Source organism: Macrotis lagotis, chromosome 1 (genome assembly GCF_037893015.1).
Source record: "Macrotis lagotis isolate mMagLag1 chromosome 1, bilby.v1.9.chrom.fasta, whole genome shotgun sequence".
Classification (NCBI taxonomy): Eukaryota; Metazoa; Chordata; class Mammalia; order Peramelemorphia; family Peramelidae; genus Macrotis; species Macrotis lagotis.
The window spans coordinates 279641011-279713099 of record NC_133658.1 but is presented as its reverse complement, the minus strand read 5'-3'; the positions used below and the strand labels follow the sequence as shown (position 1 = coordinate 279713099).

The 72089-nt window shown below is 33.9% G+C and overlaps 1 long non-coding RNA gene and 2 pseudogenes across 1 annotated transcript; 1 reads left to right on the top strand and 2 right to left on the bottom strand.

Moving 5' to 3' along the window:
• Window positions 1-666: 666 nt before the first annotated feature.
• On the bottom strand, window positions 667-1007 carry LOC141516484 (mitochondrial import inner membrane translocase subunit Tim8 A pseudogene; annotated as a pseudogene).
• Window positions 1008-13333: 12326 nt separating this feature from the next.
• Window positions 13334-42574, top strand: LOC141505129 (uncharacterized). The gene is made up of 4 exons (XR_012473544.1): window positions 13334-13392; window positions 31996-32107; window positions 36741-36780; window positions 39618-42574. It is a non-coding gene; the product is annotated as an uncharacterized LOC141505129 (long non-coding RNA).
• On the bottom strand, window positions 14240-14960 carry LOC141516473 (polycomb group RING finger protein 3 pseudogene; annotated as a pseudogene).
• Window positions 42575-72089: the final 29515 nt, after the last annotated feature.

Sequence of the window (72089 nt, the reverse complement as noted above, 5' to 3'; positions counted from 1 at the left end):
ATGCCCCTCTACCTGAAACTTGGCTAGATGGGGTGACGGCTGGTTTAAAACCTTTACAATTAAAATTCAGGCACAGCTTTCAGTCACTTAATACCCTGAAACTGAGGGCAAATTATTCCCATTTTGAGACTGCCAAGGAGGCAAAAATTATATTCATTAGATAACTGAGCTAGATTTCTCTGCATCCAAAGGCCTCTAGCCTCTCAGCATTGTTGACTGAGACCTATTGTATATAGGTTATTTAAAGTAAGTCACAGTAAAGGAAAAAGATGGATACCACTGTGAGGCCCTCCCAAAGGTTCGAATTTAACAGGTACAGACAGATGAGGGAGTCTACCTACATGGTCCCAGTTTGAATACCTACAAAGAAGCCAATGGAACGTTAAGAGCACATCCCTGTATATAGTTTTAAGTGTACTTAGTAGTCTTCTATTCAATTGCCTGCAATTTTCACAAAACTGGCATTTGAAAACAATACAAAACATTAACTCCCAAACTTACAAAACTGTTCCTTGCTCATTCAGATACAGAACATCCCAAAGGCTGGGATAAAAGATGTTAAGTCTATCTTCCCACAGCCTTTTCTTTCATAATCAACCCCTCAGTCCTTTTTTTTTTTTGAACTATAAAGTTTTTTTTGGAAAATAGAACAGTTTTGCTGAAGAATCAGTCAAACAAGCTTTCGGTGAAGGCTGCTCTGGACTTTTGTGTCTGCTCCAATCGGTTCAGGGTGAACTGGCTTGTGTCGATAAAACGCTCCACACAGTTAACAAAACAAGTTTCAGCTCGACTGTCCAACTTTGGCCCAGGCTCGTCCATGCACTTTTCCCAGCACAGTTCAGTCATCTGGTGAACCAACTGCTGAAAGCGCTGCTTCTGGGTCTCCACCTCGATGAAATGCTGCAGCTGCGGGTCCACGTTGCCCAACCCTGCCATGGCATTAGAGGAATCCATGCCGACCTGGCCCTGCCAGCAACCGGGAGCCGGCCAGCAGCAACAAGCCACCGACCTTCACCGACTTTTTTTTTCTTAATGTGAGTCGGTTCCTTATAGATTTTGGAAAGGAAATATTCATTAGTGAAACTAACTGCAAAGTTTTTTTTGTTTTTCCCTCAGTTTTAAGTTTCTCTTTTACTTTTAGCTTGGTTTAGTTTGTGAATGCAAAATCTTAGAAATTTTATTTAATCAGAATTGTTTGTTTGGTCTCCTGTGATCCTCTCTATTCTTTGTTTGGAGATGAACTTTCCTTCTTTCCATAAATTTGTGTTTTCCATCCATGTTTCCTTAATTTTCTATGATATGATTTTTTTAAACATATCCATTAGGAGTTTATCTTGGAATGAGGTGTGAGATATTGGTCCAAACCTATTTTTTTTCATGCTATTTTCCAATCCTATGAAAAATTTAAAATTTTACTTCTCAAAATTTTAGTTTTTATCTTAGTAACTGGAGTTTTGTTTTTATTGAGCTTTAACTTACAAGACTTATTTTCTTCTGCATGTTGTATTTTTAGTGTGATTCATAAATAATCTACTTTTTAAACCAGTGTGAAAATTTTTTGAGATTTATTGCTTTGTAGTGTAGAGCGGGCTCTGATATAGATCAGACATTTTCATATTCACTTCCCACCCACCCCCCATTATTTCCTTGGAGTCTTTTGTTTTTTTCTGCCTCCATATGATTTTGCTACTTCTTGTATTTAGTTCTATAACGTAACCTCTTAACATTTTGATTGGTGTTACATTGAGTGAGTAAATTACTTTGACTATATTGTTATACTAATTATATTGCTTCATCCCAAATATAAGTAATTAATGTTTTTCAATTATTTGACTGTCTTTTATTTTTGTAAAGAATAGTTTTATTTATTTGTCTTGAATATATCCTGATAATCACTCCCAAATATTTTATATATTCCGTACATATTTTAAAAATAATTTCTATCTCTTCCTTCTGGATTTTGTCAATATTCAATAGTAATATGGATGATATATGTGGATTTAATATCCTGCAAATTTGTAAAGTTTGTTAAAATGAATTTTAGTTGAAACATTAGCTTTAGCTAAACACAGCAGATTATCACCTAAAAAGGCAAAAGTTTTGGTTTTTCTTGCTTATGCTTATATTTTCCCCTCAAGTTGATACTATCACTATCATTTCTAATAATATGCAAATGAGACTAAGGAAAATGAATATACTTGTTTCATTTCATAATTTATTAGAAAGAATGCTAACTTATCTTAATTGCATAAAGTGCTAACTCTTGGTTTTAGTCATATGTTATATATATATATATATATATATATTAAAGAAAGGTTCATTTATTACTCTATATTCTAGTTTTTAAATAGAAATAAATGTTATATTTTGTTGAGGTTTTTTTCTTCATTTATTAAGGCAGACATGATTTTTCTTGATTTGCTATTAATATGACTAATTATCTAGGGTTTTATTATTTAGGGTTATTATTAGAGTATATATTTTGTAATAGTATTACTCTCTCTTAATATTTTATTTAAAAAATTTATATAATGCTCATTAGAAATATTGGTGTATATTATTCCTATTTTGACTCTCCCTGATTTATGTATTGAAACCACTTCTGTGTCATAGAAAATATTTGGTAGGATCCTTTCTTTTGTAATTTTTGCAAACATTTTATAGAATAAATGAATTAATTATTTATTTAGAGAATGACAGCATTAATACAAAAATTCACCTGGTCTTGTTTTTCCCCCTTCCCCACTTTTGTAATTCATTAATGGTATTTTAAGTTTATTAGTCTGAGACAAAACTGTCTAAATTCTGATTTTTTTGTTTTGATAAATTGAGTATTTTTTGCAAATATTCATTTATGTCATTTCAGATTTTTTTAAATTGGAAGATAATTGCTGAAAATAGTCTGACAACTTTTGATTCTTTTTCATTTGTTATGAAAAAAATCTTTTTTTTAAATTTTGGATATTAGGGTGATTTTCCTTTCTCTTCTTTTTTTGTTAAAATTTGTTATTTTTTTGAGAAAAACAATTTTTATTTTTAAAATTTTTCAATTTTGTTAATATCTTATTTATGTTGTTCTTAAATTGAACTTTTTAAAATTTTTTAGTTTTTCAACATTTTAGTCACATTCTAAACTCTCTTTCTATTTATCTACTCTTCTTTCTCTTGTTAATGAAATTGATTAGTCAATTTTTCCTAAGGATTGTTTTTGCTGTATCCTTAACATTGTAATATGGAATCATGCAAAATTCTAGGTGGGGCAAGATTGAATTTAAACACTACAATTTTCCTTGGATATCAGAATCATAATCATTTTCCTACAAGGTAATTTGAGGCTCTCCATTATTACAGTTTTGTTACTTATTTGTTCTCATAATTCCCTTAGATTTTTCTGTAAGTATTTAGAAGCAATGCTGTTAGGCACTGAATTATTGCAATGAATTGTTTCTATCTTAACTATTCTCCTACACTATGAGCAACTGTATGGCAGATCCATACAATTACTTGTAGCAAAAAAAAAGTCAAGATTAAATCTCCAAGATTTCATTTCACACCTAGATAATTGAAAAAAAATGATAGAAAATGGATATATTCAATGTTGGGAAGACTGTGAAAAGACAATAACATTTTACCTATTCTTTAGATTTAGATTTTAGCAATTTTTATTTTACGTCTTCTAGATTTCTGCTACATTATTCCCTCAAATCCACTACCAAGTAATTATCCTTTATAACAAAGAATTTTTTTAATCATAGGAGGAATCAGAACTATCAGTGACAAGGAAATGTTTTAAACAATAATTATTTTTCTTTATCTAATTTGTGCAAAGATATCATAAATACAAATAATAATAAAACAATATTATAATTTTAGTAATTACATTTTATTTGAAATAACTTTTCTTTTTAAACTTTGATGATCTTCCATTTTGACCCTCAACCACTCCAAAGATATGCATTTATACCTTATTATATAGAAAGTTATAGAAATATTAATGATTTGTGTTTTTTTAATGTAATGTCCTTCAGCTTTGCTGAAATTGTTTATTTTTTCAACAATTTTAAAAATTAAACCCGCTGAATTCTCTAAACATATGAACATGTCATTTGCATGTATTAAATTATTTCCTTGTTCTATTTCCTTCAAATTCTATTTTTTCTATAATAATCATGTTTACAAAATATTGAAGAAAAAAACATTTATTGGCAATTATTTTGCCCAATAATATGTCAATGAAGCTGATTCTCTAAGTGAAATAGATTAATATTTTCAAAAATGTAAATTTCCCGGAGTAATAGAAGAGGAAATAGAATGATTGAATAACCCTTTTTATAAATGAAAATTGAACAAGTCAAAATGAGTTCTCTAAGAAAAATCGCTAGGATCATAATGATTCAAAAATGAATTTTACCAATCTGTAAGTGGAAATAAGACTGACAATGCAAGAACATATAAATCATTCTGCTGGATTCCAATATGAGATAAATATACTCCTAATATTAAAACCAAAGAAGGAGAAAATAATGAAGAAACATAGTCCATGCTTAGCTAAGTAATTAATTTCTATATGCCCAAAACCTTTTATGGGAAAATAGGCAAAGGAGTTCTATCTCTTTATAAATTCTATTTATGAAATAATTATGATCGGGGCAGCTAGGTGGCAAGGTGAATAAAGCACCAGCCTTGGAGTCAGGAGTACTTGGGTTCAAATCCGGTCTCAGACACTTAATAATTACCTAGCTTTGTGGCCTTGGGTGAACCACTTAACCCCATTTGCCTTGAAAAAACCTAAAAAAAAAAAGAAAGAAAAGAAAAAAGAAAAAAAGAAATAATTATGATCCTTATACCTAAACAAGAAAAAAGCAAAACAGTAAAAGAAAATCATAGATCAATTCCCTTAATATATGGGGATTTGAGTATTTTAAATAAAATAAGTAACAAGTAAGTTACTGCAATATACAAAAATCATGCACTTTCACTAGATAGGAAAAGTGCCAGAAATGCAGGACTGCTTCACATTAAACAATGGTTTCTCTATTTTATTTTATTTTTTATAAAACCATCTCCAAATTTTGTCTATTAATTCAGTGATTTCTTACATTCAATTTTATTTATATTTCCCTTGATTTTTAAAGATTTCAAATTTGGTGTTTTCTTTCTTAATTTGTTCTTTATGTGCCTTTTTTAAAAAGTTGCATAACCAATTCATTGATCTGTCCTTTTTCTATTTTATTGATGAAGGCATTTAGAGATATACATTTCCCCATAAGTACTGTTTTGGCTGCATTCCAAAAAATTTAGTATGCTATCTCCTTGTCATAACTTTTTGTGAAATTATTCATTTTTTATTGTTGTTTAATCCACTCATTCTTTAGGAATAGATTATTTAGTTTACAATTATTTTTTTTCTTTTTATCTAACTAGATGGCAAAGTGAATAGAGCACTGGCCTTGGAGTCAGCAAAACAGGAGTTTGGATATGGTCTCAGATACTTGGTACTCACTAGCTTGTGTGACTTTGGGCAAGTCACTTAACCCTGATTGCCTCACATCCAGAGCTATTTCCAGTAATACTGATTCATATCTGGTCACTGGATCTAGATGGCTCTATAGGAGAAAGTGAAGCTGGTGACTTAGCACAGAACTCACTCAAATCCAATTCATGTGTTTGTCATGGTATCACTTCTCTGATGTGTCATGGCTTTCTTTGAGAATAAAAGATAAACATCATTTTTTATCTTTATTGCCATGGCCTTTTTAAAAAATATGATTTCATTGTATTATTATGTAAAAGAGATGAAAGTATTTTTACTTTTTGTGTTTGATTTTGATTTTTAATGTCCTGTTGCTTGTCCAAATTTTGTATGTTTCATGTATTGCTGAAAAATAAAGTTATACTCCCTTCTATTCCAAATTCATTTCCTCCGGAGGTCTATCAAATCTAACTTTTCTGAGATACTATTCACCCACTCAACTTTTTATTTGAAAGTGGGTGGGGGAAGGAGGAAATTGCTAATCAGTGGTGAGAGGGAGAGATTGAAGAATGATTTCATAGGGACTAGGGGATTTTTAAAATTTTATTTATTTACTTTGAAATTTACAATTTTCCCCTAATCTCGCTTCCCTCCCCCAACCCCCTCAACAGAAGTCAGTCTATTAGTTTTTACATTGTTTCCATGGTATGCATTTATCTAAGTTGAATGTGATGAGAGAGAAATCATATACTTAAGGGAAAAAAAAAAACAAAGTGTAAGCAATAGCATAATTACATAATATAACTTTTAAAAAAATTAAAGGTAATAGTTTTTGATCTTTCTTTAAATGCCACAATTGTTTCTCTGGATACAGATGATACTCTTCATTGCAGATATCCCCAAAATTGTGCCTTATTGTTGTACTGATGGAATGAGCAAGTCCATTAAGGTTGATCATCACCCCCATCTTGCTGTTAGAGTGTACAGTGTTCTTCTAGTTCTGCTCATCTCACTCAGCATCAGTACATGCAAATCCTTCCAGGTTTCCCTGAATTCCCATTCCTCTTGGTTTCTAATAGAACAATAGTGTTCCATAATGTACATATACCACAATTTGTTCAGCCATTCCTCAATTGATGGGCATTCACTCAATTTCTAATTCTTTGCCATCACAAACAGGGCTGCTATGAATATTTTTGTATAAGTGATGTTTTTACCCTTTTTCATAATCTCTTCAGGGTATAGATCCAGTAGTGGTATTGCTGGATCAAAGGATATGCACATTTTTCTTGTCCTTTGGGTATAATTGCAAATTGTTCAGAGAGGTTGCATGAATTCACAGTTCCACAACAATGTATTAGTGTCCCAGATTTCCCCTTCCAACATTGATCATTATTGAGGGAAAGAATTTTAATAGAAGATATGAACCTTACAATGAATAAACTATGTGAGAACATGGTATTCAAAGAGATCAGTATATTGGCAAGAATGTAAAGTCCCCATGGACAACACTGGACCTGAGAAGAGCAATAAAAAATCCTGCGGGTACAAAGTAGAAGAGCAAGAATTCAGAAAGGAAATATTTTGACAAATGGAAATTTAATTCATTAAGTAAAAACAGGATAGAAATACATTATACAATCAGGCCAAATTTTATGATGATATTCTATTCTCTCCTGCAGGAAGTAATGTTTTTATAATTTACATATAGGAAGAAAAAGTAAAAGAAATGAGATTGTCAATGCAAGAACATAGAAATCATTCTGCTGATTCCAATATGAGATAGATATACTCCTAATATTATATTATATTTCCACATGAGACAGATATTCTGTTATCTAAGGGAGAGAAGGATGAATTCATGACAAATTGTAGGTCAATATTTTTAAGAATATCAATTAAAGATTTAAAAGAAAGCCTCTTCAAACAACTATAGTAATTAATTAAAAAACCTATCCATTAAAACCAAGTTGAATTTATAGCAGTTATGATAAATCAGCAATAGGAAGATTATCAACCCATGTAATTTTTTTTAAAATGCAAAGCATCAGGGGCAGCTAGGTGGTGCAGTGGATAAAGCAACGGCCCTGGAGTCAGGAGTACCTGGGTTCAAATCTGGTCTCAAACACTTAATAATTACCTAGCTGTGTGGCCTTGGGCGAGCCACTTAACCCCATTTGCCTTGCAAAAAAAAACTAAAAACAAAAACAAAAATGAAAAGCATCACAAATTTTATGATTGACTCAATAGATATTGCAAATTTTGGGCAATATTCAATGCAATATGTGGGAAAACTCTGCAAAGAAAAGCCAGAGACTTTCATTTTAAATATTAAAAGATATTAAAACAAAGCAAACATCATGTACACATATATATCTACATATATGATATGAATTGATAAACATATGTCTGCATAAGCCCAAAACAATTTTTCATAGATTAATGTTCAAAATTTATATACAAGAAATAATTTGAAAATTCTCAAACTATTAACAACGTTATGAACAAATACTCTTAGATAGTAATAATAGGAGAAATAAATATCAAAATAAACTGAATAACCTGTTCAACAAAATGGCAAAGATATGAAAAAAATCACTGTTGAAATGATAGTGGAAAGAAGAAGACACTAATTAATTCTTAGTAGAATAAATATAGCCATTAAAAAATTTAAAAATTTTATACCCCTTTCATATAAAAACAATTTTAAACCTTCATTATTTTGAATACTGAATTCCAAATACTGTGTTTTCCTTCTTTTCCCCCTCTCCTACCTGAGACAATATGTAATTGGATGCAGGTTGAGTGATAATGCAAAACATATTTCCAAATTAGCTAAATTGTAAAAGAAAACAGCCATCAGATATCAAGGAAATAAAAACAAAGTGAAAAAATGATACATTTGACATGCATTCAAAAAATACTTTTTTTCAGGGGCGGCTTGGTGGCATAGTGGATAAAGCACCGTCCTTGGAGTCAGGAGTACCTGAGTTCAAATCTGGTCTCAGACACTTAATAATTACCTAGCTGTGTGGCCTTGGGCAAGCCACTTAACCCCATTTGCCTTACAAAAACCTAAAAAACCCCCACAAAAAACCTACTTTTTTCACTGAAAGTAGATACCATTTTTCTTCATGAGTTCTTAGTAATTCATTGTATTACTGAGAATAGCTAAATCTTTCACAGATGATCATCATTTAATATTGTAGTTACTGTATACTATATTTTCTTGGTTCTTCTCACATATAAGTCTTCCCAGGTTTTTATGAAATAGTGAAATAATCATATCTCTCTCTCTCTGTGTCTCTTTCTCTCTCTCTCTCTCTCTCTCTCTCTCTCTCTCTCTCTCTCTTTCTCTCTCTGTCTCTCTGTCTCTCTCCCATGTTCTCTCTTGGAGATACAGTTTCGATTTAATTTTCCAAAAACTTCATCTTCATAACTTTTAAGCATTTATCAGTTGGAATTTTCCTTCTATCTTCTTATGTTAGACCCAATTTTTAATATAGTTGAGGAATAAAGCATTCATCAGAATTATGTTCTGTAAAATAATTTTTCACAGTTTTCTATTTTTCTTTGAATCTTGGCTCCATTTGTTTTGGTTGTGCAAAATTACTAAATTTAAAATATCAAAATAACCCATTCTGTATCCTCAAATATACTCTATCTTTTGTTTGGTCATAATTTTTTTTTGCCTTCTTTCTAGATCTGACAGGTAAACTATTCCACATTCACCTAATCTGTTTATAACATTCACTTTTATGTTTAATGCAAAAACCCATTTTGATCATATCTTGGTATCAAGTGTAACATGTTGTCCTTTATATAATTTCTACCATTCTAAGTTTTAATTTTCCAAGCAATTTTTGTCAACTAATGAGCTTTTTGTCAAAACTTGGATCTTTGTATTTATCAAGTATTAGTTTACCATGGTCATTTGCTACTATTTAATAATATCACCAATTTAGTTCATTGGTCCACCCTCTATTTCTTTTCCAGTAACAGATTATTTTTGATAATTACCACTTTATAATAAAATTTAGATCTAATATTACTAGATCATGTTTGCTTACATATTCAGTAATCGCCTTGATTTTCTTGACCTTTTGTTCTTCAGGTCAATTTTGTTAACATTTCTTCTAGCTCTATAAAACAGTCATTATGTAGTTTGGTTGCTATGGCACTGAATAAGTCAATTAATTTAGGAAGAATTGTCATTTTATTATTGAGTTTGTCTACACTTGATAAATTGATATTTTCTAATACTTTAGAATGATATTGTTTTTGTAATAACTGCTTTGTTCTTCAGTTTATGTAGTTCCTGGGTTTTTCTTGGCAGGCAGACTCCCAAATATTTTATGTTGTCTACAGTTATTTTAAATGGGATTTCTCTTTCTCTCCTTTGCAGTGAGGCTTTGTTGGTAATATATGAAAATATTAATGATTTATGGACATTTTATTTTATATCTTGCCATTTTACTAAACTTGTTAATTTTTTCACCTTGTTTTTATTTGATTCTTTAAGTATACCATCATATCATCACCAAAGAATGTGCCTATTTTTATTTCCTTTTTTCTTTTTCTCTTATTTCTGTAGTTATCATTTCCTTTTTAAAATTTATTTTCATCCATTTGTAGATGTATATTAACAAGCTACAAAGTTTCCCTCCACCCTCCCTTCCCACCCCCCACCCCCTCATTTAGAACAGTCGGGTTAGCATTTTACATACATATCTTGTTAAACATATTTTCAAATTAGTAGTTTTTAGCATGAGGAATTAGGATTAAGTGAAAGTGATACACAAAAGATAATTTTTATGTTTTCATCAGATTCTTTAGGGATGGGTTTTTTCTTGTGTATTTTGTTTTGTTTTGTTTTTCTTCCACTAGTTGGGGAAAATATAGTTCATAATCTGTCAAATACAATTGTCCTAGCCCTCTGGACTCCCAATAGGGATTGCTTCCGTGAAGGTTGTTCATCCCATAATGTTGATATGTAAATTGTTCTCATAGCTCTACTCACTTCACTCAGCATCAGATCCTGTAAGTCATTCCATGCTTCTCTAGAGTCTGACCACTTATTGTTTCTTATAGAACAATAATATTCCATGCTATTCATGGGCCATAATTTGTTTAGCCATTCCACAATAGATGAGAATCACCTCAATTTCCAATTCTTTGGCACTACGAAAAGGGTTGCTATGAATATTTTGGAACATGTAGAACTTTTTTTCCATTTTTTACAATTTCTTCTGTATAAAGTCCTAAAATTGGAATTGCTGGGTCAAAGGGTATGAACAGTTTTATTGCTCTTTGTGGATAGTTCCATATTGCTCTCTAGAATGGTTGGATCCATTTACAAATCTACATGTGTCAATGTACCAATCCTCCCACCACCAGTCCAACATTGAACATTTTCCCTTTTTCTCTTCTTTGTCAATATGTGAGATGATACTTCATAGTTGTTTTAATTTGCATTTTTCTAATCAATACTGACTTGGAACATTTTTTCATATGATTACATAAAGCTTTAATTTCTTCATTTGAAAACTATTCATATGCTTTGACCATTTATCAATTGGGAATGACTTGTTACCTTATAAATGTGATGCAAATCTCTATATATTTTAGAAATGAGACCTTTATCAGAACCCCTGGTTGTGAAGACTGTTTCCTAGCTTTCTGCTTTTCCTCTAATTTTGGCAACATTGATTTTATTAGTGCAATTTCTTTTAATTTGATATAGTCAAAATCATTCATTTTGCAGTTTTATAATGTGCTGTAATTCTTGTTTTGTCATACTTTTATCCCTTTTCCATAAATCACAGAGACAGAATATTTTTGGTCTATTAATTTATCACTCTTTATATCCAAATCCTTTGCCCATTTTGACCTTATTTTCATATGGGGTATGAGATGTGGATATATGCCTAGTTTGGGCCATATTATTTTCCAGTTTTCCCAACAATTTTTGTCAAATAGTGAATTCTTATACAAGAAGCAAATGTCTTTGGGTATATCAAACAGCAGAATGCTGTAGTCATTTAGTGTGGTTTCTCTTGAACTTATCCTAATCCACTGATCCATTACTCCATTTCTTGACCTGTACCAGACAGTTTTGATGACTGCTGCTTTATGGTATAGTTTTAGATCTGGTAGAGCTAAGCCACCTTCCTTTTCATTTTTATTCATCAGTTCCCTTGCTATTCTTGCCCTTTTGTTACTCCAGATGAATTATGTGACTATTTTTTTTCTAGCTCGGTAAAGTATTTATTTGGTAGTTTGATTAGTATGGCACTGAATAAGTAATTTAATTTGGCCATAATTGTCCTTTTTATTATATTAGCTCAACCTAACCATGAGTGTTTGACATTTTCCCAATTATTTAGAGTGACTTGATTTGGGTGAGGAGGGCTTCATAATTGTGTTTATACAATTTCTGGGTTTTTCTTGGGAGGTAGATTGCCAAGTATTTAATGTTATCTACAGTTATTTTAAATGGAATTTCTCTTTCTATCTCTTGTTCTTAGGCTTTGTTGTTCATATATAGGAATGCTGATGGTTTATGTGGGTTTATTTTATATGCTGCAACTTTGCTGAATTTCTTAATTGTTTCAAGGAATTTTTTAGATGATTTTCTCAGGTTCTCTAGCTATACCATCATATCATCTGCAAAAAGTGAACGTTTTGCTTCCTCATTGCCTATTCTGATTCTTTCATTGTCTTTTTCTTCTCATTGCTACTGCTAGCATTTCTAATACTATATTGAATAGTAATGGTGATAGTGGGTATCCTTGTTTCATCCCTGAATTATTCCCATTAAATATAACATTTGTTGATGGTTTTAGATAGAAGATATTGATTATTTTTAAGGAAAATATTTATTCCAATACTTTCTAGTCCTTTTAGTAGGAGTGGATGTATTTTATCAAAGGCTTTTTCAGCATCTATTGAGATAATCACATGATTTCTGTTGGTTTTAGTGTTTATATGTTTAATTATGTTGAGTGTTTTCCTAACGCTGAACCAACCCTGCCTGCCTGGTATAAATGTAACCCAGCCATGGTGTATTATCCTGGTAACAACTTGCTGGAGTATCATTGCTAAAGTTTTTTTAAGATTTTTGCATCAATATTCATTCATCACAGAGATTGGTCTACAATTTTCTTTCTCTGTTTTGGGTCTTCCTGGTTTAGGTATCAGCATCATGGTGGTGTCATAAAAGGAGTTTGGTAGCACTCCTTCCTCTCCTATTCTTTTTAACTAGTTTATGTAGAATAGCAATTAATTGTTCCTTAAATGTTTGGTAGAATTCACTTGTATATCAATGTGGACCTGGAGAATTTTTCTTAGGAAGTTTATTAATGATTTCTTCAATTTCTTTTTCTGAAATGGCATTATTTAAATAATTTATTTCCTCTTCTGTTAATCTTGGCAGATTGGATTTTTGTAAATATTCATCCATTGCACTCAAGTTGTCCAATTTATTGGCATACAGTTTGGCAAAGTAGCTCCTAATTATCTCTTTAATTTCTTCCTCATTGGTGGTTAGTTTATCCTTTTCATTTTTGATTCTAGTTATTTGTCTCTCTCTCTCTCTCTCTCTCTCTCTCTCTCTCTCTCTCTCTTAAAATAAGATTAACCAGAGATTTGTCTATTTTATTGGCTTTTTCATAAAACCAACTCTTAGATTTATTTATCAGATCAATGGGGATTTTGCTTTCTATTTTATTAATCTTTCCCTTGGTTTTCATATTTTTTAGTTTGTTATTTAATTGGTGATGTTTATTTGATCTTTTTCTAGCTTTTTTAGTTGTATACCCAATTCATTGATCTCCTTTTTCTCTATTTTTATTCATATAGGCATTTAGAGATATAAAGTTTCCCTTCATAATGGCCTTGGATGCATCCCACAAATTTTGGTATGATGTCTCATTATTATCATTTTCTTGGATATAATTATTGATAATTTCTGTTATTTTCTGTTAGATCCACCCATTATTTTAGATACTTGTTTAATTTCCAATTAGTTCTTGATTTATCTTTCCCTGACCTTTTATTACATGCAATTTTTATTGCATCATGATCTGAGAAGTGTATATTTATTATTTCTGCCTTTCTGCATCTGATTTTAAAATTTTGTGCCGTAGTACATGGTCAATTTTGGTGAAGGTGCCATGTACTGCCTAGAAAAAGGTATATTCTTTTCTCTTCCCATTAAGTTTTCTCCAGAGGTCTATCATATCCAAGTTTTCTAAGATTTCATTCACCTTCTTAACTCCTTCTTGTTTATTTTGTTGTTAGATTTTTCTAGTTCTGAGAGAAGGAAGTTGAGGTCCCCCATTGTTAAAATTGTGTTGTCTTTTCTCCTTGTAATTCACTCAACTTATCCTCTAGGAATCTGGAAGTTATCTCACTAGGTGCATATATGTTTAGTAAAGATATAGCTTCATTTCCAGTGGTTACTTTTTAGATGTAGTTTCCTTCCTAATCCTTTTTAATGAGATTGATTTTTGCTTTTACTTTTTCTGAGATTAGAATCACTACCTTAGGGGCAGCTAGGTGGCACAGTGAATGAAGCACTGGCCTTGTAGTCAGGAGTATCTGGGTTCAAATCCGGTCTCAGATACTTAATAATTACCTAGCTGTGTGACCTTGAGCAAGCCACTTAACCCCATTTGCCTTGAAAAAACCTAAAAAAAGAATCACTACCTTAGAAGGTTCCTGGTGATGCAAAAAATCTCTGTCCCAAAAGCCAATAAAGGTCTCTTACAGCAAGTCCATTTTGGGTCTGTAATGTAGCAGGAGAGGCACTTTCTTAAATCTCCATCTAGTAACAAGGTCAAATTTGAGTGTATGGTCCTTGCCAAGAATTTTTTCATTGTTCAATATATCCAGCTCATTGAAAGATGAATGATTAAGTTTTTTTCAGCAATGAACTTCTTTAGATAAAAACCTGTGCTAAGTAGTGGATACATTTTCTCTTCAATACATGTAATTTGCGGCTATTGCATTCCAGGCAGATACTTACTTGTTCATCATATCTGTAATAATCATTATCCTCTTCTTGTTTTTCTTCTTATGTTTCATTGTTAGAACTGTCATCAGCTTTTGTTTCAGCATTCAGGTGTGAGTCTAAGGGCTGCTTGGTGGAGCACTTCTCACCTTTGGTGTCTCCCGGTGCTTCCATGCCTAATTTGTGATAGAACTCCTTGGTTTCTCATTTCCACTTCTTGGAGGCCTGGTACCAATTTATAAACAATATATTTCATTGTCCTGTCATGACCAATGTATTTCAGTAGATGACTCTGATGAAAAGCAATTCTGCACATAGGGCTAGTGTTATTTTCTTCCAAATACTTTACAAGGCAACATCTGTAGAAGGTCTGCAAACACTCCATTAGGTGTTAGCATCAATTAGGTATTCATTGTACAGGTAACATGTGATATGGGCATTTATATCCCAAAGCTTAATCTTTGTGATCAACATCTTTATTGTCTCTTCTGGATGTTTTCTTTGTCTTCAAACTGTCTTCTCTTTGAGTTTTTATGCTATTGGATTTACTCTGTTATCCTGGGGAGTTTGTCTTAGTTTGTATTCTGGCTCTTCATCTTTGTTCCTTTCCTCTGTTCCTTGTATATTTTCCATTTTCTAACAGACAGACTGGAATCTCATGCTACATTTTAGAAACTTTAAAAACGAATTTTCATTTTATTTGTAAAAATACTGATGACAGTTCAACGTTGCGATAGCTTGTGGAGCTTCACACGTTGCCAGTCGCCAATCTGCAGGGCTGTGAGAGAGGGGGAAAGAGGGAGGGACTGCCGCTCCCTCCCAACCCGCCCCCCCCAAAAAAGGAAGGAAAAAATCCATCTGGAGTTTAAAACAAAGAGGTAGAAATGCCAAGCCCGGCTGAGCGAGGAGTTGGGGACACCGTGCTCTGAGCATGTGTGGGCAATGACAGATTGGAGCTAACTGGGGAGGGCCGGCTCATGAGGGAGGGGGCACAGGTGGGGGCAGGGTTAAAATATCATTTCAAATGTGATATTGAATATTAATGTTGATAATAGATGTATTTGCTTCACACTTGGTCTTATTGTGAAGACTTCTAGGTTATCCCCTTTAAGGATAATGTATGTTGATGGTTTTAAATAGATGCTATTTATCATTTAAATGAAAGTTTCATTTATTCCTGTGCTCTGATTTTTTTAAGAGGGATGGGTATTGTATTTTGTCAAACACTTTTCCTACATTTATTGGGATAATCACAAGATTTCTATTCATTTTGTCATTGATATGGTCATTAAACTTCCATATAAGTGAAGATAACACTTATAACTCTTGAGAATTGTATTTCTCTTAGTTTAGTTAAAAGGCTGAATATAGTTGAGATTTTACTAAGAAGATACTGGTATAAATGAGACAAGAAGAAAAGTTGATTGTGAGAGTAATATTTTCTATTGTCATTGAGGGAAGATGAGCACTTAGAGGGGCTTTACATAATTCATAATGTGGCCTTACTTTACTAGCCTGTAGTCCAAGAGGGGAAAAAAGGAGGGAATATATTTAATAGTGTTGGACATCAATAGATCAGGAAGTCATTTTGCCTTATTCCATACTGTAGTTAACAAGATTTTTAGTACTATAGTTGAAGTACTATAAGGACAGAAGAAGAGAAAGTGTCCATTATCTTAGTACTTATGCTTTTGGTTGGAGTGCTAAAGGGACAAAGGGAGATAGTGTACCCATCACTTCGGTTGCTGAAGGTACAAGTATTAGGTTTAAAAAGCTTTTTAGGGATGGAGGGTGAGCATTTAACTGATAATTTGTTTGGGCTGTGTTGTAGGGCTATGGTTGGAGTACTACAGAGATGGAGGTAGCTTGTGAGCTTAGAGGGACTGAACTTGAAAAGATAATGAAGCAGTTTTGTTTTGTATGATTTGGCTAAAGTTGGAGGGAATGTGCTTAGAGGGTAAGAGGTGGTACAAATGGTTCATGCAATTATTTGACTTTGCATGCTGCTTTGGCTCAAGAAGATTGCTTGTCCATGTAGGATACTTGAAAAGAGGAGATGGTATAAAGTGATTATAGTTTAACGTAATTTATGATTTCTAATGGGACCCAAGAAGGGAGTGTATTTAGTGACTATAAATCAATGATGCTTATCAATTAACCAATCAATCAACCAATCAGCTTTTGAGAAATGTACTTCCATCAGGATACCTAAAGGGATTATATGTTGATGAAGGGGTTAAAACAATAAAAACATGAAAATAAGGACTATATACTAGGAAAAGGCGTTAGTAGATAAATAGCACCAGGTGAAGAGGCATAAAGACCTGTTATAGTAGAAGGGATGAAGGGAGGGTATTAACAATTAAATCCTATTCTCAAATGACTAGGTCTAAAGAGGGAAAAATATATAATTGTAATTGGATTTAAAAATCTATGCTACCCTAGAAGGAAGTAGGTTAAGAAAGGGAAAGAAATGGTAAAAAGAGACTGATAGTTGGTTCTTGTCCTTCATTATCAAAGAAGACCAAATGATATCACTATGTTTGAGACAAATTACAGTGCGTCTGACTGTGGCAGATCAGAACAATACAAGTTCTGAATATTCTATCACAGGTAGGGCACAAATAGACCATGTGAATTCTTGGGGTGGGCACTCTAAACTTTCTATGTCTCTGTTCCTTTGAGCTGCTTCAATTCTGTCTTCCTCATAGAGTGCAGCACCCTCACTGATGAGGGCACACCATGCTGGCTGTCCCAGTATTTCTTCTTCTGACACACTGTGAATATTTGTCCCATGTGAGTTCTCCATAAAATAGTTTGTCTTGCAAGCATGCTTCTGACATTTTAAAAAAATGTGCCAGCCCATTGTAGTTGCACTCTCTGTAGTAATGTTGAAACACTAGGCCATTTAGATCAAGAAAGGACCTCAATGTCTAGTATCTTCTCCTGCCAGGTGATCTTCAGAATGATTCCATTCTTGGCAATTAGTCTGGAGTTGATAGACTGAGTAACCCACATCTTTTGTTTTAGGTTTTTGCAAGGCAATGGGGTTAAGTGGCTTGCCAGGGCCACACAGCTAGGTAATTATTAAGCGTTTGAGAGCAGATTTGAATTCAGGAACTCCTGACTCCATGGCTGGTGCTCTATCCACTGTACCACCTAACCACCCCTACACCTTTTTTTTAATAAAGGATAAAGCTAATAGACATTTCAGACCTCCTTAAAGGCTGTAATGTTTGTATCTTCCATTGTTTGTATGCCAATGTCATTAGTGTGTCAGAGTATACTTGCTTCTGTCCTTTCTTGGTCTTCTTTCTCCTCTTAGCAGAGCAACCTCCAGGATCCGAAATGACTTTGGAGTGATAATTATTTTCTGAGCAGTTGACACTCCAAAGGTTGAGAGAGTGAGAGAAACAACCATTCTTATTTGTATATAAAAAATGTGTGAGTCTATATATACTTTCTAGTCAGTATTATTTCTAAAATCGGGCAAGACCAATAGGAACTTATGCTGAATGAAGGCAACAAAACCAGGACAACATTGTAAATAGTAGCAGAAACATTATATAATTATCAACTATGATGATGTCAGATTTTTCTCACAATACAAAGATCAAAGACAATTGTAAAAGGCTTGTGATTGAAAATGTCATAGACATCCAGAGAAAGAACTATGGAGTATGAACGCAGCACAAAGCTTACTATTTTCATTTTTTATTTTGGATTTTCCTTTCTTGTTGTTTTTCCCTTTTGTTCTAATTATTATTTCATAAAATGACAAATATAGAAATATGGTAACATGATTGTACATATCTAAACTATATTAGATCACTAGTATCTTGAAGCTGGATTATAGAAGACAAGAAGGAATGTTTAAATGAATGTTTAAATATCTCTACAGGTAATGGGAAAAAATAAGATAATGTTAAGATAAAAAAATCAGTATCATTTTTCACCCTTGTATGCCCTGCTAAAGTCTATATTGCCTAATTGCATTTTCCATTCAAGGGTTTTTCTAGATGTTCATAAGAGCAACTACAGCATAGAAGCTTCATAAATTACTGATTCCTAGACCAGATCATGTCCAATTTGTTTCAGATAAGGGACTCAGAGTATTGATTTAGGTCTGGTCCCCACATCAACTAGTTAACAAAGTAAATTTATTTTTTGAAGAATATCATGCAAATTACCCTACTCCATAATGAATTTTGAGGGCAAAAATCCTCAATCTTACCTGTAACGAACATCAGTCCAAGTAGTATACTAGTTTCTCAAGAACTTTGAAATGAGATCTGCAGAAAAATTGAATGAATGAAAGTACCCTAGTTATAAGATTATGAGATTTTTGGAGTTGGATAGTGTTTTGGTCCAAATCTTATACTTCATACATGCATAAGGAAACTGTGATTTCAAGGCTAAAGCTTGTTCCTGTCTCAACCTCTCCTAGTACATACATTAGCTGCCAGTTATAACAGGAAAAGAAGTGAACTAAGTTGAAAATTGGTGCTAATGCTATTTCTCACTGCCTGTATGAACTTGGACATATTGCTTTAAAAGTTGAAAATATTTTCAATTACATCAGCATTGTCATATAGCAAATGATAATGATCATTTTGTAATATATGTACAATCTGCTCTCTTTAAGAAACAATGAATCAATTCTGTTGCTATTATTTGGACTCAGAATAGGGATAGTGGTTGCTATAGGAACAGGAACATCTGTATAATTTAACAGTTTAATTCACTCTTGTATTATTTAGGAAAGGTGTGGGCTGATCCTGAGTCTATTCCATGATTCAAATCACTAAAAAGTCATTATCGGTCTTTTCATCTTTTCTAGGTCTGAGATTAGGTCTGAGACTAACTCCCTAAACAATGGGAGAATCAATGTAGTGAACAATCTCATAAAAGTTGTACATTTACAATATTGTTTAATATAATTCCATATTAGTTATATTGTGAAAGAGGAATTGAAATTAAAGAGAAAAATCTTAAGAAAGAAAAATATTAAAGAAGTTTTAAATATGTTAAGATAGAATGCCTTGCTTTGCATTTTTCCCTCTGGATGTGGATAGCATCTTCCTTAACAGAATGCAAATTATTGTTACTTGATCATGGAACTGCTGAGAGAAACTGAATCCATTCTAGATAATCATTTCACATTGCTTTAGTTAATGTATAAAATGTTTCCTTGGTTCTGCTCACTTAACTCAGCATCAGCTCAATCAAATCTTTCCATGCTTCTCTAAAGTCCTGCTGTCCATAATTTCCTAAGAATATTAATAACCAGGGGAGCTAGGTGGTGCAGTGGATAAAGCACTGGCCCTGGAGTCAGGAGTACCTGGGTTCAAATCCAGTCTCAAACACTTAATAATTACCTAGTTGTGTGGCCTTGGGCAAGCCACTTAACCCCATTTGCCTTGCAAAAATCTAAAAAAAATAATAATAACACATAGCAATCGTATAACAAAACTTGTTAAACCATTCCCCAATTGATGGGAACCCCAATTCTTTGCCACTACAAAAAATTGCTATAAATATTTTTGAACATATGATATTTTAAAATTTTCTTTGGTATTGCTATTGCTGGGTCAAAGGATATGTGCAATTTTATTGCCCTATAGGCATAATTCCTTATTGCTCTCTGGAATGATTGGCTCAGTTTACAACTCCACCAACAATGCATTAATGTCCCAATTTTTCCACATCTTATCCAACATTGATCCTTCATATTTCTTGTCATCTTAATTAGTCTGCTATGTGTGTGAGGTGTTACTTCGGAGTTATTTTAATTTGCATTACTCTTATAATGATTTGGAGCATTTTCTCATGACTGTAAAAAGTTTTTATTTCTTCATTTGAAAATTGCCTGTTCATATCCTTTGACTTTCATTTGAGGAAAGATTTGTAATCTTATAATTTGATTCAGTTCTCTATATATTTTCCAAATGAAATCTTTATCAAAAACAGTAGATGTGAAAATTATTGCCTAGTTTTCCGCATTCCTTCTAATCTTGGCTACATTGGTTTTAATTGGGCAAATTTTCTTTACTTAGATATAGTCAAAGCATCCATTTTGCACTTTTAATGTTCTGTATTTCTTGTCTTGTCATAAACTTCTCCCGTCTCAGATATCCATCAGATAAAGTATTACTTGTTCTTTTATATGGTCTGTGGTATCTCTCTTTATGTCTAAATCTTTGACCTATTTGTACCTTATTTTGGTGCAGAGTGTGAGATGTGGATCTATGCTTAGTTTTTGCCATACTATATTCCAATTTTTCCAGCAGTTTTTTTGTTATATGAAAGTTTTTTACTATGACAAAATATCATGCATTTTTTATGATCCTGGTCTTTCTTTCTTGCCTTTCTACAAGGCCAGAAGAGAAACATTTTCAACTTTTACAACCTTGAAGCAGACTCCAGGAATATCACCAATGGCATGACCTTTTTGACCAAAATCTAGAAACTAAAACTTCATCATTTTCCTCAATAAAGTTCAAGGAACCATCATTGGGAACAAAGACAGTTTTTTTGTCGTTCTTGATCAACTAGACTGTCACACACTTCTTGATGGAAGAATTGGGCTGCTTGGCTTCTACACCAACTTTTTCCAAGACAATCCCTTTGGCATGAGATGCTCCTCCAAATAGGTTGGCCTTCAAGGCAGTGCCAAAATGGGCTTTTTTATATTGTTTACATCATGCCACTATTGGTCTCTCCTGCAGCTGCAGAGCTTCCTAGCAGTATGAAGACCATGGCACTTACCCATGCTGCCACCATAGCAGTTTTTGTAATAGTTGAGTTCTTATCCCAGAAACTAGTGTCTTTAGCTTTATCATACAGTAGATTATCAATTGTTACTTGGTCATGGAACTGCTGAGAGAAACTGAATCCATTCTAGATAATCATTTCACATTGCTTTAGTTAATGTATACAAGGTTTCCTTGGTTCTGCTCACTTCACTCAGCATCAGCTCATTCATTGTTTATTTTGTATCTAATCTAGTCCACCAGTCTATTGCTCTATTCCTTAACTAGGACCAGACACTTTTTATAAAAAATATTTTATTTATTTTGAGTTCTACAATTTTCCCCCTAATCCTACTTCTCCCCCCCCACAAAAGCAATTTGCCAGTCTTTACATTATTTCCATGATATATGTTGATCCAAATTGAATGTGATGAGATAGAAATCATGTCCTTAAAGAAGAAACATGAAGTATAAGAGATAGCATGATCAGACAATAAGATATCAGTTTTTTTCTAAATTAAAGGAAATAGTCCTTGGTCTTTGTTCAAACTCCACAGTTCTTTCTCTGGATACAGATGGTATTCTCCATTGCAGACAATCCCAAATTGTCCTTGATTGTTGCACTGATGGAATAAGCGAGTCCATCAAGGTTGATTCTTGCCCACATGTTGCTGTTAGGGTGTACATTGTTTTTCTGGTTCTGCTCATCTCACTCAGCATCAATTCATGAAAATCCCTCCAGGCTTCCCTGAATTCCAATCTCTCCTGGTTTCTAATAGAACAGTAGTGTTCCATGACACACATATACACAGTTTGGTAAACCATTCTCCAGTTGAAGGGCATTTACTTGATTTCCAATTCTTTGCCACCACAAACAGGGCTGCTATGAATATTTTTCTACAAGTGATGTTTTTACCTTGTTTCATCATCTCTCTTCAGGGTGTAGACCCAGTAGTGGTATTGCTAAATCAAAGGGTATTCACATTTTTGTTGCCCTTTGGGTGTAGTTCCAAATTGCTCTCCAAAAAGGATGGATGAGTTCACAGCTCCACCAACAATGAAATAGTAGGACCAGACAATTTAACTGACTGTCACTTTATAATACAATTTTAGATCTGGTATAGATCTGGTTAGAACACCTACCTTAGCAGTTGTTTATCAATTCGCTTGAGAGTTATTAGAGTCTTTCTCCCAAGTAGGGTTATGGCTAGGTTCATCCCATTTTATAGCAGTCTCATGGATAAGTCATGAGTGTCCATCACTAATGGCCAGGTATGTTCTTTCTTAGTGTTACAATTCTCAAGAGTTATGAGAATCTTTTTGCCTTTTTGGGATAAAGCCAGTTTCATCTTATTGGATAGCAGTATTTTCTTTACCCCCCCCCCTTTTTTAACCTTTTCATATGTCTCTTGAACTTCCTGTTTGATGTCCATAATTTCTATTTAGCTCTGGTCTTTTCATCAGGAATTTTTGAAGTTCTTCCATTTTGTTAAATGTCTGTCTTTTGCCCTGAAAAAGAAGGTTCAGCTTTGTTGGATCATGGATTCTTGGTTGCATTCCAACTCCCTTGCTCTTCAGAATATCTCGTTCCAGGTCCTTTGATCCCTTAATATTGATGCAGGCAGGTCTTTCTTAATCCTTACTGTGGCTCCTTAGTATTTAAATTGTTTCTTTATGACTGCTTGGACTGACCTTGAGAACAGATCGACTATTCCCTCCAGAAAGAGATCCTAAAATGTAAACTAGATATCTTTCTGGAAGGGATTTCTGTATTCTTTCAATAACTATTTGCCCTGTGGTTCCATGATATCAGGGCAATTTTCTATCACTAAATCCTGTATTATTAAATCTAGGCTTTTTTTTTTTCTCTTCAATGTTTTCAGGAAGACCAATAATTCTCAGGTTGTCCCTCCTTGATCTATTCTCAAGGCCAGTGGTTTTTCTGATGTTTTATTTTATGTTTTCTTCTATTTTTTTCTATTTTTTGGTTTTGTATAACAGTCTATTGCTGTCTCATGAAGTCATTAATTTCCACAGTCTCCATTCTTTTTTTAGAGAAGATTTTTCTTCATTTACCTTGTACAGCTCCTTTTCCAACTGGTCAATTCTATCTTTGAATGAGCTTTCCATTAGACCAATTGAGGTTTTGAGAGAAATAGTTTCTTTTTGTATTGGCCCAATTGAGGATCTGAGAGAATTAGTCTCATTTTGCATTAGTCCAATTGTATTTTCTAGTGATTTGTTTTCTTGTTGCAAGGTGTTAATCATCTCTTAGGTTTCTTTTCCAAAATTTTCCAATTGATTTTAATCTCCTTCCTTATTTCTTCAAGGTAGTATTTCTGTGCTGGAGACCAGATCATATTCTTTTCAGAGGTTCTAGGTCTCTCTGAGGTAGGCTTTTTTCCTTCCAAGAATTTTTCTATGTACACTTCTTTCTCCTGACCTTTCTTCATTTTGCTAAAACCTTGAGTTGGGGAGGGCTGGTTCACAGAGGTTTGGTGTTGGGATCCCTAGAGGCTTTGCTCACAATCTCCAGCTTGCCAGTAGGGGGTGCTAGAGCATTTGCTCACTGATTGTGATATCTCCAGTTGGCCAGTAAGGGGTGCTAGAGGTTTTGGTATCTGAATGTAATTTCTCCAGCTGTCCAGTAGGGGGTGCTGGTTGCTTTCTCTGGAGTGCCTGTGGCCTTGATAGATGTCCTCTCCCTTGGCCTAGAGGGAGTGAATTAAACTGTTAAACATTTTTGTGTTCAATCAATGGTGGGCTATACCCTGGGGTGAGGTCATCATTCTCTCTACCATCAGCTTGGATGGTTCTGCTGCTCACACACCTGTGCCTGTGGCAGAAGGTCTGTAATTGTGTTTGTTCTGGGAAGAGGCTTCAGCTGAAATGGAGGCATGGACATGGAGTTCCTCCCTACTAAAGCATCCCAGTGATGATGTCTGCAACTTTCCTGCACTGGAACTCTCCCTCCAGCCCTGTCAACAAGCTTCCAAGGGTCAGCACAACACCAATGCCTCTGCTCCCCAGTTGACCCAACCCTCCACAGTGGACCAGGCTCTAGCCCCAACCAGGATCTGGATTATCCTCTAACAATGTGGGCTGTGCCCTGGGACTATATAGTTAATTTACTTAATCCTCAATCAGCACTGGAAGAGATCTGCTGACCACTTCACTGATCACATGGGGGCTCTTGACCCTGGTCTCTCAGACCAGCTGGGCTGACTGTATAGATGTCAAGCCACCTTTATGGAGCTCTCCAGTCCCCCCCCCCCACCTCCACCCCTGTGCATACAGCCAAAGCTTCTAAACTGGGTTTCTACTCTCTGTCCTGGCTTGTCCATGCTCTCCTGTAATAGACCTTGCTGCCCAATATTTTCCTAGTTCTTCTCTAGTTTCTGTAGATCCAAATTCTGTTAAGAGGCTTGGTTCATGTTAGTTGTGAGGGAAAGCCAGGTGTGCTTAAGACAGTGTCTTACTTCACTCTTCCATCTTGGTCAGATGTCCCTACATTGCTTATTCTTATATGTATAACTAGATGTATATACCTATACTATTACTAGATCAAATATGATTGCAATTTAAATATAATGATAATGTTTGTCCTTCCTTCTTGAAGAAGACCATGCCATCAGGGACGTGATACCATGAAAGGAAATGTATTGGATTTGAGTGATGATCATTCTATGCTAAATCATCAGCCTTCCTTTCTCTTCCTGAGCCATCTGAATCCAGTTGCCAAATATGAATCAAGATGACTAGAGATGGCCCTGGTGCAAGCTAATCAGGATTAAGTGATTTTTCCATCATCACACAGTTAGCAGTTCTCAAATGTTCAAGGCCAGATTTGAAATCAGGTCCTCCTGAACCCAGGGCAGGTGCTCAAACAACTGTACCACCTAGATGCCAATTTAAGTAAATTTCCTAACTTGTTGAATCAAGTGTAACACAACTCTCTCATACTACCATGTTATCCTCAGAAAGACCCCATCTTTCTATCTATCTTTATAATCCAAATGTCTCTTTTTGACTTTAGTAACACCTGCTCTTTCTCCAGGAGACACCAGAGTCTCCATAAAGTCAGTCACATCATATCAAGTAAGAATCTTGTCACAAAAGACAGTTTAAACTAATCAATTGCCACAACAAGATCCTCATAAAATCTAGGGGTTTAAAAAGTTAATGGATGTTGATATATACCAGACCTCTACCTGCTGCTTGATGCAATACATACATACATATATATATATATATATATATATATACATATATATATATATATATATATAGGGAGGGGGACAGCAGCAGACTTTTCTGTTTAGAGAAAAAGAAATTGTATAAGCAAGTGAAAGTTAATTTTCTCTGAACAGTATTTCCCATCAAGATAAATAATGAATCTACTCTGTATTAGTGTTAGGAGATTGATCAAAGAAATCCCTTAATTCTTTGAGACTAGGATAATCAAAAGTTCTAAACTTTGACCAGAACCATTCCTTAAAGCTCTTTGTTGTTTCATGCCAAACTTTACATAGAGACTTACATCAGATTCAGAGATTATAGATGCCAGTAGCAGGGGTAGGGGGGAGTCCAAACTGTCAGGTTTGCTTACTTGGGGAAACAATGACAAAAATTCATCTGATATATGCTCTCTCCAGGGTACTTTGCATATGAGAAAATCAAAGGAGGTAGGAATGGGTCCTTCTGCTTCTGACTGACTCAACAGAAATATGGATGAACATTCAACAAAATGATCAAAAGAGAAACTGAATAAGAGCTCCAAACCAAACATTTTTATTAAATGGACCTGACCCCAGAAAGAATCTGTCAATGCTTTCCAGAGCCTTACTTTAATAGTCACTTAAAACATGGCACAATTCCATTGGTTGACATATGACTCATCCATTAGAATGAAGTAAATTAAAAACAAATTTAATTCTGTCTTGGTCATAAATTAGGCAAGGTTAAAATATTTATGCTAAGAATTGGTTATAAGACAGATTGGCTACTCCTCTCCAGAGAGAATATGGTTAGGAAGCTGCTAGTGGTGAGCAACAGGAGATATCAGATTATGCACAAGTTCTTTCTGTATCATACTATCAACCATATTGTGGTTCACACCTCCAAAATATTGGAGTTCAATATTGGATGTCTGAGAAATAATTCATGAAACATGGACTCTGTCCCAGGGAAGTTGGCATTTTATTAAATACTTTGCTGGCACAGTGGGTTTAGTTTTGGGAGATTCTCTAACACAGAGGGATCTGACATGTTCTCATTTATATAAGAAGAGAAGATGTAAGAAGAGAGGGAGAAATGATCTCAGATAAATAATTAAAACTACTTGAAGAGGATCTGGATGGCACCATCAAGGGACAGAACATGTAATTGTTATAAACCTGCTTGTTAAGGAGGTCCCCCGGATATCAAAGAAAACTCCAATTCTGATAATAAGTGAGTAAATCTATAGACAGACTAAATCCCAATCTTCATATAAAATGTTAAAGGGCAAGGATGACCCTAAGCAGTAGGCCCTGATAACAGACCACCAGAAGACAGTAAAGTTCTTGCACAAAAGCAGAGGTAAGACCAGCAAAACCAGTAGTTAAATCATAACTATAATTCCCAGTTCTAGCAAAGATCCAAAAAGGATGCTCAGAACAGAGCTAAATGTTGGGAAGGGGTTCATTAATTGGGACCTCTTCATCCATACATAATTTAAATATGGAATTTGAGCAAATGGTCCAACTCCTGATTCAACAAGTGAGACATCATGAAATTTTAAGGCCTATTATAGGTTTTTCTATCTTCCTGTAAAATTTATACAAACTTATAAAAGTATAACCAGAAGTGATGGATACTAACAATTTTCTATAACTCAGATAGAATGATTTAAAAATACTTCCTCCTTAAAAAGCAGTACACAAAGGAGATGGGAGGAGGGTGGGAATTGAAAGGGGTGAATCTCATAACATTAAGAGGTAAAAAAGAGCTATGGTAATAGAGCAGAAGAAGGGAGGAGATGAGAAACACCTGAATCTCCCTCTCATCACATTTGGCTTAAAGTTAACTTACACACACACACTCAGGTAACTTAAAAAATATCTTACCTTTCAAGTATTAAAAGGGCAAAAGGAGAGGGGGGAATAGAGACAGGGAGGGAGAGAGAAAAAGGGGAACTAACAAAAGGAAGGGAAGGAAAAAGGAATAGAGAAAAGAAAGAGGAAGGTGGATATAGGAGGACAAACATACTGATGGGGGTGGTATTCAGAAACAAAAAACTGGGGAATATGGATAAAGGGGAAAAAGGGGGGAAAATATAAACAGAGGGAAGATAACATGGAGGGCAATAAAGAGTTAGTAATTATAACTTTGAATGTGAATGGGATGAGTTCTCCCTTAAAACATATGTGAATAGCAGAGGGGATTAAAAACCAGAATCTAATGATATGCTGTTTACAAGAAACTCATTTGAAACAGAGAGATACATACAGAGTAAAGGTAAATGTTTGGAGCAAAATATATTTTCCTTTAGCTGAAGTGAAAAAAGCATGGGTAGCAATCCTTATCTCCGACAAAACAGCTGCAAAAATAAATAGTGTGAAAAGAGATAAGAAAGGAAAAGATATCCTTCTAAAAGGTACCATAGATAATAAAGTGATTTCAATACTGAATATGTATGCACCCAAAGGGACAGCATCCAAATTTTTAGAGAAGAATCTGAAAGAACTACAGGAAGACATAGACAGCAAAACTCTACTAGTGGGAGACCTCAACCTCCTGTTCTCAGATTTAGATAAATCGATCCTTAAAATAAAGAAGAAAGAAGCTAAGGAGTTAAATAGATTGTTAGAAACCTAGATATGATAGACTTACAGAGGAAATTGAATGGGGATAGAAAGGAATCTACATTTTTCTCTGCAGTACATGGCAATTATATAAAAAATAATCATGTACTAGGGCATAAAAACCTAATAATAAATTGTAGAAAGGCAGAAATAGTGAATACAGTTTTCTCAGATAACAAATGCAGTAAAAAAACATATGCAATATTGGACCAGGGAGATAGAGACCCAGAACTAATTGGAAACTGAATAACCTCATTTTAAAGAATGAGTGGATCAAACAACAAATTATACAAAGAATTAATTATTTTATCTGAGATAACGACAATAATGAACCAATATACCAAAACCTATGGGTTTCACTGAAAGTGGCTGTCAGGGGATATATTATATCTTTAAATGCTTACATGAATAAATTAAAGAAAGAGGAAATCAATGAAGTAAATATGCAACTAAAAAAATTAGAGAAAGAACAAATTAAAAACTCCCAATTAGGGGCAACTAGGTGGCACAGTGGATAGAGCATCGCATCTGCAATTAGGAGTACCTGAGTTCAAATCTGGCCTCAGACACTTAATAATTACCCAGCTGTGTGGCTTTGGGCAAACCACTCAACACCATTGCCTTCAAAAAACCCTGAATTAATAAATAAAACCAAGTCCTGAATTTATGAAAAAAATCAATAAAATTGATAAACCTCTGATCAGTTTGAGTAAAAAAAAGAAAGAAGAAAACCAAATTGATAGTATCATAAAAGAAAAAGGTGAACTCATCCCCAATGAGGAGGAAATTAATGTAATCATTTGGAATTATTTTGCCCAACTCTATGCCAATAAATTTGAAAGTCTAAGTGAAATGGACAAATATTTACAAAAATATAAGTTGCCCAAATTAAATGAAGAAGAGATTAAATACCTAAACAATCCAATCTCAGAAAAAGAAATTCAACAATCCATCACTGAACTCCCTAAAAAAAATCCAGGGTCAAATGGATTCACAAGTGAATTCTAATAAACATTTAATTCTATATAAACTCTTTGGAAAAATAGGGGAAGATGGAACTCTGCCTAACTCTTTCTATTACACCAATATGGTGCTGATAACTAAAACAGGAAGAGTTAAAATAGAGAAAGAAAATTATAGACCTATCTCCCTGATTGAGAAATGTTAAATAAAATCTTAGCAAAATGATTACAACAAGTTGTCACTAGGATAATACATTTTCTCCAAGTAGGATTTATCCCAGGAATGCAGGGTTAGTTCAATATTAGGAAAAAAGTTAGTATAATAAATTATATCAACAATAAACTTATTAGAAATTATATTATATCAATAGACATTGGAAAAGCTTTTGACAAAATATAGCACCCATTCCTAATAAAAACACTAGAGAATGTAGGAATAAATGTACCGTTCCTTAGAATAATAAGCACTATATATCTGAAACCATCAACAAGCATTATATTCAATGGGGCGAGGCTAGAGGCAGTCCTAATAAAATCAGGGGTGAAACAAGGATGTCCATTATCACCACTACTATTCAATATTGCATTAGAAATGTTAGCTTCACCAATTAGAGAAGAAAAAGAAATTGAAGGAATTAGAAGGGGAAGAAAGAGACAAAACTCTCACTCTTTGCAGATGGCATAATAGTATACCTAGAGAATCCCAAGAAATCATCCAAAAAACTACTGGAAACAATTAGCAATTTTAGCAAAGTTGTAGTATGTAGAATAAAGCCTCATAAATCCTCAGCTTTTCTGTATATGAATAGCAAGATGCAACAGAAAGAGCTAGAATGAGAAATCCCATTCAAAGTAACCTCAGACAATATAAAATACCTTGGAGTCTATTTGCCAAGGCAGACTGAGAAACTTTTTGAAAACAATTATAAAACACTTCTCACACAAATTAAATCAGACTTAAATAAGTGGCCAAATATCAACTGCTCATGGATAGGTAGAGCTAATATAATAAAAATGAAAATTCTACTAAAACTAAACTACCTCTTTAGTGCCCTACCATTCAAAATTCTAAAATATTACTTTAATGAGTTAGAAAAAGTTGTGAGTAAATTCAGATGGAGAAATAAAAAGTCAAGAATTTCCAGGGATTTAATGAAAAAAAGTGCAAAAGAAGGGGGCTTATCCCTACCTGATCCAAAATTATATTATAAAGCATCAGTCATCAAAACTGTCTGGTAATGGCTAAGAAATAGAGCGGTGAACCAGTGGAATAGACTAGGTGTAATAGCAGGAAATGATTAAAGTAATTTGCTGTTTAATAAACCCAAAGAGTCCAGTTATTGGGATAAAAACTCTCTCTTTGATAAAAACTATTGGGAAAATTGGAAGGTAGTATGGGAGAAACTTAGATTAGACCAACACCTCACACCCTATACCTAGATTAGATACAAATAGATACAGGATTTAAACATATAAAAACAATATTATGAGTGTCTAGGTGGTGCAGTGGATAGAGCACCAGCCCTGGAGTCAGGAGTCCCTGAGTTCAAATCCTGTCTCAGACACTTAAAAATTACTTAGCTGTGTGGTCGTGGACAAGCCACTTAACCCTATTTGCCTTGCAAAAGCATAAAAACAACAATATTGTAAGCAAACTAGATCAAGGACTAGTTTACTGTTCAGATCTATGAAACAGGAAGCAGTTTATGACTAAGGAAAGATGGAGAATATCACTAAAATCAGACTAGATCATTCTGATTACATTAAATTCAAAAGGTTTTGCACAGAACAAACCACTGTAACTAAGATCAAAAGAAATGTAGTAAACTAGGAAACAATCTTTACAATTAATGTTTCTGACAAAGTACTCATTTCTAAAATAGACAGAGAACTGAGTCAAGTTTTCAAAAAAACTAGCCATTCCCAATTGACAAATGGTCAAAGAATATGCAAAGGCAATTTACAGGTGAGGAGATCAAAGCAATCTATAGTAATATGAAAAATTGCTCTATATTATTGCTTATTAGACAAAAGCAAATTAAACTTCTCTGAGGTACCACCTCACACCTCCTAGACTGATCAATAAGACTAGAAAGGGTAATGGTTATTGTTGGAAGGGTTGTGGGAAATTTGGGACACTATTACATTGTTGGTGGAGCCGTGACCTCATCCAGCCTTTCTGGAGAGAAATTTGGAATTATACCCTAAAGAAAACAAAAATGTACATACCTTTTGATCCAGTGATACCCCTATTAGGTCTATAACCTGAAGAGATGATGAAAAATGGTAAAAAATATCACTTGTAGAGAAAAATATTCATAGCAGCCCTGTTTGTAGTGGCAAAGAATGCAAATCAAGTAAATGTCCTTCAATTGGGAAATAGCTTAGCAAATTGTGATATATGTATGTCATGAAACACTATTGTTCTATTAGAAACCAGGAGGGATGGTAATTCATGGAATCCTAGAAGGATTTTCATGAACTGATACTGAGTGAGATGAGCAGAATCAGAAAAACACTATACATCCTAACAGCAGCATGGGGGCAATGATCACATTTGATGGACCTACTTGTTGCATCAGTGCAACAATCAGAGAAAGTTTCAGGCTGTCTGCAGTGGAGATTGATATCTTTATACAGAGAAAGCACTGTGGAGTTTGAACAAAGACCAAGGACTATTACCTTTAATTTAGGAAAAAAACCTGATATTTTATTGTATGATCTTGCTATCTCTTATACTTTACCTTTCTTCCTTAAGGATATGATTTCTCTCATAACATTCAATTTGGATCAATTTATAGCATGGAAACAATATAAAGACTGGCAAATTGCCTTCTGTGGGGGGGGTAGGGAAATACAATTGGGAGAAATTGTAAAACATAAAATAAATCAAATCTTTAAGTACAAAAAAAGAATTCACTATCCTGCAAAACTGAGCCTTCTCTTACAGGGAAAAATATGGACATTTAATAAAATAAGAGACTTCCAACTTTTCCTAATGAGACCAGAGCTAAATAAAAAATTTGGACTTCAAAAAGGAGACTCAAGAGACACATGAAAAGGTAAAAAGGGTAAAAGAAAAAAAAAACTGTTGTCCAATAAGATGAAACTGATCATATCACTACTTGGGAGAAAGATTTTCATATCTCTTGAGAATTGTAACTCTATTAAAGGGAAGACACTTAAGCAGAAGTAATGGACACTCATGATTTATCAATGACTGATAGAATTATTTAAAATAATATCTCCTCAAAAAGGCAAGACAGTAAAGAGATGGGAGAATGAAGAAGATTGTATGGGGCAAATTACATCACAGGAAGAGGCCATATTGCAATAGAGGGCAAGAAGGGTGGAGGAGAGAACTATCTGAATTTTACTCTCATTAGATCTGATTCAAAACACACACACACAGAGACACACACACACAAACACACACACACTCAGTTGAATTCATAAACTTATCTTGGCTTTCAAGTATTAAGAGGGGAAAGGTAGAGAAGGAAGGAAAAGTGGAACTGACAGTAGGAAGGGAAAGAAGGGGAAAGGGGAAAGGGAAACAATGGTAGGGATGTTGGATAGAAGGGGCAAACACACTGAAATGAGTGGTAATTAGAAGAAAAATATTGGGGGGGGGAAGGGATAAGGACAATAGTTATTAGAAGTTCAAATGAGAATAGGATGAACTTTCCCATAAAATATAAGCTGATAGAAGAGTGGATTAAAAACCAGAATTCTACAATATGCTGCTAACAAGAACCTCATTTGAAACATACATACATACATACATATATTCATACACACATGCATACATACAAAGTAAAGATAAAAGGTTGGAGCAGAAAATATTATGGTTCAGCTGATGTGAAAACAGAAGGGGTAGCAATCCTTATCTTAGACAAAGCAGCTGCAAAAATATATCTTATTAAAAGAGATGAGGAAGGAAACTATATCCTCCTAAAAGTTACCATAGACAATGAAGAAATTTGAATACTAAATATGTATCCACCAAGTGGGATAGCATCTATATTCTTTGAGGAGAAGCTGAACGAGTTACAGGAAGACATAGACAGCAAAGCTCCACTGGTGAGAGACGTCAACCTCCCTCTCTGGGAATTAGATAACTCTAACTATAAACTATACAAAAAGGAAGTTAGAAAGGCAAACAGAATGTTAGAAAACCTAGACATGATAGACCTTTGCGAAGAACTGAATGGAGATAGAAAGGAATTTGCCTTTTTTTGGAGCAAATGATAGTTATACCTTGTACTAGGGCAAAAAACCTCATAATCAAATGCAGAAAGGTAGAAATCGTGAATACTTCCTATTCAGACTATCATGCAATAACAATCCTATGCAAAGATGGACCACGGAGAAAGACACCTAAAACTAATTTAAAAATAAATAACCTCATTTAAGAAATGAGTGAATCAAACAACAAATTATAGATAAAAATTAGTGATTTCATCCTAGACAATGACAATAATAGGGCAACATACCAAAACTTATGGGATACAGTCAAAGCAGTTATTAGGGGATATATTATATCTCTAAATTCTTAAATGAATAAAATGGAGAAAGAGAAAATGAATGAACTAAGCATGCAAATGAAAAAAAAATAGAGGAAGAACAAATTAACCCCCCAATTAAAGAAACAAATTAGAAATTCTAAAAATTAAAGGATAAATTAATAAAATAGAGGACTTTCAGAATTTCTTGACACAAAGAACAGAAATGAACAAAGAATTCAATCACCAAATACATGACTCAGGAAAAGCTGAGTGAATTGCAAAGAGACATAGACAGGAAAACTAATAATGGGGGACCTCAATCTCCCTCTCTCAGACAAGATAAACCTAACAATGAAATAAACAAAAAGGAAGTTAAGAAAGTGAATGAAATCTTTAAAAAACTTAGCTATTATAGACCTCTGGAGAAAACTTAGTGGGGATAGAAAATAATATACTTTTTTCTCTGCAGTGCAAGTTTCATATATCAAAATTGACCACAAAACTTGATAATCAAATGCAGAAGGGCAGAAATAATAACTAGATACTTCTCAAATTATGATTCAATGAAAAATTACATGTAATAAAGGGTCATGGAAAGATAAAGCAAAAACTAATTGGAAACTAAGTAACTTCATCTTAAATATTGGGTGTGTATTAAATAGCAAATATTAGAAATCAATAGAATCAATAATTATATCCAAGAAAACAATATTAATTAGACATCATGCCAAAATTTATGGGATGTAACCAAGGAAGTTTTGAGGGGAAATTTTATATCTCTAAATATCTTTATGAATAAAATAAAGAAAGAGATCAGTGAATTGGGTATGCCACTAAAAAGCTGGAAAAAGAACAAATTAAAGATCCCCAGTTAAACACCAAATCAAAAATTATGAAAATCAAGGGAGAGATTAATAAAATTGAAAGGAAGAAAGCCATTGCTCTCATAAATAAAACTAATTTGATTTTATGAAAAAGTCAATAAAATAGATATAACGACATTACCAGTATCAAAAGTTAGAAGAGTAAGCTAACCACCAATGAGCAGGAAATTACAAAGATAATTTGGAGCTACTATGCCAAACTATATGCAAATAAATTGGATAACCTGAGTGAAATGGATAAATGTTTACAAAACACTTACAAATATTTACAAAAATTATTTACAAAAATAAATATTTGCAAAAATAGGAGTTCTACCAAACTCCTTTTATGACACCAACATGATGCTGATACCAAAACTAGGAAGAACCAAAACTAGTGACAAAGAAAATTACAGCTCAGTCTCCCTAATTAATATTGATGCAAAAATCTTAAATAAAATTTTAGAAATGAGACCATAGCAAGTTATTACTAGGATAATAGTCCAAGAAGAGTTAACATTTATATCAGGTAGGCAGTGATGGTTCAAAATTAGGAAAACACTCAATATAATTGAACATATCAATTGCAAAAACAACAGAAATCATGATTATCTCAAAAGCTGCTGAAAAAACCTTTGATAAAAATACAACATTATTCCTATTAAAAATACTAGAATGTTTAGGAATAAATGGAGTTTTCTTTAAAATAATAAATAATAGCTATCTAAAAACCATAGGCAAATATTATACATAATGGTATTAAACTTGAAACACCAAGGTGAAGCAAGGATGCTCATTATCACCATTATCATCATTTAAGTTCAATTTAGTATTAGAAATTTTAGCTATAACAATAAGAAAAGAAATTGAAAGAATTGAAAAGAATTGAAAGAATCAGAATTGGCAATGAGGAAGCCAGACTTACACTCTTTTCAGATGATATGATGGCATACTTAGAGAACCTGAGAAAATCATCTAAAAAACCCTTTGAGAGATCAAAAAAAAATGCTGAAGAAAATAACCTACTTAAAACTAGTTTAGGTCAAATGGAAAAAACAAAAACAGTTCAAAAAGTTAAAAGGAGAAAAATACCTTAAAAAGCAGAATTGATCAGATGGAAAAGGAGATAAGAAAGTTCTTTGAAGAAAACAAATCCTTCAAATGTATAATGGAACTAAAAAAAACTGATGACTTTGCAAGGAATCAACACACAATAAAACAATATCAAAAGAATGAAAAACTAGAAGAAAACTTGAAATATGTTGCTGAAAAAACAATGAATCTGAAATAAAACAGATCAAGAAGAGACAATTTAAAGATGATTGGGCTACCTAAAAGTCATGATCAAGAAAAGAGCCTTGACCTTGTTTTTAAAGAATTTTGACAGGAAAATTGTCCTGATATCCTAGAATTAGAGTACAAAATAGAAATTGAGAGAATCCACTGATCCCCTACTGAAAGAGATCTAAAAAAATAACTTCTAGGAATATTATAGCCAAGTTCCAGAATTCCAAAGTCAAAGAGAAAATGCTACAAGCAGCCAGAACAAAATAATTCAAATATTGTGTTGCTGCAGTCAGGATTACCCAAGACGTAGCAACATCCACATAGAGCTTGGAAAATAATATTCAGGAAGTCAAAAAAGAGTTTGGAATGCAACTGAGAATTAACTACCCAGCAAAAATGAACATCCTCTTAATGGGGAAAAGATAAGTCTTTCAATGAAATGGAGGGATTTTAAATGTTCCTGTTGAAATGACCAGAGCTGAACAGAAAGCTTGATCTTCAGGTACAAATCTGAAGCATAGAAAGGGTGGACAAAAAGGGTAAATTATGAGGGATTTAATGATGAACTGTGTGAATTCCTGCATGGAATTGATAATACTCATATGAACCTTTTCATTTATTAGAATAGTTAGAAGGAGCTTATATAGATAAGGCACAGGAGGGAGATGAATATGAAGGTTTAATATATTTTTAAAATGGTGCCAATGGGTGAAAAGAAAATCTACTGGGAGAAAGGAAAGGAAAGACAGAATAGACTAAGCTATTTCATGTAAAAGAATCAAGAAATAGCTTTTATGATGATATGGAAAGGGTGGGAAGGTGAGGGGGAATGAAGAAGCTTCATTCACATTGGAAGTGGCTTAGAAAGGGAACAACAAATATACTCAATAGGGCATAAAATATAGAAGAAAGAAGAGAGAAAGGGGATGGAAGAAAGGGGATAGGGAAGAGAGGGAGGAGGTGGGAAACAGAGGAAAGGGTAGGTCATGGGATAGGATAGTCAGATATAATACAATATCTTTTTTGCTTTTTGCAAGGTCATGGGATTGGATTACTTCTCTGGGACCACAGAGATGGGTGAGTACTGGTTCTCTGGGGTGGGATGATGGCTTGGGGCCTCTTGGCCCCAGGGCTGATGCTCTGTCCACTGTACCACTCAACTGTCCCACAGCACACCTTTGATGAGGGAAAAGAGTGAAATAATATAATAATTGGTAGTGGGGAGAAATGGATAGATGGAATTACAATCAGCAACATCAACTGTAGAACTATCTTCTCTGATGTACTTATGATAAAGAATGCAATCCAGCAGGAGACAGAGCTGATGGTATCAGACTGAACCACATTTTTTTTCTCTTTCTTTCACTTTATTTCTCATGAGATTTTTTTATTTTTGTTGGGAGTGGGGGAGATTATGTTTACTCTTACAACAAAACTATTTTAGTAATGTATAAATGAATAAATAAACAAACAAACAAGCAAATAAATAAATAAATGAATAAAGAAATAAAGAAAGGAACCCTTGGAATAATTAACAAATTCAGGAAAATAGCAGTATATAAATTAACCCACATAAATCATCAGCATTTCTATATATGAACAATGAAGCCCAAGAGCAAGAGACAGAAAGAGAAGTTATTTTAAAGGAACTCTAGACAGAATTAAATACTTGGGAATCTACCTCCCAAGACAAACTCAGATACTTTATAAAGTACTTCTTACCCAAATAAAGTCAGATTTAAATAACTGGGCAAACATCAACTGTTCATGGATAGGTCAAGCTAATATAATAAAAATGACACTTCTACCCAAATTAAATTATTTAATCAGTGCCATACCAAACTGTCAAATAACTATGTTACCAAAATAAAAATACCGAAATAGAAAAAAAAGTAACAAAATTCAACTGGAACAGCAAAAAGTAAAGAATAGCAAGGTAACAGTTAAAAAAAGTGTAAAAGAAGGTGGCCTAGCTCTACCAGATCTAAAACTATACTATAAAGCAGCAGTCATCAAAACTGCCTGGTACTGGTTAAGAAATAGAGTAATGGATGAGTGAATTAGGATAGGTTCAAATGAAGCTGCACTAAATTACTACAGCATTCTGCTCTTTGACATACCCAAAGACATCAGTTTCAGACATAGAAACTCACTATTTGACAAACATTGTTGGGAAATCTGGAAAATACTATGGCAAAAACTAGACATAGACCCACATCTCATATCCTATATCAAAATAAGGTCAAAATGGGTACTGGAGTTAGACATAAAGGATGACACCATAGATGAATTAATACAGCAAGTAATACTCTATCAGGTCTATGGAAAGGGGATAAATTTGTGGCCAAACAAGAATTAGAATACATTATAAACTGAAAATTGAGTGATTCTGACTATATTAAATTAACAATTTTTGTACTTATAAAGTCAATCCTGCTAAAATTAGAAGGAAAGCAAAAACCTAGGAAACAATCTTCATAACTAGGTGTTCTGATAAAAATATTTAGAGAATTTTATCAAATTTATAAGGTTGCAAGTTATTCCCTAAATGATAAATGGTCAAACTGTATGAATAGGCACGTTTAAAATGAAGAAATTTAAGCTATATAAAATCATAGGGAAAAAGTTTGAAATCATTAATTAGAGAAATGCAAATTAAAACTACAAGGTATCACTTCACACCTATCCAACAAAGATGAGAAAAAAGGGAAAATGATCAATATCAGAGAGGTTGTGGGAGGACTGGGACATTGATGCATTGCTGGTGGAGTTGTGAATGGATCCAACCATTCTGGAGAACAATATGGAACTATGCTCAAACAGCAATAAAAATGTTCTTACCTTGCTGGAAGCCAGCATCTCTAAGCTGTTTGACACAGTTGCAGCAACAAGACTCAAGGCAGTCACACTGCCTGATGGAACAACATTTCCTTCTTCAATACATATATATATATATATATATATATATATATATATATATATATATATATATATGTATATATATATACATATATATATATATTATTGATTACAATATTTACTCACCTTAATACTGGAATGACTATAAAGGAAGGATTTCAGAACATTCCTTGAATAAAACAGATCTCTGTCTAAATTTAACAGGACTGCCTCTCCCTGAGCCATACAAAAGGCTTCAACATTATGAAATCTCTGGAAAACCCAGCACTGGGAATTCCAAGGAGATGCCAGAATATATACAGGGAAAACAGACACAAGATGGGTCAGATAGAATTCCAGGGAAATTAATAGTTTTGCCCCCCTTACCATACACAGGAATATATGAAAAAGATGGTGAGAAAATAGTTAGTACAGGTTACTGATATGTGAACTCCAGCAGCCTTAGTTTCATGGGAAAGAATAAAAAAGTCACAGAAACTGTGGCTTCTACCAACTAGGCCAGAAAGAAAAATTGGTTATTGTAAGAGTTAACGGATGGGTGGACAAGCATAAAGACCCTCACTACAGACTGTTAAGGAAGTGTATCAAAAAACATTACCTACACAAAAAATATAAAAAAATTTCCATTAAAAGAATTGCTTAATTAATAACCCTAAATGAATCAACAATTATACAATGTAGTAATAAATATGGGAACAGACAGGTTAAGGTCATCGTGGTCCGAGTAGGGATAAGAAATTAATTAACTATATTATTATTACTTAAACTGGTAATCATATGATTAAAACTTGTAACCATATGAACTATATGATTGATGATGAAAATTGTACACTCTTGTAACCAAGGAAATGATCTCAGCTTGCTTGCTTGCTTGAAACATACATGATTCTGAAACTATAAAAATAAATCCAAGCAGCTGACAGTCAGTCAACCTGCTCCTACCTATACCCACTTGTTGACTCAACTCATTTCACCGACTCTATCCCTCCTGTCAGGTTCCAAGAACTCCACGGAAGCTGGACCCCCGCATTACCTTTGTTCCAGCAATTCCAATTCTAGGCCTATATCCAGAAGAAATCATAAAAAAAATGGGCATGTTCCAAAAGATTCATAGCAGCTCTTTTTGTATTGGCAAAGAATGGGAACACTCATTGATTGGGGAATGACTAAACAATTTATGATACATGAATTCTGACAAATATTATTGTTCCTTAAGAAACCATAAATGGTCAGACTCTACAGAAGCATGAAGCAAATTACAAGATCTGATGCTAAGGGAAGGGAGAAGAACCAAAAGAACAATGTATACATTAAGCATAACATTGTGAGATGAAAAACCTTGATGGAAGCAGATCCTCTCAGCAGTTCAGAGAGCTAGGACAACCATATTAGACTGTATATGGACAATGTTATCTCCATCCAGAGGAAGAAAAATAAAATAACAACAAGAAAAGAGCAACCCTTCAGAATCTGATGAACACTTTTTAAAAAATTATCTCTTACATTTCTCTTTCCCTTAATCCTAATTTCTTATACCAAAATTGACTAAACTGTTAACATGTTTATCAAAAATATGTATGTACAAGGCTAACCTCACTGTTCACCAATGAGGGGACTGGAATGGGAAGGGAGGGTGGAAGGAAATTTTGTAACTTAAAAATATACATGTACATAGAGATGAAAAATAAAGATGCCACTCAAAAAAAAAAACAAAAAAAGAAAGGGAAAGGTCAAAGGAAACAGCCAAGTTTTTGAGACTAAATGGATCTAGCAACTTGGAGAAGATGGTGAGGAGTAATTTTATAGGGAGCCCAGCCCACCTCCAGTGCAGGATGGAGACTGGAGATGGGGCCAAGGAATGACCCACTCGTCCATGCCTCAAGGTTACTTTCTTTTACTTAGTGAACTTATATTTGAAAAATGGTTAGATTGAACAATGGCCAGGTAGTCAGAAGCCAATGGAAAATACATGAGAAGTAAGATAATTCCTTTATATAAGAGTAATGTCTAGATAATCATCTCTCTAATATCTCTCTTTCATAATCTCCAACACAAGCAATTTGTTCAAAATTCCTTTGGGAATTAGGACTGTATTCTCTTCTTTTGAAACTACTTCAGAAAGGGATATTTAGTTGGACAAGCTTATCAAAGTCCATTTGAGAGGGAATGAGGGTCAGGTTTTTGGCTAGTACAGCAACATCCAACGGTTGTTGACTGCCAGATTTTGGTAGAGGCTGGTATCTGGTTGTGGCCCCCATTGGAGATGCACTACGTATAACCTGGAGGAAACAAACTTTAAAAAAGATTTAACAAACCAAAACCAAGGAGGGTCAAGTGACAGGGTCCAATAGGGGATGATAAAAAAGAATGTCAGGAGTGCCAGGATGAGAAATTTGGGGAAACAGCAATGCAGGAAAATATAGATAACAAAAATCAAATAGATTGGGTCACTTGATAAGTCAGCCCGTTTATGTACTTTAATCCTAATTTTATCTCAGAGAGGTTTCTTTCAATTCTGGTTAGTTGGAGAGATATTGGTTCCTGAAAAAGAATATATTATCAGAAATTCTTTTAAATAAATAATCAGATCCATCATAGAAAAAGAAAATTTGGAACCACCCAAACCAGGGGGTACTCCATAACTCTAGTCGATTGATGTTTATGGAAAATTCAGTTTGTTATATTTAGCATTATTCAATTAAAACTCAGTTTTTACTAGAAGTGTGAGGTTGCACAAATAAAGTAATATCAGAATACTTTCACAAGTATATGGAATGTAATATTAAAGTGAATTCATTAAAAATTGCCAGATCAAGTTGATTTGCTATCAAAGGGTCAAGGATGGCATTAATGTGCACATTAGATTATCATTTTAGAACAGTCCATGTCCAGTAAGTGATTTGTAATAATTTTTTTCTTTTGAAATTTAGCCATATTTAAAATGAACAAAGCCTCCTATCTACCAAACGAATCTCATTTTAAGACAATTTTAAAAGAGACCACAAACCATTCTTCTGATATAACAGTTGTAATGATATTTCTTTCCTTAAAAAAATGACTTTTGATAAAGAATCATATGCTGATGTCACAAATTTTCATCATTTAACTAAATTCCCCTGTAACATTGTGAGAAATTCAAGGAGTTCAATGAACAGGAATATATAGCTAGTAATGGATAGCAAAGCTAAACAGTGCTAAGGTGACTGTATAAAATTTAGAGAATTGTTGGTCAAATGGTTCACATTCTTATACCTGATTAAAAAAATATTCTTCATCCTGATGATAGCAATTTACTAAAAAGAGCAAGCAGGTGTATAAAATGATATATTCCCTAAAGTTTTTTGATGTTTTTTTTTTTCAGGCAGTGGTTATATAGACAATCCATTGCAATGAGTCAGGCTTCAGGGCTGCCAAATAAGACATTATATATAGTTAAGAGAAACCTAACTCCACTTGCTGATAGGCATTCCCTCAATGTAACTTCCTCATGAAAACTCTACCTGTGATTATGCATGTCAAATCCCATAGGGCTTCTGGTATGATTGACCCAGTGTTACTCTTAGAATAGCATACCTGATGTCAGACCCAACCCAAGATAATTAGTAGCAGTATATATTGCAAAATACAAATTTCCTATAATCAGAACTTCAAGTAGATTCAGCTCTAACCAATCAAAATATGCCAGATGGTTATAATATATATGTGTGTGTGTGTGTGTGTGTGTGTGTGTGTGTGTGTCAGCAAGAGCTTCAAAGAAAAATTACAATTATTTTTATCAATTGTTGCACAAAAAGATTTATTTAAATGAAATATAATGAACAAAAAACTTGGGATATAAAAAGCAATAATTCCAAATTTCATCTAGAACAACATTTTTATAAAAATAAATTGTTCAGTTATTAACCATGCTTAAAATAGACATAAACCACAGCTTTCAGAATCCCTTTAAGTAATGAGAACATTTTAGGTACCTTTTAAATAATTTCAGTAGATACTTCTAATTCCTAATGAAACAAAATAGTTATAAGAAAAATATTTCCAAGAATAATGAAACAAGAATTATATTTCACTTAACTTAATGTTTTCAAATTCAAATCTTATTTTTTTAACATCAAAGTGGCTTAGAGGTTTTCTTAACTTGAATTTTATAAACATACTGACTTCATATCTTTTGCATTATAAGTATATTTACTTCTTTCTTAATATACTCATCATTCTCACAAAGACAATGAGATTCTTGAGAAATCTGAATTATATACTTGTGGATCAACATATAAATATAATTTTTTATGTAAGGCATGGAAATGACAACATTGAAATCAAAAAAAGCAAAACATTTTTAATGAGAGTAATTTAGTTGCTTTCACCGAATGACAAATTATTTCACAAATGGTAAATTTCTAGTTTTACTACCTTGAAAAATAGAAATTTCTAATGACAACTATAATTATTGTTATGAAAGATTTTCAATATTCATCCATATGCATATGTATATTTTTACATTACAAAATTTTCTTCCACCCTCACTTCCTATCCCCTCCCCTCATCAGCAAAAAGTCATATTAATATTGTATGTACATATTTGTGTCCTTTGGTCTCTAAACATATGTCTATAGAACTAAAAACAGCAAAATTTAACAAATCCCTCAAACATGCAAGGTCCTTAAGAACTCAGCTAAATAAGTTGAACAAATAATTGTTAATAACAGATTTATTCTGACTTGTTTACACACTAAAAAATTAAAATCACATACAAAATGTATCTTAACATAGTTTGAAAAATTTCTCATTCTTATTCAGCCTTAAAATAAAAAATGTAAATGTATCAAACCCAAATTGATGCTAAGTATTTTTATTATTATATATAAACCCCCAAAGGTACAAAAACACAAAGGTATGTTTGTTTAAGTCCAATTAAATTACCCTTTTTATATAACTCAATATATATAAAATATATATTTGAACTATATATAAATATATATAATATGTATTAACTATATATATTTTAACTACCTCTCTGAAATATTTATTCCATATTAATAAAAAAAAGAATTCCATAGAAATATTTTTATTCTTATATAAACATAAATATACATGAAGTACAGTCTCAAAACTCAGATAACAACTTCACAATTTTCATAATAGCCTAATTTCCTTGTGAATTTCCTTTCAAATATCAACATTAGAAAATTATAGCACACGATTAACCCATTTTTTTAAACCAATTAACTAAGTTTACCAAATTAGGTAGCTTAAATTTTGTTCAATACACACTCAGACTTCGTTACATAAAACTCTCAAAACAAGGAATTTCTAATAAAAATCATATAGAGTTATTAAATAATTACATTGAATTGAAGTCATGATAAAGCAATTCTTATAACAAGCATTCTAAAGTCAGATGACCTTCACTATCATCCAAGGAGGTGGGTCCCATATTTTCCCTTTACAGATCAAATAACCTGGTTTAAAATACCTTAAGAATACAAATTACAGTAATTTCTCTTAAAATATGACCAAAATAAATTACACTTATGGATTTCTCAGATATTAAAGATATTCAGTTTATAATTTAAATTATTTAGTATTGTTTAATTGTAAAACAAGAAAAAGTTCGAATTTATGACTATCTATTTTGACTCCTTAAAACACCAAGATCCCTCATGGTTACTTATCAGATACCAATCTGACTCTATTACTTTAACTCTACTCATTTACATTTTCCCAAAGATTTTTAAACTACAAAGTACTCAGAAATGCATTTAAGACTTTCATCCTAAAATTTTAATTTCCATATAATAAGGAAAGAACTCCAATATTTATTTTTAAAAGCATTGTTATAACAAAATTTCAAAATAACCTGATTGCATAATTGATGCAATTTTTCCAAATTAAATGAATTCAAAAGACTCATCTTCCTTTCACCTTTCTAAATTTGCAAGGGTTGGGGGAAGGAGAGTCAGAGAACCAAGGTCAAGTCAGCAGAACAAAAATGAGAGAATGGAGTGGGTAGAGCCACACTTGATTTAGTGAAATGACAATGAAGGGGGAGGAGGAAGAGCTTAAAAGAAAAAAAAAACAACCAGATTATCTCAACAAACAAAACAAATTTTCTCAAACAGGGCATTATAAATTAAGCACCTGTGGTTTAAATTTCTTTGAGATCAGGGGTGGAGACAAGATGGTGACAGGAGAAAAGCCTCTCTTAGGTGCTCTCTCTCTGTATAATATTTCAAAACTTATAAAATAAGGACTCTAACTAAATTTTTGAGAGACAGAACCCACAGTGAGATACAGTGAGGCGATCCTCCGGCCCAAGGTATCCTGGAAAACAGTGGAAAGGCTCTGCTCCACAGAGTTAGAGTGGCAGCCTGCCAGAGCTCACAGCAGAAGAGGCAGTTTCTTGACCTACACCCCAGGGAGCACTGTCACAACTTGGAAGATCAGTGGGGGGACCTCTGCCAGAGCAAGCCATGAAGCCCAGCCCCCAGGGCATTCAGTGAGGCCACAGCAACCCAAATCTAGGAAACAAACAGGCAGAGCTGGTAAGCAGGAACCCCCAGGCAACAGAGCCTTGAGTGCTCAGCCTAGGTAGGGGAGTGGAGAGAGACTTCCAAGGTCTGTCCTCTGTACCTGGAATAGGACTCTGGGGTTCTGACCACTTTCAGATCCTGATCACAGTCTAGGACCCCCATAGAACAGCAGGGCTCCCCACCTCCACTTCATGGCAGAGGGGTGCACTTGTGGCCATTCAAAGACCAGAAGGGAAGACAGAGCTTCACACACTGAGATATTTTTGCAGAGGTGTCCCAATAATACTCAGGAAGTGCCTCCAAACCAGACACAGGCTGGGGAAATGAGTAAACAAAGAAAAAAGAGGGACACCATTGAGAAATACATTGTCTATGATTCCAAGAAGGATCAAAATACTAAATCTGAAGATGAAGAAGTACAAACTCCTGCATCTAAAGACTGCAAGAAAAATGGAAATGGGGCTCCAGCTATAACAGAACTCAAAAAAAGATTTTGGAAATCAAGAGAGGGAGATAGAATAAAAATTGGGAAAAGAAATATAGATGTAGGAAAAACATGAAAAAGAAGTCAGCAGCTTAATCAGGGAGATTAAAAAAAATGCTGAAGAAAATAACATGTTAAAACCAGCATAAGTCAAATGGATAAAACAGTTCACGAAGTTTTTGAGGAGAATAATGCTTTAAAAAGCATTTGGGGCTGGTTGCTGGGCAAATGGGGCTGGTTGGCTTGCCTAGGGCTGCACAGCTAGGTGATTGTTGGGTGTCTGAAGCCAGATTTGGACCGGGGTGCTCCTGGCTCCAGGGCCAGTACTCTGTCCACTGTGTCACCTGTCCACCCCTACTACTACTATTATTATTATTATTAATAATAATAATAATATTAATATTAATATTATTTTATTTTGGATCTTTTTTTTGGTTTTTCAGGGCAATGAGGTTGGGGTGGCTTGCCTGGGGTCACACAGCTGGGTGATTGTTGGGAGGCTGGGGCCAGATTTGGGCTCCGGTACTCCTGGCTCCAGTGTCAGTGCTCCATCCACTGTGACACCTGGCTGCATTTGTTATTATTATTAATTATTAATATTATTATTATTTTAAATTTAAAATAAAATAATTTTTTCTCTTCCCTTTACTTTATCGTTCATGTGGGTCTATATTTTGGGGGAGGGGGTATTATGTTTACTCTTAAACAATAACATTTTAGTAATACATAAAAAACATCATTTGTACAAAAATAAGAAAAAATAGATAAATAAATAAATTAAATAAGATTACAACAACAAAAAATATTATTTATAAAAATTGTTTTCTCATTTACTACATTTCTTTTGATCTTGGTTACAGTGGTTTTATCTGTGAAAAAGCTTTTTAATTTAATGTAATCAAAATTATCTAGTTTGTATTTAATGATGTTATCCATCTCTTCCTTGGTCATAAACTGCTTCCCTTTATGTAGATATGACAGGTAAACAACTCCTTGATTTTCAAGTTTGCTTATAATATTGTTTTTTATGTCTAAATCTTGTATCCATTTTGAACTTATCTTGGTATAGGGTGTGAAGTGCTGGTCTAATCTAAGTTTCTTCCATACTGACTTCCAATTTTCCCAATGGTTTTTATTGAAGAGTTTTTATCGCAATAGCTGGACTCTTTGGGTTTATCAAACAGCAGATTATTATAATCATTTCCTGCTATTGCATCTAGTCTATTCCACTGATCCACCACTCTATTTATTAGACAATACCAGACAGTTTTGATGACTGATGCTTTATAATAAATTTTAGATCTGGTAAGGCTAAGTCACCTTCTTTTGCACTTTTTGTCATTGAATCCCTGGAAAGTCTTGACTTTTTATTTCTCCATCTAAATTTACTTTTTTTCTGACACATTGAAGTAATTTTTTGAAATTTTGATTGGTAGAACACCAAACAAGTAGTTTAATTTTGGTAGAATTGTCATTTTTACTATATTAGCTTGAACTATCAATGAACAGTTGATGTTTGCCCAGTTATTTAAAATCTGATTTTGTTTGCGTGAGAAGTGTTTTTAAATTGTTTGCAAAAAGTTTTTGTTTCTACCTTGGTAGGTAGACTCCCAAGTATTTTATAGTGTCTGAGGTGTCTTTGAATGGGATTTCTCTTTCTAGCTCTTTCTGCTTTATCTTGCTAGTCATATATACAAATGTTGAGGATTTATGAGGGTTTATTCTATACCCTGCAACTTTGCTAAATTTCCTAATTGTACCCAGTAGTTTTTTGGATGATTTCATGGGATTCTCTTAGTATACCATCATGTAATCTGCAATGAGTGAGAGTTTTGGCTCTTCCTTTCCAATTCTAAGTCCATCAATTTCTTTTTCTTCTCCTATTGCTAAAGCTAACATTTCTAATACAATATGGAATAGTAATGGTGATAATGGGCATATTGTTTCATCCCTGATCTTATTAGGAATGCTTCTTAGCCTCTCTCCCTTGAATATAATGCTTGTTGCTGGTTTCAGATAGATACTAATTATTTTTCTAAGGAAGAATCCATTTCTTCCTATGCTCTGTAGTGTTTTTAGGAGGAATGGGTGCTGTATTTTGTCAAAAACTACTTCAGCATCTATTGGTATGGTCATATGATTTCTAATAGGTTTATAACTGATGTAATTAATTATAATCACAGTTCCCCTTATATTGAACCAACCCTAAATCTTGATCATAATGTATTATCCTAGTTATAACTTGTTGGAATTATTTTGCTAAGATTTTGCATCTATATTCATCAGGGAGATAGGTCTATAATTTTCTTTCTTTGTTTAACTCTTCCTGGTTTAGGTATCAGCACACCATACTGGTATCATAGAAAGAGCTAGACAGAGTTCCATCTTCACCGATTTTTCCAAGAGTTCATATAGAATTGGAAGCAATTGTTCCTTAAATGTTTGGTAGAATTCACTTGTGAATCCATCTGGCCCTGGAGATTTTTTACTTAGGGAGTTCAATAATGGTTTGTTGAATTTCTTTTTCTGTGATAGGGTTGTTTAGGTTTTTAATTTCCTCTTCATTTAATCTTGGCAACTTATATTTTTGTAAATATTCATCCATTTCACTTAGATTTTATTGGCATAGAGTTGAGCAAACTCATTCCAAATTATTACTTTAATTTCCCTCATTGGTGGTGTCTCTCCTGGATCTATTCTCCAGATCAGTTGTTTTGTACAGCTTCACCTATTTTTTCAAATAGTTTTTCAAGAATTAGAATTATTTTTTAAATATTTGGTATAATTCACTTGTAAACCCATATGGCATTAGAGATTTTTTTCTTAGGGAGTTTATTGATGGCAAAAATATATAGGAATATAGGAATAAGTGGAGTTTACCTTAAAATGAAAAGCAGTATCTGTCTATAACCACCAGAAAGCATTATATGTAATGGAGATAAGCTAGCAGCATTTATAATAAGATTATGGGTGAAACAAGGATGCCCATTATCACATCTGTTAATCAATATTGCATTATAAATATTAACTTTAGCAATAAGAAAAACTAAGAGCCTGAAGAATAAGCAATAACAAAACAAAATTTCATTCTTTGCTGATGATATGAGGGTATACTTAGAGAACAATAGAAAATCAACTAAAAAATGATTGACACAATTAATATCTTTAGCCAAGTAGCAGGATATAAAATAAGCTCTCATAAATCATAAGTGTTTCTAAATATGATCCACAAAAACTAACAGGTAGAAATAGAGAAATTCCATTTAGAGTAGCTGTAGACAGCATGAGTTTCTAACATAGTGATGTCATTTTGGTCTTTCATAATAAAGGATAAGAACCAACCAACCAACCAAGACAACATAAAATACTTCAGACTCAACCTACCGAGACAAACTCAGAAGCTATGTGAACAAAATTACAAAACACTTGTCACACAAATAACATCAGATTTAAAAAATTGGGAAAACTGCTCATGACCCAAGCTGATAATATAAAAATGTAAATTTCAATGTGAATTATTTATTTAGTGCCATACTAATGAAACTAGCAAATACTGTTTTAACAGAACTAGAAAGAAAAAGAGTAACAAAATCCCTGGAATCTGATTAAAAATCAATGGAATTGATGAAAAAAATGCAAATAAAAGTAACCTAACTGTACCAGATAGAGAACTTTATTTTAAAGTAGCAGTCATCAAAACTGTCTGGTAATGGCATGATATCAGGAGAGGTGAAGCCATGAAAAGCACAGGAACTGGATTTGAGTGAGAAGGAGTTTTAATTTCACCACCCTCACTTTCTCCTCCTGATTCATCTGAGTCCAGTGGCCAGAATGAATCTGGAGGATTGGAGAGGCAATCAGGGTTAAATGACTTGCCTAAGGTCACACAGCTAGTGAGTGGCAAGTGTCTAAGGCTGGATTTGAACTTGCATCATCCTGATTTCAAGACCAGTGCTTTATCCACTGCTCCACCTAGATGCCCTTAAGAAATAGAGAAGTGATTAGGTACAAAAGCAATAGTAGTAAATGACTATATTAATCTGCTGGGAAAAACTGAAAAATAGTATTGCAAAAACTTGGAATATCTCACATCCTATACCAAGATAAAGTTGAAGTAGGTACATGATTCAGATATAAAGGGTGATACTATAGTCCAATTAAGAGAACATTGATATGTAAGATCTATGAAGACAGAAGAATTCCATGACCAAAAAGAGACAAATAGCAAAATGAATAATTTTGATTTCAATCAAAATGTTTTTGCACAAACAAAGCAAATGCAGCCAAGATTAGAAAGAATGAATAAATCAGAAATATAATTTTAATAACTAAATTTTCAGATAAAGAATTCATTTCTAAAGTTGGGAACTAAGTCAATTTTATAAAAAAAAACCAGGTCTTTCATCAAATGATAAATAGTTTAAGAATATGAATAAGCAGTTTTCAGATGAAGAAATTAATACTATCATATTAAATGATCCAAATCATTATGGATAAGACAAATAAAAATTAAAACAACTCTTAGGTACTATCTCATATCTATCAAATTGGTTAAGATGATAAAAAGGGAAATAATTAATGTTGGGGAGCATATGGAAAAACTGGAACACCAATGCACTACTGGTGGGGTTGTATACTAAATTCAAACTTTCTGGAGAGTAACTTAGATGCCTAAAAGGCAATAAAACTATGTATCCTTTGATCCAGCAATACTACTACTAAGTTTATATTCCAAAGATCTTAAAAAAGGGGGAAAGATCCATGCAAACAAAAATATTTATAGCAGGTCTTTTTATAGTGCCAAAGAATTGGAAATTAAGGAGATTTCCATCAGTTATGGATTGACTGAAAAAGTTATGGTATATGAATGCTATGAAGTACTATTAGTACTGTAAGAAAACATGAGAAGCTGGACTTTAGAAAAGCCTTGAAAGACTTGCATGAAATGATGTAAAGTGAAGTGAATAGAATCAGCAGAATATTGTTCACTTTAAGGAACATTGTTAGATGAATCAAGTGGGTTTGACACAGCTCTTCTCGACAGTTCAGTGATCAAAAGAAAACCCTGAAGGACCTGTTATGGAAAATGGCATCTACATCCAGAAAGAAAAACAAACAAACAAATAAAAAACAAAAAACATTATGGAATCTGAATGAAGAGCAAAGCATCCTATGTACACTTTTAAAATTTTCTTTCATGTTTTTTCTTTCTTTATTATAGTTTCTCTTTCCTACCTTACTTCTAATCTTCTTTCACAACATAACTAATATGGAAATATGTAAAACAGAATTCCTCATTGACCTCCTATATCAGATTAGTTGCTGCCAAGGGAATTGGGAAGGGCAGGAAGGGTATAGAACTCAAAAATTTGCAAATGGATGAATTTTGATACCAAACTTTGCATGAATTTGGAAAAAATGAAATAAAATAAAAATTGCTGAATCGGAGGAATGTTTCCTTACATTTCTGGTGACTGAGTCAGGAGCAAAAAGACAGTCTCCTAACTTTTTTGGCAAGGAACTGAAAAAATAGTACACATCAGATTAATTTTTGTCATTGGTTCCCCTGTGGATCCAAGTACTAAAAGCCTGAACTGCTTTCCCACCCCCACTACTGACATCTACACTTTTGGACTCTAAAGAAAGCCTCTATGAAAAAGTTTGGCATGAAACCACAAAAGGTTTTAAGGAATGATTTTGATTAATGTATTCAACTTTTGATTACCCTACCCTCACAGAATTTTGGTATTTCTTTGAACAATCTCCTAAAACTAATAAAAAGCAGATTGGTTTTGATGAAAGGCACTGTAGCGAGACATTCAACCTTCACCTGCTTATATGCTATCTTTTTCTTCTGCCTAACTCCCTCTGCTTATGACCCTTCTGAAAATTTTTTTATGTAAGTTCCAGAAACTGAAAAGTCTGCTGTTGCTTTCCATAAATGAGAGTACATGCATCAAGCAGCTGGAAGAGGTATAGTATATATTGAAGAACATTACCTTTATTTATTGATGTCTTATTTTTCCAAATACATGTTATGAAAGATTTTTTTAATTCATTCATATGCTTATGATTAATTTTAAGTTTCAAAATTTTCTTCCACCCTCCTTTCCCACCCATATCCCCTCAGCAGCAACAGTAAGGTTCTTTTTGTATTTACACACTTGTATTAAGTATGTTTAGATTAGCTGGTTTTGGTATTAGGAATTAGAATTAAGGGAAAAAAATACAAAAGATATATATATATATATATATATATATATATATACAAACATATATATATATATATAAACATATATATATATATATATATATACGCTATTGAAGTGAGTAGTGTTCCTCACATTCTGAAGAATTTTTAGTTTTCTTTTGTTTTATTTTGTTGTCCTTCCTCTGAATGGGGATAGCATTATCCATGCTTCATCTAATAGGGTTGTCCTAGTTCAGCTACATCCATCAGCAATGATCATTTCACAATATTGTTGTTAACATGTACATTTTTCCCTTGGTTCTGCTCCCTTCACTTAGCATCAAATCCTATAATTGATTCCATGCTTCTCTAGAGTCGAACCATTTATGGTTTCTTATAGAACAAAGGTATTCCATGGTATTCAGGTACCATAACTTATTTAACCATTCCCCAACTTTTTCAATTTGATTTTGTCAAAATTATTCATTTTAGATTTTATAATGTATTCTATTTCTTTTTTGCTCATACATTTTTCATCTTTCCATAGATCTGATAGATAATTTCTTGGTATATTAATTTATCTATGGTGTCTCTCTTTATGTCTAAATCCTGAATGCATTTTGACTATATTTTGGTATAGGTTGTGAGATGTGAGTCTATGCCTAGTTTTTGCCATACTATTTTCCAGTTTTCCCAAAAATTTTTGTCAAATGAATTCTTATCCCAGAAGCTAATGTCTCTGTATTTGTAAAACATTAGATTACTTTAGTCATTTACTACTGCTTCTTTTGAACCTATCCTAATCTACTGATCCATTACTCTATTTCTTAACTAGCTACCAGGCAATTTTGATGACTACTTTTTTTTAGGTTTTTGCAAGGTTAAGTGGCTTGCCAAAGGCCTCTTGACTCCAGGGCCAGTTCTCTATCCACTGTACCATCTAGCTACCCCCCGATGACTAATTCTTCATAGTAAAACTTTAGATCTAGTAGAGTTAGGCCACCTTCCTTTACATTTTTTTGTATGTCCTTGCTATTCTTGAACTTTTGTTGCTCTAGATGAAATTTGTTACTATTTTTTCTACCTCAGTAAAATAATTATTTGGTTGATATAACACTTAATAAGTAACTTAATTAAGGTAAAATTGTCATTTTTATTATTTTAGTTTAACCTAATTATAAGCAGTTGGTATTTTTCCAGTTATTTATATATGACTTATTTTGGGTGAGAAGTGCTTTATAATTGTGTTCATACAGTTATTGATTTTGTCTTGGGAGGTAGGTTCTCAGGTATTTTATTTTGCCTACAGTTACTTTAAATGGAATTTTTCTTTCTATCACTTGCTCTTGGGCATTATTGTTCATATATAGAAATGTTGATGAGTTATGTGGTTTAAATTTATATCCTGCTACTTCATTGAATTTAATTATTTCAAGGAGTTTTTTAAGATGATTTTCTCCAATGCTCTAAATATACCATCATATCATCTGCAAAGAGTGAAAATTTTACTTCCTCATTGCCAATTCTGATTCCTTCAATTTCTTTTTCTCTTGTTGCTAGAGCTAACATTTCTAAAACCATATTGAATAGGAATGGTGATAATGGGCATCCTTGTTTCATCCCTGATCTTATTGGTGATGCTATGAGTTTATCATATTGCATGTAATATTTGTTGATGGTTTTAGATAGAAAGTACCTTTTATTTTAAGGAAAACTCTATTTATTCCTAAACTTTTTAGTGTTTTTAATAGGATTTAATGTTGTATTTTACCATAGACATTTTCAACATCTATTAATATAATTGTTTGATTTCTATTGCTTTGCTATTGATATGTTCAATTATGTTGAGTGTTTTCCTAATATTGAAGCATCCCTGCCTACCTGTTATAAATCATACCAGATCGTGGTGAATTCTCTCAGTAATAATTTGCTAAAAACTCATTGCTAAAATTTTATTTAAGATTTTTGCATAAATATTCATTAGAAAGGTGGTTCTATAATTTTTTTGTCTGTTTTGATTCTTCCTGATTTAGGTATCAGTATCATGTTTGTGTCATAAAAATAGTTTGGTAGAGCTCCTTCTCCTATTTATTAAATAGCTTAGGTAGAATAGGAAATCCTTGTTCCTTAGATGGTTGGCAGAATTCACTTTAAATCCATGTGGACCTGAAGACTTTTTCTTAGGGAATTTATTGATGATTTTTTTCAATTTCTTTTTCTGAAATGGGGTTATTTAAGGAATTTATTTCCTCTTCTGTTAATCTGGCTAGCTTGTATTTTTGTAAATATTCATCCATTTCATTCAGGTTATTCAATTTATTGGCATACAGTTGGGCAAAGTGGCTCTGAATTAGCTCTTTAATTTCCTCCTAATTAGTGGTTAGTTCACCATTTTCATTTTTTGATACTGGTTATTTGGTTGTCTTCTTTCTTTTTTTAAAAAATCAGATTAAACAAAGGTTTGTATATTTTGTTGGTTTTTTCATAAAATCAACTCTTAGTTTTATTTATTAGATGATTGGTTTTCTTCCATTCAGTTTTATTAATCTCTCCCTTGATTTTCATAATTTTTAATTTGGTATTTAATTGGGGATCTTTAATTTATTCTTTTTCTAGCTATTTTAGTTGCATATCCAATTCATTGATCTCCTCTTTCTCTATTTTATTCATACAGACATTTGGAAAAATAGTTTCCCCTCAAAACTGCCTTGATTGCAAACCATAAATTTTGATATGATGTCTCATTTGTATCATTTTCTTGAATATAATTATTGGTTATTTCTATTATTTGCTGTTTGATCCATCCATTATTTAAGATAGTTAGTTAATTTCCAATTAGTTCTTGGTTTATTTTTCCATGATCCTTTATTACATGTAATTTTTATTGCATCATAGTCTGAGAAGCATGAATTTATTGTTTCTGCCTTTCTGTATTTGATTATAAGGTTTTTGTGCCCTAGTACATAGTCAATATTAGTATAGGTACCATGTAATGTTGAGAAAAAGGTATATTCTTTTCTATTCCCATTAAATTTTCTCTAGACTTCTATCTAAGTTTACTAATATTTCATTCACCTTCTTAACTTCCTTCTTAGATGCTTCATAAACAAGGTGTTAATTGTCTGAATGTCACAAGAAGGAAGAATATAGCTTCTGTATTCTCTTGTCTCAGGATAGACACAGTTTATCCCAGGAAATTGGTCCAATCTAATCCAGGAAGTTTTCATTTTCAAATAAATATCTTTTGTCAAAAAGCTCCTTATCCTTAGTATCTTTGGCTAGCAGATACTTATTGAATAGTGAAGGATTAGGATTCCCTTAGTGTCACATCATCAAGAACTCCACCCAGAAAGAGCTACAAAAGCAGCTGATGAGCATGCCCAGAATATTCATCAGAATCCTTCCCAGACATTCAACTTTTACTGAAGCATCAACGACAAAAACCATGGAGATGAAAATCATATTGCTGACTGTGAGGCCAGTCCTGGTCTATGATCTCCATGATGAACAGAACAGTGTGGAAGACCCAAAAGCTGTAAGTAAATAAGAATGGGATTCAGATGGAAGGTAGAGCCCTTTAGTTCTCTACATATATTAATTAGATGATATGTGAATTCTGTCATGAAGGGTTATTTTAGACCAAAGTATGAAAGAGGGAAAGAAAATTCCCCCAGGACAAGGAGTGATTAGAATTGAATAGAAGCAAGTGTTTCATATATATGAAAAGGAGAATTACTGTTAAGTCCCTCTGAGAGAGCTTCCATCTTCTAGAAATAAATTCTCCTCCAATTCTCCAAATAATTACAGAAATTATCAGTAGTATCTAAGATAAAAGATGGGAAAATTAATATTATCTATGATTAATGTCATGAAATATACAGTTCAGATTTAATTAATTCCATCACACACATGAAGAAACCTAGACCCTGAAAGTTTAAAAAACTTGCCAAAAGTAACAGAATGGATTTAGTAGTAAAACCAAAAGCAGAACTCAAATTTCCTTATAACTGGTCTCATCACCTTTCTACTCAACTATGAAGATAATGAGTGAACCACATAAGACTGACAAAAGAATATATGTTACCTTTGAGGCCTGTTTGCTCACATGTAAAATAAGTGACTTGAGTGATGGTCCTACCCATCTCTAATGGTTCTGTGAGAGCATGTGACTTTTTTCATTTCTCATCTCAACTCTTTCCCAAAGGTTTCAAGAAAGTGGTACATTGTTACAGTGTGTTCAAATGTGACATCTAAGATTGAGGAAGGAGGTAAACTTAGACTATTTTCCAGATATATCAGAGTACATGATGATGACAATATTAGTGGAATAGCCTTCAGAAGGAAAATGCTGTCTTTAATTGGTTAATTAGTGTATCTGGAAGAGAGAAGAAAAACTGGATAATAGTTCTAGGATCCGTTAATCTATACACACTGACACAGTAAATAATTAGAGATGAAGTTTGCCAGAATGAGATTGGTTTGGATGGATTTAATCTCCACTTGGGGTACTACCATTTTCTTTCTGTTCCAGATGCCCTAATGGACTTGTCTCCATTTTAAGGTTGAAAAGGGATACTTGAGGATCTTTTTCTAAGAAAAGGGAAATAAGATATTCATTTGATTCTGAAAGTTGTTCTAGTTTGCTTAACCATTCTCCAGTTTGCTCCACTTTGCTTAAAATTATTTCCTACTACAAGAAGAACTATCAATATTTTATTTTATAGACTTTTTCTTTCATTCATTGACCTCCCTGAGATATATATAGGGAGCCTTGGAATCTCTGGGTCATATATTTCAACTGTTTTTCTAAGAAAACTAGACCAATTTGCAACTGCAACAATAATACATTAATGCTATCTTTGGGCACAGCCTTTCTAACTCTGACCACGTTTATGTTTTTTCAATATCAATTTTCTAGATTTGAGGTAAATTCTTAGCATTGTTTTAATCTGCATTATTCTTATTGTTAGTGATCTGCATCATTCTTTCCTTTGATTGTTGATAGTTTGTAATTTTTTCTTCCAATTTTTTCATATTTGCACTGAGGACATCTAGGTAGCTCAGTGGGTAAAGTGATGAACCTAGAGACAGGAAGACCTGAGTTCAAATATGGCCTGAGATACTTACTAATTATGTGATCTTGGTCAAGTCATTTCATTTTATTTGATTTAATTTCCTTAGATATAAAATGGAAGCAATTATCACACTTATTTCACAAGATTCTTGGGGCAATCAAATGAGATAATGTTTATAAAATGCTCAACATAATAACTGGCACATAATAAACATTCTATAAAATTATTATTTTATTAATATTATTTATCCTTCATCTATTTATCTACTGGAAAAAGACTTTGGGTATTAAATATTTCTGTCAGTTACAAATAGCTTGTCTATATTGCACTTAGATGTAATTGATGGAAAGCTTTTATATTCCTTCCTTGCTGATAGCTTCCTATCTTAGCCTCATTATTTTTCTCTTCTAGAAAAAGTTTTTCAAGTTCATACAATGGAAAAATGTCTTTCTAGTTATATTTGAGAAAAGTATTTAATGATTTTCTTTTAATTTTTATGACTATTAATTTACTATATGAATTAGCAGTATAGCAAAACCTGAAACCTAATTCTGCTGCATTCCTGTTTTCTCAGAAATTCTTGACAAGTATTCTTTTCTAGATTACTTTTTTATTTTTAGATTTATCAAACTCTAATTTTTCCTTGTACTGACTTTTTTCTGGATTTTTTCCCCTTGTTTTTGAAAGGTACCAAATATAGTTTGATTATTTTAGTATATTGATTAGATAGGGATAATTGCTATTTGTTCTTCTCCTGAGATAATATGGCTATAAAATACAGTAAGAGTTCAAATATATGTGTATGTATGTATGTGCATATATATATATATATATATATATATATATGTATCAGATTAAAGAAATAATGGATTTTCTCCAATGAGTCTATGAGATCAACTGGAAAATTATTTGCTGGATTTTGCAGCTAAGAATTGTAACACTCCAAAAAGTGATGACTTATTTGTTCAAGATCACATAGTTAGTAAGGGGAAGAGCCAGGATTTGAACCTAGATCTTCTGGATCCATCTTAATTTGAGTTTTGGAAAGCTCAGTGATGAACCCAAAACCTTATATGCATAACTATTAAAGATAAAGCTCTCTTGTCTAATCAGATATTCTATTGTATTAAATATCATATCTCTACCACACCAGAAATTCTAGATTTTTCAAGAATTCAAATTTAATTAAAAGCATCCAACAATTTTTTTTATGTGGAAGTACTTCTGAGAAGTTAGAAATCATTTGTATTTGGCATTATTCATAATATTATTGAAAGAAATGAAAAACAACTTTGTATACATTTTGTCGATAAAATTAAAATTAATAAAATAATCCAGATGTGTGTTTCTCAGTGAAATTTTTTAAGCAAATATGAGATATAATTGTAATCCTAATCATCAGGGTTGACCATCTCACAATGTTGTTAATGTATACATTGTTCTCTTTTTTTCTGCTCCCTTCACTCAGCTTCAGATCCTGTAATTCATTCCATGCTTCTTGAAGAATCTTGCCATTTGGGCTTTCATATAGAACAGTATTCCATAATATTCATGTAGCATAACTACTTAATCCATTCCCAATTGATGGGCTTCCCTTCAATTTCCAATTCTTATCCACTACAAAAAAAGAGCTGCTATGAATATTTTTGGAACACGTGGGAATTTTCCATTTTTTATGATTTCTTCTGGATATAAGCCTACAATTGGAATTGCTAGGTCAAAAGGTATGAACAGTTTTATTGCTCTTTGGGCATAGTTCTGTATTGCTCTCCAGAATGGTTAGATAACATCAAAACTCCCCTAACAATACATTAATTTCCAAATCCTCCTATGCCTCCAACATTGATCAGTTTTCCTTTTAGTCATCTTGGATTGGTGTGAGGTTGATACCTCAGGGTTGTTTTAATTTGAATTTCTCTAACCAATAATAATTTTAGAGCATTTTTTTCATATGATTATGTATAAGGTTAATTTCTTCTTTTGAAAACTTTCTATTTAAATCCTCTGACCATTTATCAGTTGGGGAATGACTTGTAACCTTATAAATTTGATGTCATTCTCTATATATTTTAGAAATGAGACCTTTATCAGAACTCTTAATTTTGAAGATGGTTTCTTAGCTTTCTGCTTGCCTTTAAATTTTGGCAGCATTGATTTTATTAATGAAAAACTTTTTTATTTATTATTATTAATTTTACTTAATTTAATTTATTTAATATAGTCAAAATCATAATGTCTTCTATTTCTTGTTTGATCATAACTTTCTCCCCTTTCCATAGATCTGATAGATAGAGTATTTCTTGGTCTATTAATTTACCTATGGAGGTGCCCTTTATGTCCAAATCCTGTAGTCTTTTTGTCCATATTTTGTATAGGGTATGAGATGTAGGTCTATGCCTAGTTTTTGCCATACTATTTTCCAGTTTTCCCAAAAATTTTTGTCAAAAAGCGAGTTCTTATCCCAGAAGCCAGTATCTATATGTTTGTCAAACAGTAGATTACTGTAATAATTTACTATAGGTTTTTAACCTATCTTAATGTACTGATCCATTACTCTATTTCTTAATCAGTACCAGGTAGTTTTGATGACTGTCACTTTATAGTGTTTTAGATCTGGTAGAGTTGGACCACCTCCCTTTAAAATTTTTTCATCAGTTACCTTGCTATTCTTGACCTTGTGTTGTTCCAGATGAATTTTGTTACTATTTTTTCTATCTCAGGAATATATTTATTTGGTTGTTTAATTGGTATGGAACTGAATAAATAATTTAATTTATGTAGAAATGTCATTTTTATTATATTAACTTGACCTAACCATCAGCAACTGATTTTTTCCAGTTATTTAGATCTGACTTTATTTGGGTGAGAAATACTTTTTACAATTGTGTTCATAGAGTTTGTCTTGGAAGCTAGATTCCCAAGTATTTAATATTGTCTACAGTTACTTTAAATAAAATTTCTCTTTATATATTTTACTCTTGGGATTTGTTATCCATATATAGAAATGCTGATGATTTATGTGGGTTTATTATATATCTTGCTATTTTGATGAATATGTTAAGTGTACCAAGGAAATTTATAGATGATTTTTTTCTGGTCCTCTAAATATACCACCATATCATCTGCAAAGAATGAAAACTTTGCTTCCTCATTGCCAATTTTAATTCCTTCCATTTATTTTTCTTCTTTTGTTTTTAAAGCTCTTCCTGTCTCTTTTTCACCTAATATATTCCACTGATCCACCACCCTATTTCTTAGCCAGTAGCAGACAGTTTTTATGCCTGATGCTTTGTAATAAAATTTTAGATCTGATATTACTAGTTCACCTTCTTAGGAATTTTTTTCAATAATTCTATTGATATTCCTGACTTTTTGTTCCTCCATATGACTTTAGTTACCATTTTTTCTAATACACTAAAGGAAGTTTGATATATATGGCACTAAATAAGTACTTTAATCAAGGTAGAATTGTCATTTTGATTATATTAGCCTGATCTACCCATGAACAATTGATATTTGCCCAGTTGTTTGGATCTGATTTTATTTGTTAGAAAAGTATTTTATAGTTGTTTTCATAAAGTTTCTAAGTCTGCCTTGTCACAAGTATCTTATGTTATCTGATGTTATTTTACTTGGGGTTTCTTTTTCTATCTCTTGGTGCTGTATCTTGTTAGTAATATAGAAATACTGAAGATTTTGTGGGTTTACTTTATAGCCTCCAATTCTGCTACAGTGTCTAATTGTTTCTCAGTAGTTTTTAAGATGATTATATATATATATATATATATATATCATCATATCATCTGCAAAGAGTGAAAGATTTGTTTCTTCATTACTGATACTGTTTCCTTCACTTTCCTTTTCTTCTCTTACTGCAAAACATAACATTTCTAATACAATATTGAATAATATGGGTGATAATTGGTATCCTCATCTCATCCCTGATCTTATTGGGAACGTTTCTTGTTTATCCCATTACATATAATGCTTGTTGTTGGTTTTAGATCATTGCTACTTATAATTTTAAGGACCATAGTATTTATTCCTATGCTCGCTATTTGTTTTAGATAGAATGGGTACTGTATTTTGGCAAAATTTTTTAACCTTCGGGGCGGCTAGGTTATATAGTGGATAAAGCACTGGCCTTGGAGTCAGCAGTACCTGGGTTCAAATCTGGTCTCAGACACTTAATAATTGCCTAGCTGTGTGGCCTTGGGCAAGCCACTTAACCCCATTTGCCTTGCAAAAACCTAAAAAAACAAAAAACAAAAAAAAAATGTCAGCTTCCATTGAGAAAATCATATGATTTCTGATGGGCTTGTAATTGATATGGTCAATTATGCTGATAGTTTTCCTAATATTGAATCAATCCTGCATTCCTGAAATAAATTCTGTTTCATGAAAGTGTATTATCCTAGTGATAACTTGCTAAGATTTTATTTAAAATTTTTACATCCATATTCATTAGTGAATTGGTTTATAATTTTTTCCTCTGTTTTTGACTCTTCCTGCTTTAAGTATAAGTGCCATATTAATGTCATAAGAGGAATTTTACAGACTTCCTTCTGCACATATTTTGTCAAATTGTTTATACAGAATTATAGTCAATTGTTCCTTAAATGTTTGTCAGAATGCTTGTGAATGTTTATGAATCCATCTGTCCCTAGAGATTTTTTTCTAAGGAAGTTCATTGCTGGCTTGTTGAATTTCTTTTTCTGTGATAGGGTTACTTAAGTATTGAATTTCTTCTCCTTTTAATCTAGTCAATTTTTATTTTTGTAAATATTCATACATTTCACTTAAATTATCAAATTTATTGGCATACAGTTGGGCAAAATAGTTTCAAATTATTGCTTTAATTTCCTTTTCATTGGTGGTGAATTCATCTCTTATATGTCTGATACTAATAATTTGGTTTTCTTAACATTTTTTAATCAAATTAACCAAAGTTTATCTATTTTATTGTTTTTTTCATAAAACCAACTTTTAGTTTTATTTTTTTATTTCAATAGTTTTCTTACTTTAGATTTTATTAGATTCACCTTTACTTTTCAGAATACCTAATTGGTACTTAATTGGTGATATTTAATTTGTTCTTTCTATAACATTTTTAGTGTGTGTGTTCAGCTCACTGATCTCTTTCTCTATTTTATTCTTGTAAGCATTTAGATATGTAGTGTTCCCCCTAATAATTCCTTTGGCTGGATCAAATAAGTTTTGGCATGTTCTGTCATCATTTTTATTGTCTTGGTTGAAATCATTAATTCTTTGTGTAATTTGCTGTTTGATCCACTCATTCTTTAAAATTAAGTTATTTTGTTTCCAATTGGTTTTAAGTTTATCTTTCCATGATCTTTTATTGCATCATGATCTGAGAAGGATGCATTCAATGTTTCTAGCTTTCCGCAATTGATTATGAAATTTTATGACAAAAATGATATAATCCCGTCCATCACCATTCAATTTTCTCCAGAGATCTGTTTTCCAACTTTCTATTCATGTCCTTAACTTCCTTCTTCTTTATTTTATAGCTAGATTTATCTGACTCTGAGAGAAAGAGATTGAGGCTCCCCACCAGTAGAGTTTTGCTATCTATGTCATCCTGTAACTCATTTAGTTTCCCCTCTAAGAATTTGGATGCTAAAACCCTTGGGGAATACACATTTATTATTGAAATTACTTCATTGTCTATGGTATCTTTTAGGAGGGTATATTTTCCTTCCTTATCTCTTTTAATGGGATCTAATATTGGAACTGTTTTTCTGAGATAAGGATTGCTTTTTTCACTTCAGTTGAAGCATAATATGTTCTTCCCCTGCCTTTTACCTTTACTCTGTATTTATCCCTTTGCTTCATATTGCAAGATTCAAGCTTTTGATCCACTCAGCTGTTGGCTTCTATTTTGGGGGATTGTTCATTCCATTCATATTCACTAGCATAATTACTAACTTTATTGATCTCCACACTATCTCACCTCCACTTGTATTATTACCCAACTTTCATCTTATCCTTTCTCTTCTGTATTTAGCTTCGGAATATTAACTCCCTTACTGTGTTCCCCCCCTTCTCTCTATCACCCTCTTTTCTTTACATTTTCTTTTCCCCCTTTTTCCTTCTCTCCCTCTATCAGTCCCTCCTTTCCCCTCCCAATACTTGAATGGTAAGATAAATTTCTAAATTAAACTGTCTTTGTGTGTTGATTCCTCTTTGAGTCAAATCCAATGAGACTGTTAGATTCAGGAGCTTTTCATCTCCTCTCTTCTTCCCCTCCATTTCCATAGGTCTATGATGTGATGTAATGCATCCCATTAAACCTCCCCCCACTCCCATTTCTTTATAGTCCCTCCCATTCTTAATGAAATGATTTTTTACAGATTCCATAAAAGTCATGATGTACCCCAAATGTCCATAGACTAAGTTTAATTTTATTCACATTCTCATCACTTATGAGAATCTTCCTCCCAGGTTGGAATGTAATCAGTTTAATCATAATGGACATCAGTTTTTTTTCTTTTCCCTCCTTTTCCTTTTCATGTATCTCTTGAGTTGTAGGAGATCAAATTTTCTGTTAGGCTCTGTTCTTTTCATCAGAAAAGTTTGGAAGTCACCTTTTATGTTAAATATCCACTATCCCCTTGAAAGAGAAGATTCAGTTTTGTTGGATAGTAGATTCTTTTTTTTTAGGGTTTTTCTTTGCAAGGCAAATGGGGTTAAATGGCTTGCCCAAGGCCACACAGCTAGGTAATTATTAAATGTCTGAGACCGGATTTGAACCCAGGTACTCCTGACTCCAAGGCCGGTGCTTTATCCATTACACCACCTACCCGCCCCAATAGTGGATTCTTGGTTGTAATCCAAGCTCCATATTCCAGTCCCTTCCATCCCTTAATGTTGATACGGTCAAGTTCTGTGTACTCCTGACTGTAGTTCCTTGGTATTTGAATTGCTTCTCTCTGGTCACTTGCAATTTTCTCCTTGATCTGATAAATCTGGAGTTTGGCCATAAATTTCCTTGGTGGTTTCATTTTGGAATCTCAGGAGCAAATCAATGGATCCTTTCGGTGATATTGCCCCTTTTGTCCAGGATATTGGGGCAGTTTTCCTTAATTATATCCTGAGTTTGGTTCCAGATATTTTTGTTTGTTTTGTTTTGTTTTGTCAATCAAAGTTTTCGAGTAGTCCTATGATTCTTATAGTCTCTCCTGGATCTATTCTCCAGGTCAGTTATTTTACCAAGGTATTTTATGTTTGCTTTTGACATTTTTTAACTTTATTTGACAGATTCTTTGTGTCTTATTGTGTCATTAGTTTCCAATGATCTCAAACTATTTTTCAGAGAGGAATTTTCTGCATTCAGGCTTTGCATCTCCTTTTCCATTTGGTTAATTCTATTTTTAAAGGAGTGGCTATCTTTTCCCATTTGTACAAATATGTGTGGTTTTTTTAATTTTTTATATTTAATATTTATTTATTCTCATTTTGTACAAATAATGTTTCTATACATTAATAAAATATTCCTGTTTAAGAGTAAACAAAAATACCCCTCCCCCCCAAAAAATATAGACTCACTTGAGCGATAAAGTAAAGGGGAGAGAAAGAAATTAAAATTAAAAAAAAACAATAGTAATAATTGTAGGTATGGCCAGGTGGCACAATGGATGGAGCACCAGCCCTAAAGCCATGAGCACCCAAGCCCACATCTGGCCCCGTACACCCAACAATCACCCAGCTGTGTGACATGCAAGCCAACCCAACCCCACTGCCCTGCAAAAACCAAGAAAAGAAAAAAAGACCCAAGATAAAATAAAATTGTAATAATAATAGGGGTGGCTGGGTGGCAGACAGAGCACTGGCTCTTGAGCCAGGAGCACCTGGGCCTCAGACACCCAATGATCACCCTGCTATGCAGCCCCAGGCAGGCCACCCAGCCCCATTTGCCCTGCATTCCTCCAAAATAATAATGATAATAAAAAAATGTGCTTGAGTCTTTGTTCCAACACCAACAACTCTGTCGCAGGTGGATCACAATCTTTATGATAAGTCCATTGCAAAAGTCACTTCCATATTTTTCCACCATTGTTATTGCTGATTGCAACTCCCTTCTTTCTTATTTCTCCACTACCATGTACTATATTTTCTCTCTACTTTCACTCTGACTCGGCTGTAGGGTAGCTGAGTGGCACAGCAGACAGATCCCTGGCCCTGGGGCCAAGAAGCCCTGAGCCCCCATACCACCCCTTAGGCCCAGCATCCACCTGGCCCTATGGTCCCAGACAGGCCTTCCAATCCCAGCCGCTTGCAAGAAGTAAAAAAGAAAATTTGTTATATATGACCACTCTCCCCCCATGGCCTATCCTCTCTTCCATCACTCACATCACCCCCCCTTCCCCCTGTCCCCCCCTTCTTACTCTAGATGCCTGTACCCCCTGTACCCCATTGAGTATATATGCTGTTTCCTCTCCTAGCTACCTCTGATGAGAGAGACGATTCCCTCATTCCCCCTTGCCTTCCCCCCTTCCATATCATTGCAATAGCTCATTGTAATAAACAAAAATCTTATTATATGAAATATGTTGGCCTATTCCCCCTCTCCTTTTTCTTTCTCCCATTACATTTCCCTTTTTTTCTATTGACTCCATTTTTACACCATGTTTTATCTTCGAATTCTGCTTTCTCCTGTGCTTCAACTATAAAAGCTTTCTCTACCTGCTCTATTAACTGAGAAGGTTCATATGAGTATTATCAGTGTCATTTTTTCTATGCAGGAATACATGCAGTTCATCATCATTAAGTCCCTCATATTTTCCCCCCTCTCCTCCAATCTCTATGCTTCACCTGAGCCCTGCATTTCAAGATCAAACCTTCTGTTTAGCTCTGGCCATTCCAACAGGAACATTAGAAATTCCCCTGGTTCATTGAAAGTCCGTCTTTTTTCCATGTAAGACATCATTCAGTTTTGCTGGGTAGTTGATTCTCAGTTGCATTCTAAGCTCTTTTGCCTTCCGGTATATTATATTCCAAGCCCTATGAGCTTTTAATGTAGTTGCTGCTAAGTTCTGTGTGATCCTGACTGCAGCTCCACAATATTTGAATTATGTCCTTCTGGCTGCTTGTAATATATTCTCTTTGACTTGGGAGATCTGGAACTTGGCTATAATATTCCTGGGGGGTGTTTTTTGGTATCTCTTCCTCAGGGGGATCTGTGGATTCTCTCCATTTCTATTTTGCCCTCTGCTTCTAGGATATCAGAACAAATTTCCTGTAGTAATTCTTTGAAAATGATGTCAAGGCTCTTTTTCTGATCATGATTTTCAGGTACTCCAATAATTTTTAAATTATCTTTCCTAAATCTGTTTTCCATATCAGTTGTTTTTTTCAATGAGATGTTTCACATTTTCTTCTAATTTTTCTTTTTTTGTTTTTGAAGTAATGAGTCCAGATTTCTCGTAAATTCATCAATCTCCCTGAGTTATATTCTTTGTCTGAAGGATTTGTTTTCCCCAGAGAGTTTTCTTATCTCTTTTTCCATCTAGCCAATTTTGCTTTTTAAAGGATTCTTCTCCTCAACAACTTTTTGAATTGTTTTATCCATTTGACCTAAGCTGGTTTTTAGCATGCTATTTTCTTCAGCATTTTTTTGGATTTCCTTGACTAAGCTGCTGACTTCATTTTCATTATTTTTCCTGCATCTCTTTCATCACTTTTGCCCGTTTTTCTTCTAACTCCCTCATTTGATTTTCAAAGTCTTTTTTGAGCTCTGTCATAGCCTGAGCCCAATTTCTGTTTTTCTTGGAGTCTTTAGAGGCAGAAGGTTGTGCCTCTTCCTCTTCAGACTGAGTGTATTGATCCTCCTTGGGCTCATATGCAAAATATTTCTCCTTGGTGTTCCTCTTTTTTCTCTGCTTGCTCATTTTCCGAGCCTAAGCCTGTTTTGGGGGTGCTTCCTGAGCTTTTGGGACACTCCCACAAGGATCTTAGTGTGTGAGGCTCTGTCCTCCCTCCTGGTCTGTGAATGACCCTATGGGCCCTCCTCTGCCACAGGCCTGAGGTGGGGGAGCCCTGCTGTTCTATGGGGGGACAGGATCAGGATCTGAATGTGGTCAGAGCCCCAAAGTCCTGTTCCAGGGGCAAAGCTCTTAAGTCTCTCGCTCTTCACTCCTCTCCCTAGGGTCAATGGGCTCATGCCCTGGGGGCTCCTGCTTCCCAGCTCTGCCTGCTTCTGTTTCCTAGATCTGGGCTGCAGTGGTCATGCTGCTCCTTGTGTGCCCTGAGGGCTAGTCTTCACATGCTCCCTCTGGCAGAAGTCACCCCGCTGTTCCCCAAATTTGTACCCAGTGCTCCCCAGGTAAGTCAGAAAACACCCCTGTGCAGTGGCTCCCAGCACCCTGCGGCTGCCTCTGGGTGGCTGAAGTTCTTTCATTCTGGTGAGCCACCCCTCTGATGAGCCACCCCTCAAACCCTGAGGGAGCAGAGCCTTTCTGCTCTTTTCCAGGTTACCTGGAGTAGGAGAACTGCCTCACTGGGTCCCTCTGTGGGTTCTGTCTCTTGAAAATTTAGTTAGAGTCCTTAGTTTCAAAGATTTATGAGACTCAAGATCCATCTCCCTATCTCCTTACCTCTAACTTAACATTCAAGAGATCTTGCTTTTCGCTGGCATTTTTTCACCTTGGGATGTTACCTTTCCCTCTGGTCTTATGTTGGTGGAGGGTTGGCAGACCTTCAGTAGCAAGAAACCTAGAGGACTTGCCCACTGGAGTTAGGAATTCCAGGAAATTATTCAGTGGAAAAACAAGTAAAGAATGTCAGAACTTTTATCTGGATTGTCTGTATTGGGGATGAAAGTTGCTAACCTAAAAAAAAAAAAAAAAGGAAAAAAGTTTTAGGGATGGCTAAGTGGCTAGAGATGCTTTAATTTGCATTTCTCTAATCAATAATGATTTAGGGTACTTTTTCATGTGACTATAGATGGTTTTGATTTGTTTGCTTGCAAATTGCCTTTACATATTTTGACCATTTGTAATTGAGGGATGAGTTGTTTTTCTTTTTATAAATTTGACTCAGTTCTCTATATATGACAGAAGTAATTCCATTGTCAAAAACAGTATTAAAAATTGTTTCCTAATTTATTTTACTCCTGTTGATTTTGGTTGTAAGGGGAAGCTCTGGACCGGGGCCACCCATGAAGGTCATATGACCTGGGCCGTGAGACCCCTGGAAGTCTGAACCTGCCTTGTAAGGTATCTTATAGGGTACTGGGACGGCTTCGCTAACAGGATGTGGCTCCGCCCATGGGTTGGAACTTGGGAGGAGCATGTACCCCGGGAAGAAAGGGTTACTGGATAAAAGAGCGCTGTGCAAAAGTTCGGGGGGCCATTTTCTGCTGTTCATGAATAAAGATGCTGCTGTTGTAAACCAGGCTCGTGTGTGGCTGTGAACTTCCTTCCCATCCCCCAGGGCGGAAGCCGGAGTGCACCCGAAGACCTCGGAGAGAGGTAAGCCCGCGGCTAGGCTCATTCTCAAGGCAATAGCAGGTGCTTGGGTGCATGTTTCAAATGTGCACGTTTCATTTGGTTTCAGTGGTTTTGGTTGTGTAAAAAATTTTAATTTATTGTAATCAAAATTGTTATGTCTAATTTCTGCACCCATTTTGACCTGATCTTGGTATAGGATGTGAGATGTTGGTCTACTCCAAGTTTCTGCCATATTATTTTCCAGTTTTCCACTGCATTTTAGAGTGATTTTTTTATCCTAGAATTGAACTCTTTTGATTTATCAGATAGTAGATTACAATAGTCATTTCCCACTGTCTCTTTTGTACCTAATCTATTCCACTGATCCACCACCCTATTTCTTAACCAGTACCAGACAGTTTTGATAACTGATGCTCTATAATATAACTTAAATCTAATATGGCAAGGCCACCTTTTTTGCCTTTTTTCCCATTAATTCAATTCATAATAATACCCTTTTATTCCTCCATATTAGGAGTGTGTGGGAAAAAGCTTTGAGATTTCTTCTGTAAAATATTATAGATTGAATTTGGTTAACTATGTGACCCTCCTCCCTTGACAAAGCAAACTTCTGGGATATTGTTGAAGAGTCAACTGACTTAGTCTTATCTGTTGATGTCTGGAGAATCATTCAATTACTAGGACTAAAGAGATAATCTGGTTTCAGTTTGAATTATATGTCCTTTTCCCTAGATTAGTTTGCTTTGTTTGAATTCTATGCCCCTTTCCCTCGGGTAGTTTTCATGTTTAGATTGTAAGACCACATTCCTCATTAGCAAGGGTGGGTCAGTTGGGGGGCCTGGGAATCCAGTTAGGATAAATGTGATTTTGGGGCTTTTTGCTTTTGCCTCAATCACTCTAATTGATTGTGGCTCATTTCTCAAGAAATGAATAAAGCCTTCTGTTCATACCTTGAGAGATCTCTGAAATTTATTTAAGTGGCATTTTCCCACACACTTTGGGGGGCTCTTTAGGTTTAGCTTGCCCATTGAGGACCTTGGATTCTCAGTTCTTGGCAAAACAGCAGTGCTGCCACAAATTCTGGTAGTTTGTCATTTTCTGGGAAGCCTTGGTTTCCCCTCTGTGCAAATGACCCAAAGTGGAGAGACTCGGTAAGAAGAGAACAGCAAATTTGCAGCAAGAACCTGACATCAGTGAGGACAAAGAACTGTCTTTAAACCTCTATTCATAGAGACCAAAAAGATGGTAACCTAGACCTTGGAATCTGAGGGCACTAGATTCCTGGAGGGTCCATTTGTGTGACTGAGGGTTGGGCGTGACCCTTTCCAGTTTGGGCATAAGAGGCTTGGATCTAAGGGCATTTGATCCTGAGAGGTCTCTGTCAATATTTAAAATGGGAAGGACCTGTCCTAAGCCTTCCCCCATGGCAAATCAGGTAAATAAGACTAAAATACAAAGGAAAAGTAAGAAGAAAATGATTAAATATTGTAATGAATTTGGTCTGCCTGTGGGAGGGAGAGCCCTGTCTGCATTCCTGAGATGTCAGGAATTTGCCATTGGCCTGTGTTTTGAAATTGTCAGTTTGAAAAATTCTGTTGCATTTTGTGTCATCTGTGTTTGTTCCTTGTCTGTCTTTATGTATTTAGAATGTCTATTTACTTGTGTGAATTGTTAAACAGGGAAAGGAGGAGTTGGCAAGTTACCAGAAAAAGTTGCTTGTGTAGCCTCATTTTCTTTTGGATTTTTAGGCAGTATTTATCTAACTCTGGCTCTTCCCTTGAGCCTGCTTTCTACCTGTGTTACAATAGATAATATGATCCCTCCATCCTCACTGCTAGGTTGTCTCTTGAGCACGTAAAGGGGGATTTTTATTTTGATTAAAAAGGAATGGATTATGGAGGCCAAACTACTCACCCTGTTATTCTATGGTTATGAGAAGGGTCCCCCTTCCCTGTTTATGTTCCCTTCTCTTCCAAGTTTTCCATGATTCTGTGGTGCTAGAATATTTTTCCCCCACTCTCTTTTATAAAAAGGACTAAGACGGGGCAGCTAGGTGGCACAGTGAATAAAGCACAGGCCCTGGAGTCAGCAGTACTTGGGCTCAAATCTCGTCTCAGACACTTACTAATTACCTAGCTGTGTGGGCTTGGGCAAGCCACTTATCCTCATTTGCCTTGCAAAATCCTAAAAAAGAAAAAAGGACTAAGAGAGAGTAACTTCAGGAAGAATTAATAAAACAAATGTTCAAAAGGACCTTATTTTGAAATAAAAAGAAACAGGAAAGAGATAATAAATATTATCATAGAAAGAAATGCTATTTTAATTTGAAAAAAAAGGGAAGTTGTTAGAGAGTCAGAGAGAATCAGGTTAATCCTAAAGTATATAATGTGGTTACCAAGATATGCCAATATTGGGGAAACTAAATAGTTAATCTTTTCCCAGAATGATATGGTAACAAAGCTTCAGGAGTTTATCAGTTTAGATTCTGGTAATGTTGGTTATTACAGAAAATTATGGGACATGTATGGATTTAAGAATAGAAGATCAACTGCCCCCCCCAGAAAGTATTGTCCCTCTATAAAAGTTATTCAGCTTTACTCTATTTGAAGAAGGGGGGCAGGGAATATTCTGATTAGGCTAAGGGATTTTTGGATGACTGTTTGCCTTTTCCAGGGTTTCAGCAGTTATAATCAAGACATGCAAACTATTAAAAGCTGGGGATGGAATCATATATTTGGTTTATATAGCTGTATAAGCTATGCAATTCTAGTTCAGAATAGTATGAATTAAAGTCAAGAGGAGCTAATGAAAAAGAATTAAGTATGGAAATGGGTTGAAGCATGTAGACAGAAGCTTTGAGCAGGTTTGACTTTGTCTACCACAGATGGATTTTGGGAAATTTGTGAAGTGGCTTACAAATTATTGTAAGAGGAGAAGAAAGTGGCTGTGCATCACCCCCCCACGTGGAAATCAGCCCCTCCCTCACTGAGCCATGCTGGCAGCTGTGCAGAGTTAAGGGAAGGGAGGAGGTTTCTTAAAGAGAAAAGCTTTGATTTAGGGAGAGTTTAAAAGAGTTTAAGAGAAGAAAGAACCTTTAAGGGTCAGATTGAAAAGTTTTAGTAGGAAAGATTTTTTTATCCTTATGAGTGTCTGGGAAAGATTACATGCTTTCTCCCTGGGTTGGGGGAAGGAGTGGTAGGTTGGACACATGGTGGTCTCAATCTCATCCACCATCTTGTTAAGACTTGAACCCTAGACCAAGTCTACCTGATAGCCCACCTGCCCATGGAGGGAGAGGGGATAGACAGGAGAGAAGCCTTAAAGGGAAAGAGATCCCTCCATGGGTGGGATATGTGATTGGGAAAAAAAATATCTAAGATCCAGGGTTTAAGAGACTCCTTTATTGAAAGGAAATCACATTTAATGAAAATCTGCTGGCCATGTTACCTGAGTGATGATTCTCATTGTTTCTAAAGTTTCTGAACTAGAGTTTTGGAAAGCACTCTGAGGGTTTTAAAACAGGGATACTAGTGTTGTGACATTCTAACAAAATCTGTACAGAATGGAAGGAATTAAATAACCTAGATTGTTAAATTAGTTTGGGATTAAACTGTTTTAACACCATTGTAACTTTTGCAAGGAGTTTGGGATTTTAAAACTCTATTGTAACACCTTTGGGTTAAGGAAAATTGGTACTGGGTTAACTAAGAAGAG